Raw genomic sequence first — 72,089 nt, forward strand, 5'->3', positions numbered from 1 at the left:
GCATTTTAGTTTTGCAGTTTGCTGACACAGTGACCACCAGTATACTATAGCAGTACGGAAGGCCACTGCTGTACCTACCTCTGTGTCGTCATTCATTAAGTATACTATCCATCTACATTCTAGACCTGTGGTGCATTTTAGTTTTGCAGTTTGCTGACACAGTGACCACCAGTATACTATATATAGCAGTACGGTACGGAAGGCCACTGCTGTACCTACCTCTGTGTCGTCATTCATTAAGTATACTATCCATCTACATTCTAGACCTGTGGTGCATTTTAGTTTTGCAGTTTGCTGACACAGTGACCACCAGTATACTATATATAGCAGTACGGTACGGAAGGCCACTGCTGTACCTATCTCTGTGTCGTCATTCATTAAGTATACTATCCATCTACATTCTATACCTGTGGTGCATTTTAGTTTTGCAGTTTGCTGACACAGTGACCACCAGTATACTATATATAGCAGTACGGAAGGCCACTGCTGTACCTACCTCTGTGTCGTCATTCATTAAGTATACTATCCATCTACATTCTATACCTGTGGTGCATTTTAGTTTTGCAGTTTGCTGACACAGTGACCACCAGTATACTATAGCAGTACGGAAGGCCACTGCTGTACCTACCTCTGTGTCGTCATTCATTAAGTATACTATCCATCTACATTCTATACCTGTGGTGCATTTTAGTTTTGCAGTTTGCTGACACAGTGACCACCAGTATACTATAGCAGTACGGAAGGCCACTGCTGTACCTACCTCTGTTTCGTCATTCATTAAGTATACTATCCATCTACATTCTATACCTGTGGTGCATTTTAGTTTTGCAGTTTGCTGACACAGTGACCACCAGTATACTATAGCAGTACGGAAGGCCACTGCTGTACCTACCTCTGTGTCGTCATTCATTAAGTATACTATCCATCTACATTCTAGACCTGTGGTGCATTTTAGTTTTGCAGTTTGCTGACACAGTGACCACCAGTATACTATATATAGCAGTACGGAAGGCCACTGCTGTACCTACGTCTGTGTCATCATTCATTAAGTATACTATCCATCTACATTCTATACCTGTGGTGCATTTTAGTTTTGCAGTTTGCTGACACAGTGACCACCAGTAAACTATAGCAGTACGGAAGGCCACTGCTGTACCTACCTCTGTGTCGTCATTCATTAAGTATACTATCCATCTACATTATATACCTGTGGTGCATTTTAGTTTTGCAGTTTGCTGACAGTGACCACCAGTATACTATAGTAGTACGGAAGGCCACTGCTGTACCTACCTCTGTGTCGTCATTCATTAAGTATACTATCCATCTACATTCTATACCTGTGGTGCATTTTAGTTTTGCAGTTTGCTGACACAGTGACCACCAGTATACTATAGCAGTACGGAAGGCCACTGCTGTACCTACCTCTGTGTCGTCATTCATTAAGTATACTATCCATCTATATTCTATACCTGTGGTGCATTTTAGTTTTGCAGTTTGCTGACACAGTGACCACCAGTATACTATATATAGCAGTACGGAAGGCCACTGCTGTACCTACCTCTGTATCGTCATTCATTAAGTATACTATCCATCTACATTCTATACCTGTGGTGCATTTTAGTTTTGCAGTTTGCTGACACAGTGACCACCAGTATACTGTATATAGCAGTACGGAAGGCCACTGCTGTACCTACCTCTGTGTCATCATTCATTAAGTATACTATCCATCTACATTCTATACCTGTGGTGCATTTTAGTTTTGCAGTTTGCTGACACAGTGACCACCAGTATACTATAGCAGTACGGAAGGCCACTGCTGTACCTACCTCTGTATACTATCCATCTACATTCTATACCTGTGGTGCATTTTAGTTTTGCAGTTTGCTGACACAGTGACCACCAGTATACTATAGCAGTACGGAAGGCCACTGCTGTACCTACCTCTGTGTCGTCATTCATTAAGTATACTATCCATCTACATTCTATACCTGTGGTGCATTTTAGTTTTGCAGTTTGCTGACACAGTGACCACCAGTATACTATAGCAGTACGGAAGGCCACTGCTGTACCTACCTATGTGTCGTCATTCATTAAGTATGCTATCCATCTACATTCTATACCTGTGGTGCATTTTAGTTTTGCAGTTTGCTGACACAGTGACCACCAGTATACTATAGCAGTACGGAAGGCCTCTGCTGTACCTACCTCTGTGTCGTCATTCATTAAGTATACTATCCATCTACATTCTATACCTGTGGTGCATTTTAGTTTTGCAGTTGGCTGACACAGTGACCACCAGTATACTATAGCAGTACGGAAGGCCACTGCTGTACCTACCTCTGTGTCGTCATTCATTAAGTATACTATCAATCTACATTCTATACCTGTGGTGCATTTTAGTTTTGTAGTTTGCTGACACAGTGACCACCAGTATACTACAGCAGTACGGAAGGCCACTGCTGTACCTACCTCTGTGTCATCATTCATTAAGTATACTATCCATCTACATTCTATACCTGTGGTGCATTTTAGTTTTGCAGTTTGCTGACACAGTGACCACCAGTATACTATATATAGCAGTACGGAAGGCCACTGCTGTACCTACCTCTGTGTCGTCAATCATTAAGTATACTATCCATCTACATTCTATACCTGTGGTGCATTTTAGACAGTTTTACAGTTTGCTGACAGTGTCCACCAGTTTATTATATATATACTTATAGCAGTACGGTAGGCCACTGCTATACCTACCTCTGTGTCGTCACTCGTCATCCATTAAGTATACTATCCATCTACATTCTATACCTGTGGTGCATTTTAGACAGTTTTGCAGTTTGCTGACAGTGTCCACCAATATACTATATATATATACTTATAGCAGTACTGTAGGCCACTGCTGTACCTACCTCTGTGTCGTCACTCGTCATCCATTAAGTATACTATCCATCTACATTCTATACCTGTGGTGCATTTTAGACAGTTTTACAGTTTGCTGACAGTGTTCACCAGTTTATTATATATATACTTATAGCAGTACGGTAGGCCACTGCTGTACCTACCTCTGTGTCATCACTCGTCATCAATTAAGTATACTATCCATCTACATTCTATACCTGTGGTGCATTTTAGACAGTTTTGCAGGTTGCTGACAGTGTCCACCAGTTTATTATATATATACTTATAGCAGTACGGTAGGCCACTGCTGTACCTACCTCTGTGTCGTCACTCGTCATCCATTAAGTATACTATCCATCTACATTCTATACCTGTGGTGCCTTTTAGACTGTTTTGCAGTTTGCTGACAGTGTCCACCAGTTTATTATATATATATACTTATAGCAGTACGGTAGGCCACTGCTGTACCTACCTCTGTGTCGTCACTCGTCATCCATTAAGTATACTATCCATCTACATTCTATACCTGTGGTGCCTTTTAGACTGTTTTGCAGTTTGCTGACAGTGTCCACCAGTTTATTATATATATATACTTATAGCAGTACGGTAGGCCACTGCTGTACCTACCTCTGTGTCGTCACTCGTCATCCATTAAGTATACTATCCATCTACATTCTATACCTGTGGTGCATTTTAGACAGTTTTGCAGTTTGCTGACAGTGTCCACCAGTATACTATATATATACTTATAGCAGTACGGTAGGCCACTGCTGTACCTACCTCTGTGTCGTCACTCGTCATCCATTAAGTATACTATCCATCTACATTCTATACCTGTGGTGCATTTTAGACAGTTTTACAGTTTGCTGACAGTGTCCACCAGTTTATTATATATATACTTATAGCAGTACGGTAGGCCACTGCTGTACCTACCTCTGTGTCGTCACTCGTCATCCATCAAGTATACTATCCATCTACATTCTATACCTGTGGTGCATTTTAGACAGTTTTGCAGTTTGCTGACAGTGTCCACCAGTTTATTATATATATACTTATAGCAGTACGGTAGGCCACTGCTGTACCTACCTCTGTGTCGTCACTCGTCATCCATTAAGTATACTATCCATCTACATTCTATACCTGTGGTGCATTTTAGACAGTTTTGCAGTTTGCTGACAGTGTCCACCAGTTTATTATATATATACTTATAGCAGTACGGTAGGCCACTGCTGTACTTACCTCTGTGTCGTCATTCGTCATCCATTAAGTATACTATCCATCTACATTCTATACCTGTGGTGCATTTTAGACAGTTTTGCAGTTTGCTGACAGTGTCCACCAGTTTATTATATATATACTTATAGCAGTACGGTAGGCCACTGCTGTACCTACCTCTGTGTCGTCACTCGTCATCCATTAAGTTTACTATCCATCTACATTCTATACCTGTGGTGCATTTTAGACAGTTTTGCACAGTAAATATAGTAGTAGGCCATTGCTATTGATACTGGCATATAATTCCACACATTAAAAAATGGAGAACAAAAATGTGGAGGTTAAAGGGAAAGATCAAGATCCACTTCCACCTCGTGCTGAAGCTGCTGCCACTAGTCATGGCCGAGACGATGAAATGCCATCAACGTCGTCTGCCAAGGCCGATGCCCAATGTCATAGTAGAGAGCATGTAAAATCCAAAACACAAAAGTTCAGTAAAATGACCCAAAAATCAAAATTAAAAGCGTCTGAGGAGAAGCGTAAACTTGCCAATATGCCATTTACGACACGGAGTGGCAAGGAACGGCTGAGGCCCTGGCCTATGTTCATGGCTAGTGTTTCAGCTTCACATGAGGATGGAAGCACTCATCCTCTCGCTAGAAAAAAGAAAAGACTTAAGCTGGCAAAAGCACAGCAAAGAACTGTGCGTTCTTCAAAATCACAAATCCCCAAGGAGAGTCCAATTGTGTCGGTTGCGATGCCTGACCTTCCCAACACTGGACGGGAAGAGCTTGCGCCTTCCACCATTTGCACGCCCCCTGCAAGTGCTGTAAGGAGCACCCGCAGTCCAGTTCCAGATAGTCAAATTGAAGATGTCACTGTTGAAGTACACCAGGATGAGGATATGGGTGTTGCTGGCGCTGGGGAGGAAATTGACAAGGAGGATTCTGATGGTGAGGTGGTTTGTTTTAGTCAGGCACCCGGGGAGACACCTGTTGTCCGTGGGAGGAATATGGCCATTGACATGCCTGGTCAAAATACAAAAAAAATCAGCTCTTCGGTGTGGAATTATTTCAACACAAATGCGGACAACAGGTGTCAAGCCGTGTGTTGCCTTTGTCAAGCTGTAATAAGTAGGGGTAAGGATGTTAACCACCTCGGAACATCCTCCCTTATATGTCACCTGCAGCGCATTCATCATAAGTCAGTGACAAGTTCAAAAACTTTGGGTGACAGCGGAAGCAGTTCACTGACCACTAAATCCCTTCCTGTTGTAACCAAGCTCCTGCAAACCACACCACCAACTCCCTCAGTGTCAATTTCCTCCTTACCCAGGAAAGCCAATAGTCCTGCAGGCCATGTCACTGTCAAGTCTGACGAGTCCTCTCATGCCTGGGATTCCTCCGATGTATCCTTAAGTGTAACGCCTTCTGCTGCTGGCGCTGCTGTTGTTGCTGCTGGGAGTCGATCGTCATCCAAGAGGGGAAGTCGGAAGACCACTTGTACTACTTCCAGTAAGCAATTGACTGTCCAACAGTCCTTTGCGAGGAAGATGAAATATCACAGCAGTCATCCTGCTGCAAAGCAGATAACTCAGGCCTTGGCAGCCTGGGCGGTGAGAAATGTGGTTCCGGTATCCATTATTAATTCAGAGGCAACTATAGACTAGATTGAGGTAATGTGTCCCCGGTATCAAATACCATCTAGGTTCCATTTCTCTAGGCAGGCGATACCGAAAATGTACACAGACCTCAGAAAAAGACTCACCAGTGTCCTAAAAAATGCAGTTGTACCCAATGTTCACTTAACCACGGACATGTGGACAAGTGGAGCAGGGCAGACTCAGGACTATATGACTGTGACAGCCCACTGGGTAGATGTATTGCCTCCCGTAGCAAGAACAGCAGCGGCGGCACCAGTAGCAGCATCTCGCAAACGCCAACTCGTTCCTAGGCAGGCTACGCTTTGTATCACCGCTTTCCAGAATAGGCACACAGCTGACAACCTCTTACGTCAACTGAGAAAGATCATCACAGAATGGCTTACCCCAATTGGACTCTCCTGGGGATTTGTGACATCGGACAACGCCAGCAATATTGTGCGTGCATTACATCTGGGCAAATTCCAGCACGTCCCATGTTTTGCACATACATTAATTTGGTGGTGCAGAATTATTTAAAAAACGACAGGGGCGTGCAAGAGATGCTGTCGGTGGCCCGAAGAATTGCGGGCCACTTTCGGCATTCAGGCACCGCGTACAGAAGACTGGAGCACCACCAAACATTCCTGAACCTGCCCTGCCATCATCTGAAGCAAGAGGTGGTAACGAGGTGGAATTCAACCCTCTATATGCTTCAGAGGATGGAGGAGCAGCAAAAGGCCATTCAAGCCTATACATCTGCCTACGATATAGGCAAAGGAGGGGGAATGCACCTGACTCAAGCACAGTGGAGAATGATTTAAACGTTGTGCAAGGTTCTGCAACCCTTTGAACTTGCCACACGTGAAGTCAGTTCAAACACTGCCAGCCTGAGTCAGGTCATTCCCCTCATCAGGCTTTTGCAGAAGAAGCTGGAGACATTGAAGGAGGAGCTAAAACAGAGCGATTCCGCTAGGCATGTGGGACTTGTGGATGGAGCCCTTAATTCTCTTAACCAGGATTCACGGGTGGTCAATCTGTTGAAATCAGAGCACTACATTTTGGCCACCGTGCTCGATCCTAGATTTAAAACCTACGTTGTATCTCTCTTTCCGGCAGACACAAGTCTGCAGAGGTTCAAAGACCTGCTGGTGAGAAAATTGTCAAGTCAAGCGGAACGTGACCCGTCAACAGCTCCTCCTTCACATTCTCCCGCAACTGGGGCTGCGAGGAAAAGGCTAAGAATTCCGAGCCCACCCGCTGGCGGTGATGCAGGGCAGCCTGGAGCGAGTGCTGACATCTGGTCCGGACTGAAGGACCTGCAAACGATTACTGACATGTCGTCTACTGTCACTGCATATGATTCTCTCACCATTGAAAGAATGGTGGAGGATTATATGAGTGACCGCATCCAAGTAGGCACGTCAGACAGTCCGTACGTATACTGGCAGGAAAAAGAGGCAATTTGGAGGCCCTTGCACAAACTGGCTTTATTCTACCTAAGTTGCCCTCCCTCCAGTGTGTACTCCGAAAGAGTGTTTAGTGCAGCCGCTCACCTTGTCAGCAATCGGCGTACGAGGTTAATTCCAGAAAATGTGGAGAAGATGATGTTCATCAAAATGAATTATAATCAATTCCTCCGTGGAGACATTCACCAGCAGCAATTGCCTCCAGAAAGTACACGGGGACCTGAGATGGTGGATTCCAGTGGGTACGAATTAATAATCTGTGAGGAGGGGGATGTACACAGTGAAAGGGGTGAGGAATCGGAGGATGATGATGAGGTGGACATCTTGCCTCTGTAGAGCCAGTTTGTGCAAGGAGAGATTGATTGCTTCTTTTTTGGTGGGGGCACAAACCAACCAGTCATTTCAGTCACAGTCGTGTGGCAGACCCTGTCGCTGAAATGATGGGTTCGTTAAAGTGTGCATGTCCTGTTTATACAACATAAGGGTGGGTGGGAGGGCCCAAGGACAATTCCATCTTGCACCTCTTTTTTCTTTCATTTTTCTTTGCATCATGTGCTGTTTGGGGACAATTTTTTTGAAGGGCCATCCTGCCTGACACTGCAGTGCCACTCCTAGATGGGCCAGGTGTTTGTGTCGGCCACTTGTGTCGCTTAGCTTAGTCACACAGCCACCTTGGTGCGCCTCTTTTTTTCTTTGCATCATGTGCTGTTTGGGGACAATTTTTTTGAAGGGCCATCCTGCCTGACACTGCAGTGCCACTCCTAGATGGGCCAGGTGTTTGTGTCGGCCACTTGTGTCGCTTAGCTTAGTCACACAGCCACCTTGGTGCGCCTCTTTTTTTCTTTGCATCATGTGCTGTTTGGGGACAATTTTTTGGAAGGGCCATCCTGCCTGACACTGCAGTGCCACTCCTAGATGGGCCAGGTGTTTGTGTCGGCCACTTGTGTCGCTTAGCTTAGTCACACAGCGACCTTGGTGCGCCTCTTTTTTTCTTTGCATCATGTGCTGTTTGGGGACAATTTTTTGGAAGGGCCATCCTGTCTTGATTGACACTGCAGTGCCACTCCTAGATGGGCCAGGTGTTTGTGTCGGCCACTTGTGTCGCTTAGCTTAGTCACACAGCCACCTTGATGCGCCTCTTTTTTTCTTTGCATCATGTGCTGTTTGGGGACTATTTTTTTGAAGGGCCATCCTGCCTGACACTGCAGTGCCACTCCTAGATGGGCCAGGTGTTTGTGTCGGCCACTTGTGTCGCTTAGCTTAGTCATCCAGCGACCTCGGTGCAAATTTTAGGACTAAAAATAATATTGTGAGGTGTTCAGAATAGACTGGAAATGAGTGGAAATATTGGTTATTGAGGTTAATAATACTATGGGATCAAAATGACCCCCAAATTCTATGATTTAAGCTGTTTTTTAGGTTTTTTTGAAAAAAACACCCGAATACAAAACACACCCGAATCCGACAAAAAATTTTCGGTGAGGTTTTGCCAAAACGCTTCCGAACCCAAAACCAAAACACAAAACGCGAAAAATTTCCGGTGCACATCACTAGTATTAACTAACAATGGGGAATTGGTATCAAATATTGAAGTAGGAGAGCCCATAGGTAACAGCGACCACAGTATGGTCTCATTCAATATCAGTTTTCATAAGCAGTCCTATACTGGCTCAACTAGGACTCTAAACTTTAGCAAAGCCAACTTTGACATGATGAAGGAAGCATTAAGGAACATTGCTCTCATCCTTCAGTGCTGCCCTTTCTCTTGCTAAACAGTCATACTTCAAGAACCTCATCTCCTCCCAGTCTTCCAACCCCTGGCGCCTCTTTGCCACTCTCAACTCACTGCTCTGCCCACCTCCACCTCGTCTCCCTTCCTCACTCTCTGCTCTTGACTTTGCCACGTACTTCACATCCAAAATTGACTCCATACGTCAGGACATCACATCACAACAGACCATTAGTAACCAGCCTTCTCCCATCCCTTACCAACCCTCCCCATCCCTCGCACCAACTCTGACATCTTTCTCCCATGCATCTGGAGAGGAAGTCATGGCCCTCATTCGTTCCTGTCCCCTCACCACCTCCCCACTTGACCCTATCCCCTCTCGCCTCCTCTGCTACCTCTCTCCTTCTGCTTGTTCCCATCTTTCCCACCTTCTCAATCTCTCCCTCTTATCAGGCACTGTCCCCTCTGCCTTCAAGCATGTACTCATCTCTCCTATTCTTAAAAAACCTACCCTTGATCCAAACACTCTCTCCAACTACCGACCCATCTCTCTCCTCCCTTTTGCCTCCAAACTCCTTGAGCGTATTGTCTACAACCGCCTTACTTCCTTTCTTTCCTCACACTCACTGCTTGACCCATTCCAGTCTGGCTTCCGTCCTCTCCACTCCACTGAAACTGCCCTTACAAAAGTATGCAATGACCTCCATGTTGCTAAATCTAAGGGACACTACTCTACTTATTCTACTTGATCTCTCTGCTGCTTTTGACACTGTGGACCATCCTCTCCTACTGCAAATCCTTCACTCCATTGGTCTGTGTGACACTGCCCTCTCTTGGCTGTCTTCCTACCTTTCTGACCGTTCATTCTCTGTCTCCTCTCATGACTCTACCTCCCCCTCACTTCCACTAACTGTAGGGGTACCCCAAGGTTCTGTCCTTGGTCCGCTTCTCTTCTCTCTCTATACGTCCTCACTAGGTAAGCTCATTAGTTCTTTTGGTTTCCAATATCATCTCTATGCTGATGACACTCAAATCTATCTTTCCTCTCCAGACCTCTCCCCTGCTCTCCTCACTCGTATCTCCAACTGTCTCTCTGCTACCTCTTCCTGGATGTCCCAGCGCTTTCTTAAACTTAACATGTCTAAGACCGAGCTGATCATCTTCCCTCCCTCCCGCATAACTTCACCTCCTACAATCTCATTATCTATTGATGGCACTACTATCTCCTCTAGCCCCCAAGTGCGCTGTCTTGGAGTAATCCTTGACTCCTCCCTCTCCTTCAAACCACACATTCAGCACCTTTCACAAACCTGCCATTTTCATCTAAAAAATATTTCCAGGATCAGACCCTTTCTGACCCAGGATGCTACTAAGACTCTTATCCACTCACTGGTCATCTCCAGACTGGACTACTGTAATCTCCTCCTGACTGGCATTCCTGACAAATACCTCTCTCCACTCCAATCTATCCTCAATGCTGCTGCCCGGCTCATTTTCCTCACCAAACGCACTACATCCACCTCTCCTCTCTTACTAGACCTTCATTGGCTCCCCTTCCCTTTCAGAATCCATTTCAAGCTTCTCACACTTGCTTACAAAGCCCTCACCCACTCCTCTCCCATCTACATCTCTGACCTTATCTCCCTTTACACTCCCACACGTCCTCTTCGCTCTGCTAATGCACGCCGACTCTCCTGCCTACGGATTACTTCCTCCCACTCCTACCTCCAATATTTTTCACGTGCTGCACCACTTCTCTGGAATTCCCTACCTCTCCCCCTCAGACTCTCCACCTCTCTACAAAACTTCAAACGGGCTCTCAAGACCCACTTCTTCACCAAACCCAGCCAAATCTCATCCTAAACCTCTGTTCCATGCTCTCTATGTACCCCATCTGTCTCACCCCTGTCTGTCTACCCCTCCCCTTTAGAATGTAAGCTCTCACGAGCAGGGCCCTCTTCCCTCATGTGCTTATCCTTTTCTTACTCTAATAATATTCAACTGCACCAAATCCAGCAGTCTTCTGCCACCTGATACTTATTCCAGTGTCATCTGCTGATGTAGCTATGTTTATTTACCCTGTACTTGTCCTATATTGTCGTCAACTGTAAATTGCTGTTTTCCTGCTTGATTATTTGTTTATGTACTCTGTAATTGGGCGCTGCGGAACCCTTGTGGCGCCATATAAATAAAGGATAATAATAATAATAATAATAATAATAAGGGAAAAATACTACAGAGAAATGGGATGTATTAAAATCACTGCTAATTAATAATACTCGTAAATTTATTCCCACCAGCAGCAAAAAAAGGAATAAAAATCCCAAACCAATGTGGTTTAACAAAGATATAAAGGAATTAATGGACAAAAAAAACAACGAGCATTTAAAAAATACAAACCTGAGGGGGGTGCGGAGTCATTTCAACACTATAAGGTCTGTAACAAAATATGCAAAAAAGGAATAAGAGCGGCTAAAGTAGAAACTGAAAAACTAGTAGCAAAGGAAAGCAAAGCGAATCCCAAGTTTTTTTTAAGTACATCAACAGCAAGAGACTAAAGGGGGGTACACACGGAGCGATAATCTAAGCAATCTGACTAGATTGCTTAGATTTTCAGCAAGATCGCTCTGTGTGTAGCCCTAACAGCAATAGCGATGCGCAGGCCAATCTAGCCTGGGTGAAGTGAGCGCCCCCCCCGTCTCCCCCCACACGCTCAGCACAGATCGCGCTGTGCTGAGCGGCGGGAGAGATGTGTGCTGAGCGGTTCGCTCAGCACACATCTCTCCTGCATCGGCCTGTCTATATGGGCCTTTAAGAAGGAGAGTATAGGCCATTTAAAGCACAAGAGGGGAGTCTTGATCAAAAATTATAATGACATAGCAGAAAAACTAAACAAGTTTTTTTCAACGGTATTTACCAGAGAGGACCAAATGCTGGGTCTAACACAAAATCTCAACAAAGATAATGTCCCACTGCTAAATGCTTATTTATGTGAGGAGGTAGTCTGTGACCGATTAAAAAAGTTAAAGATTAATAAGTCACCTGGTCCCGATGGAATTCACCCAACGGTTCTTATGGAGCTGCATGCTGAACTAGCAAGACCTCTATTTTTGATCTTCATGGATTCGGTTAAATCGGGTATGGTTCCCAAAGACTGGCATATAGCGGAGGTCATGCCGATATTTAAAAAGGGGAGCACAGCTGAACCAGGTAATTATGGACCAGTCTTACATCTATAGTGGGAAAGTATTGGAAGGTATTCTAAGGGACAGTATTCAAAAGTTCCTTGAAGCAAATAAGGTCATTAAAAGGAACCAACATGGATTTGTGAAGGACAGATCATGTCAGACCAACTTACTTGGCTTTTGTGAAACAGTAAGTGCGAACCTGGATCAGGGTAAGGAGGTGGATATAATCTTTTTAGACTTTGCCAAAGCTTTCGACACTGTACCACACATGCGTCTTATCTACAAGCTACAAGAAATAGGGCTAGGGAGCACAATATGCATTTGGGTCAGTAATTGGTTAGATAATAGAGAGCAGCGCGTTGTGGTCAATAGATCATTTTCAAATTGGACTAAAGTACTAAGTGGTGTGCCATAAGGGTCTGTACTTGGACTACTTTTGTTCAACATTTTCATCAACGACCTAACAGTAGGTCTAGAGAGCATGGTATCAATTTTTGCAGACGTTACCAAATTGTGTAAGGTTATAAATACGGAGGGGGATGCTGAGTCTCTTCAGAACGACTTAACTAAACTGGAAGCATGGGCAGCAAAATGGAGAATAAGATTCAACACAGACAAGTGTAAGGTAATGCACTGTGGGGGCAAGCCCAAAAATAACACCTACATACTAAATGGGGTAATATTAGGGGATTCTGTACTGGAAAAAGACTTAGGGGTTCACATAGATAACAAATTAAGCAGCAGTACCCAAAGTAGGAGTGCAGCAAAGAAGGCTAATAAGATATTAGCATGCGGAAAATGGGGAATTGATGCAAGGGACGAGAGTATTATACTCCCATTATATAAATCACTAGTGAGGCCTCATTTTGAATACTGTGTGCAATTTTGGGCACCATATTACAAAAAGGATATCCTGGAGCTAGAAAAGGTTCAGAGGCGGGCGACCAAACTAATCAAGGGCATGGAGACGCTGGAATACGAGGAAAGGCTTGCAAGGCTAGGCATGTTTACATTGGAAAAGAGGAGACTAAGAGGGGACATGATCAACATCTACAAATATATAAGGTGGTCAATACACAGAGCTTGGGAGGGACCTGTTTTCTATAAGATCAGCACAGAGGACACGTGGTTACTCGTTTAGGTTAGAGGAGAGGAGTTTCTGCACATTGAGGTGAAAAGGTTTTTTCACAGTAAGGATAATACGTGTTTGGAATTCCCTGCCTGAGAGAGTAGTAACTGCAACACCTTTAAGAATGGGTTAGATAAATTCCTATTGGATAAAGATATTTAGGGTTATGGTGCGTAGGCACTCATTATAGTTAATATAACTAGTCCTAACATAAAAATAACTAGTCCTATAATAAGACTGCAAAGGAGACCACAAATAGGTTGAACTCGATGGACAATTGTCTTTTTTCAACCTTAGTTACTATGTTACTATGAATACGGTAGCATACGAATTCGCACAGAAAAGCCACAAAGTCATATTCAATATTCTATTTATATAGTGCATAATTTACACATAGTCTCCATACACATTGCCAGCAACTTACATACACATAAAAGGTAGAACAATAGAGTTATTCAGCTTTACAGGATTTGAGGGACTGAGAAAAGGTTATGACTTCGTGTTTGGTATCCAGATGTGCAGTATTTCGTAATCTGCATTCCGGTTGCTATTTGCAGTTGATCACGTGTATCTGCGTGTAGATATATGCAGAAATATAATATTAGCAAACTGTTATGATACTGTACTCAGGATATTCGTCGGGAACCCAGTGGCGAACACCTGCAAGCACACCTGGACCAAGCATCGCCCATTCATTCAAAGCAACCTATGACCCCTCATGTACTGTAAATGACCTGCCCCTTGACCTATGCAAGAAGAGCTTACATTTCCCATTGTATTGTATTTGGACTCATTGTATAAAATAGAGGTCTCCTGATCTAGGCTTCAGTCCCTATTCTCTGAAGGTCATCTTGCTAAGACTGACTGAGTCACTGAGTCCTGGATCTGGGAGCGCTCGCGAACAAACGTATGTACTATTGGTGGTAGCTCTTCTCTGTAATATTGTTGTATCTTTTATTTGTATCTTTTGAGTAGATACTATTGATGCGTTGGACCACAACATTACATTTAACTACTGGTGTCACATTCCATTCTTGTTTGGGGATAAGGTGTTTTCAGCCACACGTGTCGCTGCATTGTGCGCATAGTGTGTCGGCGTGTATACGCAACGTGCATACATATCTTACCGGTTATTTGCTTATGTTTAACGGCCGCAGTGGCCCGAACCACAGTGTGATTAGGTATTGCTTTTCCTTGTAAAATAATTGAACTTTACACATATTGGCCCTCATTCCGAGTTGATCGGTCGCAAGGCGAATTTAGCAGAGTTACACACGCTAAGCCGCCGCCTACTGGGAGTGAATCTTAGCTTCTTAAAATTGCGACCGATGTATTCGCAATATTGCGATTACTAACTACTTAGCAGTTTCAGAGTAGCTCCAGACTTACTCTGCCTGTGCGATCATTTCAGTGCTTGTCGTTCCTGGTTGACGTCACAAACACACCCAGCGTTCGCCCAGGCACTCCCACCGTTTCAGCGGCCACTCCTGCGTTTTTTCCGGAAACGGTAGCGTTTTCAGCCACACGCCCCTGAAACGCCGTGTTTCCGCCCAGTAACACCCATTTCCTGTCAATCACATTACGATCGCCGGAGCGAAGAAAAAGCCGTGAGTAAAAATACTTTCATCATAGTAAAGTTACTTGGCGCAATCGCAGTGCGAACATTGCGCATGCGTACTAAGCGGATTTTCACTGCGATGCGATGAAAAATACCGAGCGAACAACTCGGAATGAGGGCCCTTATGTGTATCTGGCACAGTGGGGACATATTATGTGTATCTGACACTGCACTGCTGGGGGCATATAATGTGTATCTGGCACTGCACTGCTAGGGGCATATAATGTGTATCTGACAATGTAAGGGCATATAATGTGTATCTGACAATGTGGGGTCATATAATGTGTATCTGACACTGTGGGGGCATATAATGTGTATCTGACACTGTGGGGGCATATTATGTGTATTTGACACTGGGGGCATATTATGTGTATCTGGCACTTCATTGCTGGGGGCATATAATGTGTATCTGGCACTGCACTGCTGGGGGCATATAATGTGTATCTGACAATGTGGGGTCATATAATGTGTATCTGGTACTGTGCGGCATATGTATAGCTGGCACAGTGTGGACATATGTGTATCTGGCACTGTGGGGGAATATAATGTGTATCTGGCACTGCTGGGGGCATATGTGTATCTGGCAATGCTGGGGGCATATGTGTATCTGGCACTGCACTACTAGGGGCATGTATGTATCTGGCACTGCTGGGGTCATATAACGTGTATCTGGCACTACTGGGGGTGTATGTGTATTTGGCACTACTGGGGGTTTATGTGTATCTGGCACTGCACTACTGGGGTCATTATGTGTATCTGACACTATACTGGAAACATTATGTGTAAGGAACACTACTGTGGGTGTTATGTGTAAGGCTGCTAATTGTGTGTGTTGAGGGGGTGTGAAAATATATTTATTTACAGTTTGATAATATAAAGTTGCAAGGCCACGCCCACTTTTCCAGGAGCGGGTGCGCCTTCGCTGCACGCATGGGGGGAGGGCACTTCGACATTTTCTCGCTCGGGTGCTAGTAGACCTGGAGCCGGCCCTGTTTATACACATATATAAATATATATATATATCTCCTTACTCCCCCACACATACCACAGTCTGAGTCTCCATCTCTCTTTCCTCCCGCACACCCCACAGTCTGTCTCTCCCCACTGACTCTATGCTGCATTCCAAGCTCCCCCATCCCAAAGCCCTGTATCTCCTCACCAATCCACTCTTACCCCACAGAGAGACTCACCTGCGCTGCACTCCCCAGTATCCAGACCCTCACACTGCACAGCAGGCACCATGCGGCCCTCACGCCCCACCAGAAGAGACCGGTGCAGGGCACCGAAATCCCAGCCAACAGAGCTGCTGCCATGTCCCATAACTGCCTGCAATAGAGCGGGACCTTGAAGAGTAGCACCTGGGAGGTCTCAGATGAGCCACAGGGATAACACAAAAAGAGGTCAATCATTGGAGCATACAGTTAGAGTCAAAGACAAAGTAGCTGATCAACATAGTAAACCTAATACTCTGCTGCAGCCAGAGTGGGGCTTAAACAAGGAAGCTTAGTTTGCATTACCCACTTCTATGATGTCAGCGGTCGCATAAAGCCACGGAAGTGCCAAGAACCTGCCCCTATAAGAATAGAGTATCTGCTCAGACAACAAAGTCAGTGTGGTGCAGATTGCAGCAACATGGAGGCCACCCGTGAATCATGGACTTGGTAGGAGCACTTTGGGCTCTACACATGGCATTTTTTGACATTACCTTACATATGGATTCCAAACACCCCAAGCAAGGCTTCTGAAGGATTTCTTGTATGGGAATAAATTAAATAAACATCTGAACTTTGTCCATGAAACCTACTATCAATCTTGTATTAACTTGTAACTCTAGGTTATTATTGGCAATGTTTTGCCGCCACCTTTTGTCAAAAAAAAAAAGATATTTCTAGGGGAAAATACTTACACCCTGGTTCCGTACCTGAAAAATAAAACAATTTGAAACTGTGAATTAAAGTCACAAAATTCCTTGTTAGAGGCTATGGGGTCTGTACAAGCACATAAAGAACATAGGGGGTCTATATACTAAGCACTGGAGAGAGTTAAAGTGGACGGAGATAAAGTACCAGCCAACCAGCTCCTAACTGCCATTTTTCAAACACGGGCAGATGTATTAAGCCTGGAGAAGTGATAAAGCAATTATAAGTGCAAGGTGATAAAGCACCAGACAATCAGCTCCAATATGTAAATTGACGGTTAGGAGCTGATTGGCTGGTGCGTTATCACCTTGAACTTATCACTACTGCATCACTTCTCCTGGCTAAATATATCTGCCCCAGAGTGTAACATTGCAGTTAATAACTGATTGGCTGATACTTTATCTCTCTCCATTTTCTCTCCCTCCAAGGCTTATTTAATAGACCCCATAGGGCCTGATTCAGATGTGGCCGCTATTTTGATTTTTACGCTGTTGAGCCGTTATCAGTGCACTGGGCATGCGTCTTAGCCCCAATGCGCACATGTGGCGATTGAATTCTGCGACCACCGCTGCATATTTGTACGCAGTTGCTTGGATCTGTGAATGTGCCTGTCGGCATCTCAGTACATTTCCAGGCAGCCGCAGCATTAGTCTATTTTCGCTCGGTAGCTACGTAAAAAAATAAAGGTTGTGATTCCATTAGTGATCACATCAGAATCAGGCCCATAATTGCAATGAGAGAAGCAGAACAAGAAGAAGTGAAAGTGTGGACAGTGGGCGGATGACAAAGTTTGGCTGTAAGGACAAGAACGCAACAGTGATAATACCCAGCATAAGTGGCCGTTAGAATGCAATATGCCACTCGTCATGCAGAGTAGGACAGACTATCACAGGAACAAAGCTGCTAGGATTTAATGTATCAGTAATTTTGTCCAACACAATGTAATATGCCAGTAATGACTAGCAGGGTGTGACATGGCTCTATTACCTTAATAACAGTAAATTCGATAATAATCATACCCACTCATATAAATTAATGTCTTTACAGAAAAATATGCCAATAATAACGCGAAGGGTACACAATAGGCCAGTAATAATGACCTCTAGAACACAGGACCTCTTTCAGTAAGGATATCAAAAAATCCGTCCGATTATCAAATGACTGCACATGCGCAGCGTTCGCATTGCTCACGCGTGAGTAAAAATAGTGACAAAAATTGCATACACTTTGTGATCGCAATGCAGCCGCTGTTTGACTGACAGGAAGCTGGCGTTCCTGGGCAGAAACATGCCGATTTCTGGGTGTGTCTGAAAAAACGGAGGCGTGCCCAGGCGTTTTTATGGAGGGCCTCTGATGTTAGCGATGACCACTTCCAGCCTCTTGTGTCGCAAGAATTGTGGATGACCTTGCCTGGCGCAGATAGGAAAAATCTACGATGTTCCAGGAATTGTGTATGGTTTTGCGATCAGCCCACATATTGCTACGCATTCGCAATTTCTGCAATGGCAGTTTTTTCTCTATGTCTGGGCGGCAAATATTTGATCGCAGCAACTGCTTTTTTGCAGAAATTGCAATCCTTACTGAATAAGGTCCATAGTATACCAGTAATAATAATACCCAGTTGGGTTAATTGTCCATATAATGCTCAGAAGACAATAGCATGTTGGTAAAATGTTATTTGCCGGTCATAACAGTCAAAAAGTGTCACAGCCACCAGTTCAGATTACCTGCAGGACCAGCATTGCAGGATGGCGCCAGGCTGAAGAGGCGCCGTCCCTGCTCTGATGTGCCGGCCATTCCTAGTACGCACATCCAGTCTCTCTCTGGCTGGTCTCCCCCCCCCCCCTTCCCTTTCCCCCCTGGATCGGATGAGCGGGATAGACCGCAGGGAGATTATTGTTGCACTTCATGCTGGATTGGAATCCGTCGGCAGCTGCTGCCGCTGACAGTGCTGTGGCCGTGTTTAGGGCACTGCAGTGCTCTCATGCGGTGCAGAACCCAGAGCAGAAAGTTTTATGGCGTGCTGGGTGCCGGTCAAAGTTTTTGCCGCCACATTACTGCTGCAGCGCGGATAATTGATCCGTCCCTCCGCCTTTAAGTCGCTTGCCTCCTAAGAAATGGTTGCAGGGAGGAGGAATGTCGGCAGCTATGCAGTCCTGGCAGCAGGTAATTATGTTTATTACTTTACAGCAGTGGGAGAAGACTCTGGTGTCTTGTTATTATTGCCAGACCAATTTTCCAGGTCTGTTGAAGTATTTGTGTGCTGTGGGATTATTTGAACTACAGTATATTACATTTTTCCTCTGGCACACAATGTTAAATACAATCCAGGATGGAGGGCATATCATTTACTAAGGTATACTGTATATTATACACATAGACAGAGAGATGTCTATAGTGGCCCCAAAATAGTATCTTACCATGGGACCTTCATCCGGCTCTGCAATCAGTCAGTCCCTCCTCCCCCGCCCCACGCTGATTGAGTAGGGAAGATTCTAGAGTGAGTGGAGAGAGCTATATTAGGGGAGAGAGCTGTGTAATGTGGATAGCTAGATTATGGGGATCAGGGTGAGTGGGGAGAGACGTGTGTGAGGAGTGGAGGGTTTTATTATGGGTGGATCTGTGTGAGGGGGTAGAACTGTATGTATACACTATGTATTTAAACATACATTAATATGGGGCCCTTAAGGTGGTGTATTTTCTAGAATCATGTGGGGTCTTTATCTGGCTCTATACAGTCTAACAATATTCACCCTACTTATGGCTATAATAACGGCCCCCAAGGGCACCGTCAGGGCCACCCACTATATGGCACCTCTCCCTGACACCTGTAAACTGGGGAAGGGGGCACAAAACTCTGTTTTGCCTCCGGGCGACTAGGATGAACTTACGCTACTGGTGGGTAGGCTACAATTAGGCAATTTAATGCAAATTACATCATCAATTTGTAGGGCTGCCCACTTCACGGAGGGGGGTGGGGGGATTGACCTACTCTCTCAGGAGTCCTGGAGAGCCCCCAATAGGATAGATTAGGTAAGTATGCGTTGGATGCAAACTCGAAATGAACAATGGTGGTCATTCCGAGTTGATCGCTAGCTGCATTTGTTCGCAGCACAGCGAGGAGGCAAAAAAAGGGCAGTTTTGCGCATGTGTATGTGGTGCAATGCGCACGCGCATTGTACAATTGCTACGAACGATGTAGTTTCACACAAGGTCTAGCAAAGCTTTTCAGCCGCACTGCTGGCCGCAGAATGATTGCCAGTAAGAGGGCTTTTCTGGGTGTCAACTGACCGTTTTCAGGGAGTGTTCGGTAAAATGCAGGCGTGCCAGGAAAAACGCAGGCGTGGCTGGGCGAACGCAGGTCGTGTTTGTGACGTCAAAACAGGAACTAAACAGTCTGAAATGATCACAAGTGCTGAGTAGGTATTGAGCTACTCTAAAACTGCACAAAAAAAGTTTGCCGCCACTCTGCGATCCTTTCGTTCGCACTTCTGCTAAGCTAAAATACACTCCCAGTGGGAGGCGGCATAGCATTTGTATGAGTGCTAAAAACTGCTAGCGAGCGAACAACTCGGAATGACCACCAATATCTACATTGGTACAGCAGGCCAAGGCAACTAATAGTTTGTTCATGCAGACAGCAGTGCATGCTGGAAAGGAAGGATTTTACAGAAACTGATTAAGGGACAAGCATCAGCTGGATGCTCATTAGAGCCAGTTGAGAGAAATAAGTACTCTGCAATGTGTGGCAACAGTAAGTTAAGTTCATATAGCCAATGAAGCAATATATAACAGCCAATTGAGCATCAGGAATTTAGTACAATGCTGTTTGCCATTCTACACTTGTTAATTACCTTCCCTAATTATACTGCAAGGCAAGAAAACAGACAGATGCAGAGAGAAGCAGCTACAGTACAGTATAGCTAGGTGGAGGCGCATTTATATAAAATGCTGCATATTTTAAAACATTGGGCCTAATTGATGTTTGTAAGTAAAGCAAAAAAGCAAGCAACTAGGCAAAACCATGTTGCACTGCAGGTGGGACAGATGTAACATGTGCAGAGAGATTTAGATGGGTTGCATTTTTTTCTGTGCAGGGTAAATACTGGCCAGGCCGGCGACAGGGGGGGTCAAACAGGGCATCGGGACCAGGCCCCAAGAATCAGAAGGGCCCCAAGGATACCCAAAGTAGTGCAGGGATGTGAGCCGTTTTGTCCAAACAGGGCAGTGAGGGAGGCAGTGTGGACGAAGCCTCAGAGTGACAGGAGCCTCTCACACACAGTGACTGTTCGGCGCAAGTCTACTCCCGCTATTCCAGGTCTAGCTCTGTTGCAGGCAGTTACGGGACACGGGCAGCAGCACCGCTGGCCAAGATTCCCGTGCCCTATGCTGGCTTTTTCTCGTGGGGTGTGAGGGCCACATGGTACCTGCTGTGTGGTGTTTGGGTCTGGATACTGGAGAATGCAGCGCAGGTGATTTTCTCTCCGGAGTAAGGGTGTATTTGTGAGGGGATACAGGGCTTTGGGATGGTGTAGGGGGCTGGGAATGCAGCATGGAGTCATTGGGGAGAGGTAGAATGTGGGGTGTGTAGAACAAAGGAATTAGGGAGACACAGACTGTGGTGTGTATGGGGGAGCAACGAGAGATATGCATATTTACATATGTGCATAGATATATACATAAATATATATATATATATATATATTTATTTTGTTTCTTAATAACGCAGCAAATTCCGTTGCACTTGTGTGTGTATATATACACTGCTCAAAAAAAATAAAGGGAACACTAAAATAACACATCCTAGATCTGAATGAATGAAATATTCTTATTAAATACTTTGTTCTTCACATAGTTGAATGTGCTGACAACAAAATCACACAAAAATGATCAATGGAAATCAAATTTATTAACCCATGGAGGTCTGGATTTGGAGTCACACTCAAAATTAAAGTGGAAAAACACACTACAGGCTGATCCAACTTTGATGTAATGTCCTTAAAACAAGTCAAAATGAGGCTCAGTAGTGTGTGTGGCCTCCACGTGCCTGTATGACCTCCCTACAATGCCTGGGCATGCTCCTGATGAGGTGGCGGATGGTCTCCTGAGGGATCTCCTCCCAGACCTGGACTAAAGCATCCGCCAACTCCTGGACAGTCTGTGGTGCAACGTGGCGTTGGTGGATGGAGCGAAACATGATGTCCCAGATGTGCTCAATTGGATTCAGGTCTGGGGAACGGGCGGGCCAGTCCATAGCATCAATGCCTTCGTCTTGCAGGAACTGCTGACACACTCCAGCCTCACGAGGTCTAGCATTGTCTTGCATTAGGAGGAACCCAGGGCCAACCGCACCAGCATATGGTCTCACAAGGGGTCTGAGGATCTCATCCCGGTACCTAATGGCAGTCAGGCTACCTCTGGCGAGCACATGGAGGGCTGTGCGGCCCCCCCAAAGAAATGCCACCCCACACCATTACTGACCCACTGCCAAACCGGTCATGCTGGAGGATGTTGCAGGCAGCAGAACATTCTCCTTGGCGTCTCCAGACTCTGTCACGTCTGTCACATGTGCTCAATGAGAACCTGCTTTCATCTGTGAAAAGCACAGGGTGCCAGTGGCGAATTTGCCAATCTTGGTGTTCTCTGGCAAATATCAAACGTCCTGCACGGTGTTGGGCTGTAAGCACAACCCCCACCTGTGGACATCGGGCCCTCATACCACCCTCATGGAGTTTGTTTCTGATCGTTTGAGTAGACACATGCACATTTGTGGCTTGCTGGAGGTCATTTTGCAGGGCTCTGGCAGTGCTCCTCCTGTTCCTCCTTGCGCAAAGGCGGAGGTAGCGGTCCTGCTGCTGGGTTGTTGCCCTCCTACGGCCTCCTCCACGTCTCCTGATGTACTGGCCTGTCTCCTGGTAGCACCTCCATGCTCTGGACACTACGCTGACAGACACAGCTCGCATTGATGTGCCATCCTGGATGAGCTGCACTACCTAGGCCACATATTTATTTCTTTATTTTTACATTTATTTTTATATTTATTTTTATTTTCATTTTCACTTGCATTCATTTTATTCTATTATCATTTGTTTATTTCTTTTTCTCATTTATATATATCATTAATCCACCTTAATATTGTTTATAATATTAGCGTGGTGCCACCTAGATATACATTAAAATAAAAGTACACTTAGTAGGCACAGCGTTGTTAATTAGGTATGTCACATATTGCTGCAGCTGCGTTGTGACGTTTGGAGGAGGTTTGTAGATATTTTGCGTTCCACCGCGGACATAGGTGGAATGCAAACGTCACTTCTGGCGTCGGCGCATGGGATTGCGCTCCACGAGCGCTAGGTGGAACGCATGGAAGTGGTAGTTATAGGATCAGCGTTTACACACAGCATTTAAGGCGGAAGTGAGGTCACTTCCTGTTACACTAATAGGTATTAAAAGTTACTTTTTTAGCACTTTATTGCACTTTTGGTACATACTTTAAAATATTAAAAGGTGCACATGCACCATATATACCTATGTGGGCAGTTTTATTGCATATTTGGACCCTATATAGGTCTTAATTCCCCATACCGGATCCTATTGGCTAATAAATCTAGGAAGTGAGGTAAGCTGGGTATAGGGTATATAAGCCCCACACTTCAGTCCCTCAGTCACTTGCACTTTGGGAGAGCACACAGGAGCACACTTGAATGCTGTAAGTACCATCACTATAGAGGTTGAAGGATTAATATCACGTTATTTATGTTATCATCCATTTATATTGAATTAACCTATTGTAGGTTGTTCGTCTGTGGATATACACAACTTTTTTTATGAGAATCTCCCCAAGTGGGTATGTATACTCATATTTAATTGGATAATTAATTCACTTCTATCACTAATATAGATTGATATTTTTGAATATTTATATTGCCTTTATTTAGGGCTTTCCACCAGTTTTTATTTGATCAGACCCTCACGATTTGGGATATGAGGTCCTATTCTTTTAAGTAAGTTCTTTCAAGAGTACATACAGGTTGAGTATCCCTTATCCAAAATGCTTGGGACCAGAGGTATTTTGGATATCGGATTTTTCCGTATTTTGGAATAATTGCATACCATAATGAGATATCATGGCAATGGGACCTAAATCTAAGCACAGAATGCATTTATGTTTTATATGCACCTTATACACACAGTCTGAAGGTAATTTTAGCCAATATTTCTCTGACGTCCTAAGTGGATGCTGGGGACTCCGTCAGGACCATGGGGAATAGCGGCTCCGCAGGAGACAGGGCACAAAAATAAAAGCTTTAGGACTAGGTGGTGTGCACTGGCTCCTCCCCCTATGACCCTCCTCCAAGCCTCAGTTAGGTTTTTGTGCCCGGCCGAGAAGGGTGCAATCTAGGTGGCTCTCCTAAAGAGCTGCTTAGAATAAAAGTTTGTTAGGTTTTTTATTTTCAGTGAGACCTGCTGGCAACAGGCTCACTGCATCGAGGGACTAAGGGGAGAAGAAGTGAACTCACCTGCGTGCAGGATGGATTGGCTTCTTAGGCTACTGGACACTAGCTCCAGAGGGACGATCACAGGTACAGCCTGGATGGGTCACCGGAGCCGCGCCGCCGGCCCCCTTACAGATGCTGAAGAGAGAAGAGGTCCAGAAATCGGCGGCTGAAGACTTCCCAGTCTTCTTAAGGTAGCGCACAGCACTGCAGCTGTGCGCCATTGCTCTCAGCACACTTCACACCGCGGTCACTGAGGGTGCAGGGCGCTGGGGGGGGCGCCCTGGGCAGCAATGTAATTACCTTTACTGGCTAAAAATACATCACATATAGTCCCTGGGCTATATGGATGTATTTAACCCCTGCCAGGATTACAGAAAAAACCGGGAGAAGAGCCCGCCGTGAAGGGGGCGGGGCCTATCTCCTCAGCACACAGCGCCATTTTTCCCACACAGATCCGCTGGTGGGAAGGCTCCCAGGCTCTCCCCTGCACTGTACTACAGAAACAGGGTTAAAACAGAGACGGGGGGCATATTTTGGCGATATAAATATATATTAAGCTGCTATAAGAGAAAACACTTACTATAAGGTTGTCCCTGTATAATTATAGCGCCTTGGTGTGTGCTGGCAAACTCTCCCTCTGTCTCCCCAAAGGGCTAGTGGGGTCCTGTCCTCTATCAGAGCATTCCCTGTGTGTGTGCTGTGTGTCGGTACGTGTGTGTCGACAGGTATGAGGACGATGTTAGTGGAGGCGGAGCAATTGCCTGTAATGGGATGTCACCCCCTAGGGAGTCGACACCGGAATGGATGGCTTTATTTATGGAATTACGTGATAGTGTCAACACGCTACAAGGTCGGTTGACGATATGAGACGGCCGGCAAACCAATTAGTACCTGTCCAGGCGTCTCAAACACCGTCAGGGGCTTTAAAACGCCCATTACCTCAGTCGGTCGTCATAGACACAGACACGGACACTGACTCCAGTGTCGACGGTGAAGAAACAAACGTATTTTCCAGTAGGGCCACACGTTACATAATCACGGCAATGAAGGAGGCGTTACATATTCTGATACTACAAGTACCAAAAAAATGGGTATTATGTGGGGTGTGAAAAAAACTACCTGTAGTTTTTCCTGAATCAGATAAATTGATTGAAGTGTGTGATGAAGCGTGGGTTACCCCCGATAGGAAGTGCTAATTTCAAAGAAGTTATTGGCATTATACCCTTTCCCGCCAGAGGTTAGGGCGCGCTGGGAAACACCCCCTAGGGTAGATAAGGCGCTCACACGCTTATCAAAACAAGTGGCGTTACCGTCTCCTGATACGGCCGCCCTCAAAGATCCAGCTGATAGGAGGCTGGAAAATACTCTAAAAAGTATATACACACATACTGATGTTATACTGCGACCAGCATCGCCCCAGCATGGATGTGCAGTGCTGGGGGGGTTTGGTCGGAATCTCTGACTGAAAATATTGATACCCTTGACAGGGACAGTATTTTATTGACTATAGAGCATTTAAAGGATGCATTTCTATATATGCGTGATGCACAGAGGGATATTTGCACTCTGGCATCAAGAGTAAGTGCGATGTCCATTTCTGCCAGAAGATGTTTATGGACACGACAGTGGTCAGGTGATGCGGATTCCAAACGGCACATGGAAGTATTGCCGTATAAAGGGGAGGAGTTATTTGGGGTCGGTCTATCGGACCTGGTGGCCACGGCAACAGCTGGAAAATCCACCTTTTTTATCCCAAGTCACCTCTCAGCAGAAAAAGACACCGTCTTTTCAGCCTCAGTCCTTTCGTCCCAATAAGGGCAAGCGGGCAAAAGGCCAGTCATATCTGCCCCGGGGTAGAGGAAAGGGAAAAAGACTGCAGCAGGCAGCCCCTTCCCAGGAACAGAAGCCCTCCACCGCTTCTGCCAAGGCCTCAGCATGACGCTGGGGCCTTACAAGCGGACTCAGGTACGGTGGGGGGTCGTCTCAAGAGTTTCAGCGCGCAGTGGGCTCACTCGCAAGTGGACCCCTGGATCCTACAGGTAGTATCCCAGGGGTACAGATTGGAATTCGAGACGTCTCCCCCTCGCAGGTTCCTGAAGTCTGCTTTACCAACGTCTCCCTCCGACAGGGAGGCAGTATTGGAAGCAATTCACAAGCTGTATTCCCAGCAGGTGATAATAAGAGTACCCCTCCTACGACAGGGAAAGGGGTATTATTCCACACTATTTGTGGTACCGAAGCCAGACGGCTCGGTGAGACCTATTTTAAATCTGAAATCTTTGAACACTTACATACAAAGGTTCAAATTCAAGATGGAGTCACTCAGAGCAGTGATAGCGAACCTGGAAGAAGGGGACTATATGGTGTCCCTGGACATCAAGGATGCTTTCCTCCATGTCCAAATTTGCCCTTCTCACCAAGGGTACCTCAGGTTCGTAGTACAGAACTGTCACTATCAGTTTCAGACGCTGCCGTTTGGATTGTCCACGGCACCCCGGGTCTTTACCAAGGTAATGGCCGAAATGATGATTCTTCTTCGAAGAAAAGGCGTCTTAAATTATCCCTTACTTGGACGATCTCCTGATAAGGGCAAAGTCCAGGGAACAGTTGGAGGTCGGAGTAGCACTATCTTGGATACTGCTACAACAGCACGGGTGGATTCTAAATATTCCAAAATCGCAGCTGATCCCGACGACACGTCTGCTGTTCCTAGGGATGATTCTGGACACAGTCCAGAAAAAGGTGTTTCTCCCGGAGGAGAAAGCCAGGGAGTTATCCGAGCTAGTCAGGAACCTCCTAAAACCAGGAAAAGTGTCAGTGCATTATTGCACAAGGGTCCTGGGAAAAATGGTGGCTTCCTACGAAGCGATTCCATTCGGCAGATTTCACGCAAGAACTTTTCAGTGGGATCTGCTGGACAAATGGTCCGGATCGCACCTTCAGATGCATCAGCGGATAACCCTGTCTCCAAGGACAAGGGTGTCTCTTCTGTGGTGGCTGCAGAGTGCTCATCTACTAGAGGGCCGCAGATTCGGCATTCAGGACTGGGTCCTGGTGACCACGGATGCCAGCCTGAGGGGCTGGGGAGCAGTCACACAGGGAAAAAATTTCCAGGGAGTGTGGTCAAGTCTGGAGACTTCACTTCACATAAACACACTGGAGTTAAGGGCAATTTACAATGCTCTAAGCCTAGCAAGACCTCTGCTTCAAGGTCAACCGGTGCTGATCCAGTCGGACAACATCACGGCAGTCGCCCACGTAAACAGACAGGGCGGCACAAGAAGCAGGAGGGCAATGGCAGAAGCTGCAAGGATTTTCCGCTGGGCGGAAAATCGTGTGATAGCACTGTCAGCAGTGTTCACGATCTCCACCCGGGAGAGTGGGGACTTCATCCGGAAGTCTTCCACATGATTGTGAACCGTTGGGAAAGACCAAAGGTGGACATGATGGCGTCCCGCCTCAACAAAAAACTGGACAGGTATTGCGCCAGGTCAAGGGACCCTCAGGCGATAGCTGTGGACGCTCTGGTAACACCGTGGGTGTACCAGTCAGTGCATGTGTTCCCTCCTCTGCCTCTCATACCCAAGGTACTGAGAATTATAAGACGGAGAGGAGTAAGAACTATACTTGTGGCTCCGGATTGGCCAAGAAGGACTTGGTTCCCGGAACTTCAAGAGATGCTCACAGAGGACCCATGGCCTCTGCCGCTAAGAAGGGACTTGCTTCAGCAAGGACCCTGTCTGTTCCAAGACTTACCGCGGCTGCGTTTGACGGCATGGCGGTTGAACGCCGGATTCTAAGGGAAAAAGGCATTCCGGAAGAAGTCATACCTACCCTGGTCAAAGCCAGGAAGGAGGTGACCGCACAACATTATCACCGCATTTGGCGAAAATATGTTGTGTGGTGTGAGGCCAGGAAGGCCCCCACGGAGGAATTTCAACTCGGTCGATTCCTGCATTTCCTGCAAACAGGAGTGTCTATGGGCCTCAAATTGGGGTCCATTAAGGTTCAAATTTCGGCCCTGTCGATTTTCTTCCAGAAAGAATTGGCTTCAGTTCCTGAAGTCCAGACATTCGTCAAGGGAGTACTGCATATATAACCCCCTTTTGTGCCTCCAGTGGCACCGTGGGATCTCAACGTAGTTCTGGGATTCCTAAAATCACATTGGTTTGAACCGCTCAAATCTGTGGATTTGAAATATCTCACATGGAAAGTGACCATGCTGTTGGCCCTGGCCTCGGCCAGGCGAGTGTCAGAATTGGCGGCTTTGTCTCACAAAAGCCCATATCTGATTTTCCATTCGGACAGGGCAGAACTGCGGACTCGTCCCCAGTTTCTCCCTAAGGTGGTGTCAGCGTTTCACCTGAACCAACCTATTGTGGTGCCTGCGGCTACTAGGGACTTGGAGGACTCCAAGTTGCTAGACGTTGTCAGGGCCCTGAAAACATATGTTTCCAGGTCGGCTGGAGTCAGGAAAACTGACTCGCTGTTTATCCTGTATGCACCCAACAAGCTGGGTGCTCCTGCTTCTAAGCAGACGATTGCTCGTTGGATTTGTAGTACAATTCAGCTTGCACATTCTGTGGCAGGCCTGCCACAGCCAAAATCTGTAAATGCCCATTCCACAAGGAAGGTGGGCTCATCTTGGGCGGCTGCCCGAGGGGTCTCGACTTTACAACTTTGCCGAGCTGCTACTTGGTCAGGGGCAAACACGTTTGCAAAATTCTACAAATTTGATACCCTGGCTGAGGAGGACCTGGAGTTCTCTCATTCGGTGCTGCAGAGTCATCCGCACTCTCCCGCCCGTTTGGGAGCTTTGGTATAATCCCCATGGTCCTGACGGAGTCCCCAGCATCCACTTAGGACGTCAGAGAAAATAAGAATTTACTTACCGATAATTCTATTTCTCGTAGTCCGTAGTGGATGCTGGGCGCCCATCCCAAGTGCGGATTGTCTGCAATACTTGTACATAGTTATTGTTACAAAAATCGGGTTATTATTGTTGTGAGCCATCTTTTCAGAGGCTCCTCTGTTATCATGCTGTTAACTGGGTTCAGATCACAAGTTGTACAGTGTGATTGGTGTGGCTGGTATGAGTCTTACCCGGGATTCAAAATCCTTCCTTATTGTGTACGCTCGTCCGGGCACAGTATCCTAACTGAGGCTTGGAGGAGGGTCATAGGGGGAGGAGCCAGTGCACACCACCTAGTCCTAAAGCTTTTATTTTTGTGCCCTGTCTCCTGCGGAGCCGCTATTCCCCATGGTCCTGACGGAGTCCCCAGCATCCACTACGGACTACGAGAAATAGAATTATCGGTAAGTAAATTCTTATTTTTTTATAACTTTGTGCATTAAACAAAGTGTGTCTACATTCACACAATTCATTTATGTTTCATATACACCTTATACACACAGCCTGAAGGCCATTTAATACAATATTTTTAATAACTGTGTGTATTAAACAAAGTTTGTGTACACTGAGCCATCAGAAAACAAAAGTTTCACTATCTCACTCTCGCTCAAAAAAGTCCGTATTTCGGAATATTCCGTATTTCGGATATTTGGATATGAGATACTCAACCTGTATAAGTATTTATTCTTCCTATATGGGATGTATTAGTGATGTGTAATTACATTGTAGAAGTGTCCTACAAATCTGTACTGCTAAATGGTCTTAAGAACCTGAAGATCTGTACGATTATCAGTTTTGGATTGTATAGGTATGTACCAGTATGAAAAAATAGAATATGCCACCATAGGGGTGAAATTATAGATACGCTTTAGTATTAATTTTTTTGGCACTCTTAATAAAATTGATTCTTCTTTCTAATATAAAGTTATAACTTGAAGATCAAATGTCCTCATCTCTCCTCGTAATCTAATTTATTAAGTAATTACATGCTGTATGTATTCTTATTCATTGAATTGATTGATATGTATGTCTTTACCAGCTGTATTGATCATCCCTCTGAAGAAGTCCGTATAGGACGAAACGCATCAGGGTGGAAAAGAGAGAAAATATACCCTTCATTTCATCTATGACACAAATTATTGCTATGTGTATTTGAAAGGGTAATCTCTTTTAGCTATTTGTGTTTTTAATAAATTGTTATTATTTATTTATATGTGGTCAGTTGTATTGCTGGTAGAGTGGAGAGTGAATATTAGCGCCCTCTGATTCATTGTTTGGAGATATATATATATATATATATATATATATATATATATATATATATATATATATATGGCATGATCACTGGCTCACTGCTGATCACTATTGGAAGGTATCTTATCCATAGGATACCATAAGGACTCTGTATAGATTTCTGCATTTTTCACCTGTATTGTGACTTCTGAGGTCCTCCATGTGTGCATGAAGTTGCTGATTCCTCTTTTTTCATACGAATGCTTCCCTTTTGAGCTCTTCGTAATCTGAGTTACCAGATTCACAAGGCTGAATTTATGCCCTTATTTCACGCCTCATTGATGTTTGGAAGCCCACGTATGAACCTATTCGGCCAATGATCTAGGCCTATCACTCTCTTGGATAGACATTATTATCTAAGACGCACCCCTGATGAAGTCTAGTTCCTAGACGAAACGCATTGGGTTACTGTATTTCTTGTTGATGTTATCTCCGAATATTTAATGAGGAAGAATAAGGATACAACAGAAAGGTTGCCTTCTTTCCTCCATATCCCATTGATGGATTTCTGTAGGAGAAACTACATCATAATGTACATGTAATAATGATGGATATACTTCATGTTTTTGTATAATTGTTTTAATAAATTTTTATGAAAAGAACAGTCCGTTATGTGTTTTAAAAACCTGTATAAATATTGATTGCAAATCCGGTTAAGCAATAGTCTTTGTATAAGGGTATTTGTAAATCCCTGGGGCGCCATTTTTCCTCTATTTCTATACTATATATATATATTACTGATGTGCACTGGAAATTTTTCGGGTTTTGGTTTTGGATTCGGGCCGTGTTTTGGATTCGGACGCGTTTTGGCAAAACATCCCTGAAATTTTTTTGTCGGATTCGGGTGTGTTTTGGATTCGGGTGTTTTTTTACAAAAACCCCTCAAAAACAGCTTACATCATAGAATTTGGTGGTCATTTTGATCCCATAGTATTATTAACCTCAATAAACATAATTTCCACTCATTTTCAGTCTATTCTGAACACATCACAATATTATTTTTAGTCCTAAAATTTGCACCGAGGTCGCTGGATGACTAAGCTAAGCGACCCAAGTGGCCGACACAAACACCTGGCCCATCTAGGAGTGGCACTGCAGTGTCAGACAGGATGGCACTTCAAAAAAATAGTCCCCAAACAGCACATAAGGCAAAGAAAAAAAGAGGCGCAATGAGGTAGCTGTGTGACTAAGCTAAGCGACCCAAGTGGCCGACACAAACACCTGGCCCATCTAGGAGTGGCACTGCAGTGTCAGACAGGATGGCAGATTTAAAAAATAGTCCCCAAACAGCACATGATGCAAAGAAAAAAAGAGGTGCACCAAGGTCGCTGGATGGCTAAGCTAAGCGACCCAAGTGGCCGACACAAACACCTGGCTCATCTAGGAGTGGCACTGCAGTGTCAGACAGGATGGCACTTCAAAAAATAGTCCCCAAACAGCACATGATGCAAAGAAAAAAAGAGGCGCAATGAGGTAGCTGTGTGACTAAGCTAAGCGACCCAAGTGGCCGACACAAACACCTGGCCCATCTAGGAGTGGCACTGCAGTGTCAGACAGGATGGCACTTCAAAAAATAGTCCCCAAACAGCACATGATGCAAAGAAAAATGAAAGAAAAAAGAGGTGCAAGATGGAATTGTCCTTGGGCCCTCCCACCCACCCTTATGTTGCATAAACAGGACATGCACACTTTAACAAACCCATCATTTCAGCGACAGGGTCTGCCACACGACTGTGACTGAAATGATTGGTTGGTTTGGGCCCCCACCAAAAAAGAAGCAATCAATCTCTCCTTGCACAAACTGGCTCTACAGAGGCAAGATGTTCACCTCCTCCTCATCGTCCGATTCCTCACCCCTTTCACTGTGTACATCCCCCTCCTCACAGATTATTAATTCGTCCCCACTGGAATCCACCATCTCAGGTCCCTGTGTACTTTCTGGAGGCAATTGCTGGTGAATAAATTCACGGAGGAATTGATTATAATTCATTTTGATGAACATCATCTTCTCCACATTTTCTGGAAGTAACCTCGTATGCCGATTGCTGACAAGGTGAGCGGCGGCACTAAACACTCTTTCGGAGTACACAACTTAGGTAGAATAAAGCCAGTTTGTGCAAGGGCCTCCAAATTGCCTCTTTTTCCTGCCAGTATACGTACGGACTGTGACGTGCCTACTTGGATGCGGTCACTCATATAATCCTCCACCATTCTTTTAATGGTGACAGAATCATATGCAGTGACAGTAGACGACATGTCAGTAATCGTTTGCAGGTCCTTCAGTCCGGACCAGATGTCAGCACTCGCTCCAGACTGCCCTGCATCACCGCCAGCGGGTGGGCTCGGAATTCTTAGCCTTTTCCTCGCAGCCCCAGTTGCGGGAGAATGTGAAGGAGGAGCTGTTGACGGGTCACGTTCCGCTTGACTTGACAATTTTCTCACCAGCAGGTCTTTGAACCTCTGCAGACTTGTGTCTGCCAGAAAGAGAGATACAACGTAGGTTTTAAATTTAGGATCGAGCACGGTGGCCAAAATGTAGTGCTCTGATTTCAACAGATTGACCACCCGTGAATCCTGGTTAAGCGAATTAAGGGCTCCATCCACAAGTCCCACATGCCTAGCGGAATCGCTCTGTTTTAGCTCCTCCTTCAATGTCTCCAGCTTCTTCTGCAAAAGCCTGATGAGGGTAATGACCTGACTCAGGCTGGCAGTGTCTGAACTGACTTCACGTGTGGCAAGTTCAAAGGGTTGCAGAACCTTGCACAACGTTGAAATCATTCTCCACTGTGCTTGAGTCAGGTGCATTCCCCCTCCTTTGCCTATATCGTAGATAGATGTATAGGCTTGAATGGCCTTTTGCTGCTCCTCCATCCTCTGAAGCATATAGAGGGTTGAATTCCACCTCATTACCACCTCTTGCTTCAGATGATGGCAGGGCAGGTTCAGGACTGTTTGCTGGTGCTCCAGTCTTCGGCACGCGGTGGCTGAATGCCGAAAGTGGCCCGCAATTTTTCGGGCCACCGACAGCATCTCTTGCACACCCCTGTCATTTTTTAAATAATTCTGCACCACCAAATTCAATGTATGTGCAAAACATGGGACGTGCTGGAATTTGCCCAGATGTAATGCACGCACAATATTGGTGGCGTTGTCCGATGTCACAAATCCACAGAAGAGTCCAATTGGGGTAAGCCATTCTGCGATGATGTTCCTCAGTTTCCGTAGGAGGTTGTCAGCTGTGTGTCTCTTATGGAAAGTGGTGATACAAAGCGTAGCCTGCCTAGGAACGAGTTGGCGTTTGCGAGATGCTGCTACTGGTGCCGCCGCTGCTGTTCTTGCTGCGGGAGGCAATACATCTACCCAGTGGGCTGTCACAGTCATATAGTCCTGAGTCTGCCCTGCTCCACTTGTCCACATGTCCGTGGTTAAGTGGACATTGGGTACAACTGCATTTTTTAGGACACTGGTGACTCTTTTTCTGAGGTCTGTGTACATTTTCGGTATCGCCTGCCTAGAGAAACGGAACCTAGATGGTATTTGGTACCGGGGACACAGTACCTCTATCAAGTCTCTAGTTCCCTGTGAATTAACGGTGGATACCGGACACATGTTTCTCACCATCCAGGCTGCCAAGGCCTGAGTTATCCGCTTTGCAGCAGGATGACTGCTGTGATATTTAATCTTCCTCGCAAAGGACTGTTGGACAGTCAATTGCTTACTGGAAGTAGTACAAGTGGTCTTCCGACTTCCCCTCTGGGATGACGATCGATTCCCAGCAGCAACAACAGCAGCGCCAGCAGCAGTAGGCGTTACACTCAAGGATGCATCGGAGGAATCCCAGGCAGGAGAGGACTCGTCAGACTTGACAGTGACATGGCCTGCAGGACTATTGGCTTTCCTGTGTAAGGAGGAAATTGACATTGAGGGAGTTGGTGGTGTGGTTTGCAGGAGCTTGGTTACAAGAGGAAGGGATTTAGTGGTCAGTGGACTGCTTCCGCTGTCATCCAAAGTTTTTGAACTTGTCACTGACTTCTGATGAATCCGGTCCAGGTGACGTATAAGGGAGGATGTTCCTAGGTGGTTAACGTCCTTACCCCTACTTATTACAGCTTGACAAAGGCAACACACGGCTTGACACCAGTTGTCCGCATTTCTGTTGAAATAATTCCACACCGAAGAGGTGATTTTTTTTGTATTTTAACCAGGCATGTCAATGGCCATATTCGTCCCACGGACAACAGGTGTCTCCCCGGGTGCCTGACTTAAACAAACCACCTCACCATCAGAATCCTCCTTGTCAATTTCCTCCCCAGCACCAGCAACGCCCATATCCTCATCCTGGTGTACTTCAACAGTGACAGTGACTTCAATTTGACTATCAGGAACTGGACTGCGGGTGCTCCTTCCAGCACTTGCAGGTGGCGTGCAAATGGTGGAAGGCGCAACCTCTTCCCGTCCAGTGTTGGGAAGGTCAGGCATCGCAACCGACACAATTGGACTCTCCTTGGGGATTTGTGATTTAGAAGAACGCACAGTTCTTTGCTGTCCTTTTGCCATCTTAACTCTTTTAAGTTTTCTAGCAGGAGGATGAGTGCTTCCATCCTCAGGTGAAGCTGAACCACTAGCCTTGAACATAGGCCAGGGCCTCAGCCGTTCCTTGCCACTCCGTGTCGTAAATGGCACATTGGCAAGTTTACGCTTCTCCTCAGACGATTTTGATTTAGATTTTTGGGTCATTTTACTGAGCTTTATTTTTTTGGATTTTACATGCTCTCTACTATGACATTGGGCATCGGCCTTGGCAGACGACGTTGACGGCATTTCATTGTCTCGGCCATGACTAGTGGCAGCAGCTTCAGCACGAGGTGGAAGTGGATCTTGATCTTTCCCTATTTTACCCTCCACATTTTTGTTCTCCATTTTTTAATGTGTAGAATTATATGCCAGTAATATATCAATAGCAATGGCCTACTACTATATATACTGCGCACAACTGAAATGCACCACAGGTATGGATGGATAGTATACTTGACAACACAGAGGTAGGTAGAGCAGTGGCCTACTGTACCGTACTGCTATATATTATATACTGGTGGACAGCAAACTGTGCAAAATTGAAATGCACCACAGGTATGGATGGATAGTATACTTGACGACACAGAGGTAGGTAGAGCAGTGGCCTACTGTACCATACTGCTATATATTATATACTGGTGGACAGCAAACTGTGCAAAACTGAAATGCACCACAGGTATGGATGGATAGTATACTTGACGACACAGAGGTAGGTAGAGCAGTGGCCTACTGTACCATACTGCTATATATTATATACTGGTGGACAGCAAACTGTGCAAAACTGAAATGCACCACAGGTATGGATGGATAGTATACTTGACGACACAGAGGTAGGTAGAGCAGTGGCCTACTGTACCGTACTGCTATATAGTATATACTGGTGGTCAGCAAACTGTGCAAAACTGAAATGCACCACAGGTATGGATGGATAGTATACTTGACGACACAGAGGTAGGTAGAGCAGTGGCCTACTGTACCGTACTGCTATATAGTATATACTGGTGGTCAGCAAACTGTGCAAAACTGAAATGCACCACAGGTATGGATGGATAGTATACTTGACGACACAGAGGTAGGTAGAGCAGTGGTTTACTGTACCGTACTGCTATATAGTATATACTGGTGGTCAGCAAACTGTGCAAAACTGAAATGCATCACAGGTATGGATAGATAGTATACTTGACGACACAGAGGTAGGTAGAGCAGTGGCCTACTGTACCGTACTGCTATATATTATATACTGGTGGACAGCAAACTGTGCAAAACTGAAATGCACCACAGGTATGGATGGATAGTATACTTGACGACACAGAGGTAGGTAGAGCAGTGGCCTACTGTACCGTACTGCTATATAGTATATACTGGTGGTCAGCAAACTGTGCAAAACTGAAATGCACCACAGGTATGGATGGATAGTATACTTGATGACACAGAGGTAGGTAGAGCAGTGGCCTACTGTACCGTACTGCTATATAGTGTATACTGGTGGTCAGCAAACTGTGCAAAACTGAAATGCACCACAGGTATGGATAGATAGTATACTTGACGACACAGAGGTAGGTAGAGCAGTGGCCTACTGTACCGTACTGCTATATATTATATACTGGTGGACAGCAAACTGCAAATCAGAAATGCACCACAGGTATGGATGGATAGTATACTTGACGACACAGAGGTAGGTAGAGCAGTGGCCTACTGTACCGTACTGCTATATAGTATATACTGGTGGTCAGCAAACTGTGCAAAACTGAAATGCACCACAGGTATGGATGGATAGTATACTTGACGACACAGAGGTAGGTAGAGCAGTGGCCTACTGTACCGTACTGCCATATAGTAAATACTGGTGGTCAGCAAACTGTGCAAAACTGAAATGCACCACAGGTATGGATGGATAGTATACTTGACGACACAGAGGTAGGTAGAGCAGTGGCCTACTGTACCGTACTGCTATATAGTATATACTGGTGGTCAGCAAACTGTGCAAAACTGAAATGCACCACAGGTATGGATGGATAGTATACTTGACGACACAGAGGTAGGTAGAGCAGTGGCCTACTGTACCGTACTGCCATATAGTAAATACTGGTGGTCAGCAAACTGTGCAAAACTGAAATGCACCACAGGTATGGATGGATAGTATACTTGACGACACAGAGGTAGGTAGAGCAGTGGCCTACTGTACCGTACTGCTATATATTATATACTGGTGGACAGCAAACTGTGCAAAACTGAAATGCACCACAGGTATGGATGGATAGTATACTTGACGACACAGAGGTAGGTAGAGCAGTGGCCTACTGTACCGTACTGCCATATAGTAAATACTGGTGGTCAGCAAACTGTGCAAAACTGAAATGCACCACAGGTATGGATGGATAGTATACTTGACGACACAGAGGTAGGTAGAGCAGTGGCCTACTGTACCGTACTGCTATATATTATATACTGGTGGACAGCAAACTGTGCAAAACTGAAATGCACCACAGGTATGGATGGATAGTATACTTGACGACACAGAGGTAGGTAGAGCAGTGGCCTACTGTACCGTACTGCTATATAGTATATACTGGTGGTCAGCAAACTGTGCAAAACTGAAATGCACCACAGGTATGGATGGATAGTATACTTGACGACACAGAGGTAGGTAGAGAAGTGGCCTACTGTACCGTACTGCTATATATTATATACTGGTGGACAGCAAACTGTGCAAAACTGAAATGCACCACAGGTATGGATGGATAGTATACTTGACGACACAGAGGTAGGTAGAGCAGTGGCCTACTGTACCGTACTGCTATATATTATATACTGGTGGGCAGCAAACTGTGCAAAACTGAAATGCACCACAGGTATGGATGGATAGTATACTTGACGACACAGAGGTAGGTAGAGCAGTGGCCTACTGTACCGTACTGCTATATAGTATATACTGGTGGTCAGCAAACTGTGCAAAACTGAAATGCACCACAGGTATGGATGGATAGTATACTTGACGACACAGAGGTAGGTAGAGCAGTGGCCTACTGTACCGTACTGCTATATATTATATACTGGTGGACAGCAAACTGTGCAAAACTGAAATGCACCACAGGTATGGATGGATAGTATACTTGACGACACAGAGGTAGGTAGAGCAGTGGCCTACTGTACCGTACTGCTATATAGTATATACTGGTGGTCAGCAAACTGTGCAAAACTGAAATGCACCACAGGTATGGATGGATAGTATACTTGACGACACAGAGGTAGGTAGAGCAGTGGCCTACTGTACCGTACTGCTATATAGTATATACTGGTGGTCAGCAAACTGTGCAAAACTGAAATGCACCACAGGTATGGATGGATAGTATACTTGACGACACAGAGGTAGGTAGAGCAGTGGCCTACTGTACCGTACTGCTATATAGTGTATACCGGTGGTCAGCAAACTGCAAAACTGAAATGCACCACAGGTATGGATGGATAGTATACTTGACGACACAGAGGTAGGTAGAGCAGTGGCCTACTGTACCGTACTGCCATATAGTAAATACTGGTGGTCAGCAAACTGTGCAAAACTGAAATGCACCACAGGTATGGATGGATAGTATACTTGACGACACAGAGGTAGGTAGAGCAGTGGCCTACTGTACCGTACTGCTATATAGTATATACTGGTGGTCAGCAAACTGTGCAAAACTGAAATGCACCACAGGTATGGATGGATAGTATACTTGACGACACAGAGGTAGGTAGAGCAGTGGCCTTCTGTACCGTACTGCTATATAGTATATACTGGTGGTCAGCAAACTGTGCAAAACTGAAATGCACCACAGGTATGGATGGATAGTATACTTGACGACACAGAGGTAGGTAGAGCAGTGGCCTACTGTACCGTACTGCCATATAGTAAATACTGGTGGTCAGCAAACTGTGCAAAACTGAAATGCACCACAGGTATGGATGGATAGTATACTTGACGACACAGAGGTAGGTAGAGCAGTGGCCTACTGTACCGTACTGCTATATAGTATATACTGGTGGTCAGCAAACTGTGCAAAACTGAAATGCACCACAGGTATGGATGGATAGTATACTTGACGACACAGAGGTAGGTAGAGCAGTGGCCTTCTGTACCGTACTGCTATATAGTATATACTGGTGGTCAGCAAACTGTGCAAAACTGAAATGCACCACAGGTATGGATGGATAGTATACTTGACGACATAGAGGTAGGTAGAGCAGTGGCCTACTGTACCATACTGCTATATATACAGTTATACTGGTGGTCAGCAAAAATCTGCACTGTCCTCCTACTACAGTATATACTACAATGCAGCATAGATATGGAGCGTTTTTCAGGCAGAGAACGTATAATACTGGTGGTCACTGGTCAGCAAAACTCTGCACTGTCCTCCTACTATATAATACTGCTGGTCCCCAGTCCCCACAATAAAGCAATTAGCACACTGAGCACAGATATTTGCAGCACACTGAGCACAGTCAGATATGGAGCGTTTTTCAGGCAGAGAACGTAGATATTTGCACTTACAGCACACTGAGCACAGATATTTGCAGCACACTGAGCACAGATATTTACATCACAATTTGCAGCCCACTGAACATAGAAACTGAGAGGACGCCAGCCACGTCCTCTCACGATCATCTCCAATGCACGAGTGAAAAATGGCGGCGACGTGCGGCTCCTTATATAGAATACGAATCTCGCGAGAATCCGACTGCGGGATGATGATGTTCGGGCGCGCTCGGGTTAACCGAGCAAGGCGGGAAGATCCGAGTCTGCCTCGGACCCGTGTAAAAAGGGTGAAGTTCGGGAAGGTTCGGATCCCGACGAACCGAACCCGCTCATCACTATAATATACACTGCTCAAAAAAATAAAGGGAACACTAAAATAACACATCCTAGATCTGAATGAATGAAATATTCTTATTAAATACTTTGTTCTTTACATAGTTGAATGTGCTGACAACAAAATCACACAAAAATTATCAATGGAAATCAAATTTATTAATCCATGGAGGTCTGGATTTGGAGTCACCCTCAATATTAAAGTGGAAAAACACACTACAGGCTGATCCAACTTTGATGTAATGTCCTTAAAACAAGTCAAAATGAGGCTCAGTAGTGTGTGTGGCCTCCAAGTGCCTGTATGACCTCCCTACAACGCCTGGGCATGCTCCTGATGAGGTGGCGGATGGTCTCCTGAGGGATCTCCTCCCAGACCTGGACTAAAGCATCCACCAACTCCTGAACAGTCTGTGGTGCAATGTGGCTTTGGTGGATGGAGCGAGACATGATGTCCCAGATGTGCTCAGTTGGATTCAGGTCTGGGGAACGGGCAGGCCAGTCCATAGCATCAATGCCTTCGTCTTGCAGAAACTGCTGACACACTCCAGCCACATGAGGTCTAGCATTGTCTTGCATTAGGAGGAACCCAGGGCCAACCGCACCAGCATATGGTCTCACAAGGGGTCTGAGGATCTCATCTCGGTACCTAATGGCAGTCAGGCTACTTCTGGCGAGCACATGGAGGGCTGTGCGGCCCCCCAAAGAAATGCCACCCCACACCATTACTGACCCACTGCCAAACCGGTCATGCTGGAGGATGTTGCAGGCAGCAGAACATTCTCCTTGGCGTCTCCAGACTGTCACGTCTGTCACATGTGCTCAGTGAGAACCTGCTTTCATCTGTGAAGAGCACAGGGCGCCAGTGGCGAATTTGCCAATCTTGGTGTTCTCTGGCAAATGCCAAATGTCCTGCACGGTGTTGGGCTGTAAGCACAACCCCCACCTGTGGACGTCGGCCCTCATACCACCCTCATGGTGTCTGTTTCTTATCGTTTGAGTAGACACATGCAAATTTGTGGCTTGCTGGAGATCATTTTGCAGGGCTCTGGCAGTGTTCCTCCTGTTCCTCCTTGCACAAAGGCGGAGGTAGCGGTCCTGCTGCTGGGTTGTTGCCATCCTACGGCCTCCTTCACATCTCCTGATGTACTAGCCTGTCTCATGTAAGGGCCTCCATGCTCTGGACACTACGCTGACAGACACAGCAAACCTTCTTGCCACAGCTCGCATTGATGTGCCATCCTGGATGAGCTGCACTACCTGAGTCATTTGTGTGGTTTGTAGGGAGGTCATACAGGCACGTGGAGGCCACACACACTACTGAGCCTCATTTTGACTTGTTTTAAGGACATTACATCAATGTTGGATCAGCCTGTAGTGTGTTTTTCCACTTTAATATTGAGAATGACTCCAAATCCAGACCTCCATGGGTTAATACATTTGATTTCCATTGATCATTTTTGTGTGATTTTGTTAGCACATTCAACTATGTAAAGAACAAAGTATTTAATAAGAATATTTCATTCATTCAGATCTAGGATGTGTTATTTTAGTGTTCCCTTTCTTTTTTTGAGCAGTGTATATATATATATATATATATATATATATATATATATATATATATATATATATATATATATATATAGAGAGAGAGAGAGACTTTGAACAAATGCACGCTCTCCAGCAATTCTCATATGGTGCTCTATTCAGTCCGTTCCTTCAGAGGTACAGGATATTTCAATTTTATAGTTAAAGGGCACTCAAACTTCTTAATTAGTATATGAAAGTTTATTATTTCCAAAAGAGACACTTTTTTAAAAAAAACATATCAAATGGCAATGGTGAAGGAAAAATGCTTATATATCCATAAATTCTTAAGCAAAAAAAGGCAAAAAACACTTCTCTCCAATCCAAGAGATTTTAGAAATATATGATAGAACTTTAGAAATATATGATAGAAAGTCAAACTTATCCGGATAAGTTTGACTTTCTATCATATATTTCTAAAGTGCTGCATTGATGTTGAAAATCTCTTGGATTGGAGAGAAGTGTTTTTTGCCTTTTTTTGCTTAAGAATTTATGGATATATAAGCATTTATCCTTCACCATTGCCATTTGATATGGTTATTTAAAAAAGTGTCTCTTTTGGAAATAATAAACTTTCATATACTAATTAAGAAGTTTGAGTGCCCTTTAACTATAAAATTTTTATATATATATATATATATATATATATATATATATATATAGTCACTATGGTCCCTAGGGAGAGTTGGCACACTCCCAAACAATAAAAGAACCAGGTGGCACTCTGGGGACTTAATGCAAAAGATGTGAAGATTTTGTGAAAAAAATCACATATCAAAGTGGCATAGCTTTGCCAACGTTTCAGCGCCGCGCACGACGCTTTTGTCAAGGCTGTATGCAGTGAAAAGAACAAACCCACAGTGTAAAACTCCTTACCTTTATGTGTGCACACACCTGTAAGACTGCAGCATCGGACAGCGGGGGCTGGCGTGGGGCCGGGCTTCCGGTAAGTTCATAATTGTGGTTGCCAGGAAGTGACGTCCTCTGGTAACCTCGGTGACCTTGAGCGTCCCGGCCGCCCCTGGTAACCCGCTGGAGCTGTCAGAAAAAGATGAAAAACGGTGAAAAAAAATATAGTGAAGGAATACCAGACGTACCGGAGTGTTGCTGGCCATAAGAGCACGTATTGGTTGCAAAGTGAAACATGTGTACCCACATAGTGGTGATAATAATATCGTGAATGGTCATGCCAAAGTATGCAACTGTTGAACACCCCATTTCTACATAATGTAACCAGAGTGAAATGGCCAGAACACCAATACTAAAGTGAAAAGAAGGACATTAAAATATTAAAAAGGTTAAAAAGTGTGTGCGGTTGTGAGCAATCATGCAGACAAGACAGTCAGGGCAAAGAAATGAATAAGAACGTTATGTCAATCGCATGCCCATAATAATGAAAAACCAATCGTAAATACAAATTAATACAATTGGCTGACTCTGAACTAGCATGCTATGGCCAGTGCATGTGATGTCTACTGAAATGAAGGAAATACTATAAGATATTGGGGACCACGTGACCCTACCATGGAGAAGAGAACTAAACAACAAATGCTGCTGATATTATAAAAACACTCCAAGCAATGTGTTCATTGAGTCCATCAGGTGCTAATGCTGATAGACGATGGATCCATTCAATCTCTCTTTGTGATAACAACTTGGACCGATCGCCTCCTCTGTTATGTGGGGGAATGTGGTCGACAATCATATACCGTAGCTGTTGTAACCGGTGCTGTACATTCTTAAAGTGTCGGGCGACCAGCTGGTCGTTAGATTTCCCCTCCAACGCTGCTTGATGGCTGATCGATGAAGTGCCATCCTTTCACGGAAAGTCCGAATAGTTTGTCCCACATAAACCAAGCCACACGGGCACGTGATGACATATATAATAAACTGAGATGTACATGTAACGTGATGTTTAATACTATAGGATTGTTTTGTTTTTGGATGTTGAAAACTTGAGCCCTAATCCGTAAATTTGCATGTTGTGCAAGAAAGACAACGCTGACATCCCGGCTTCAGCATGGGTTTCTTAATCTGCGTGACATCGGTGTTTACTAAAATGTCCCGTAAGCTGCGTCCCATCTTATAACACGGCATGATTGCCGTGTGCTTGAAGCACGGCAATGAAGGATCGGTGTTAACTATGGGCCACAAAGCTCGTGTGGCCCTGGTTACTACTGAGCTAGCTGTAATCAAGGGGACTTTTTTCATATTGTTTCTTGTCACCGGCTCAAGAAGTCTTGTACGCGGAATGAGCATAATTTCCTGTTTAGTAAGTTCCAGTTGTTGCTTGTCATACCCCCTTAATGTAAATTGTGCTATCACGTGATTCAGTGCTGATTCCAATTGTTGACTGTCACTCGTGATTCTGGTGACTCTGAGCATCTGGGACCTGGGTAGGCCCTTCTTAAGTGCCGGGGGGTGAAAACTGTTGTGCATCAGTAAAGTATTGCGATCCGTTGGCTTGTAATATACGGACGTGCGTATACTGTGGTCTATAATATCAATTTGTACATCCAGGAAATGTATTGACGTCTGGCTGGATTCAATGCTGAGTTTGATTGGAGAGTCCCTGTTGTTGATGTTATCGCACATGCTGGCCAATGCAGAAGCACCACCTGTCCAGAACAATAAGAGATCGTCAATGTAACGCTTGTATAATAAGATGTTAGCCTGTATGGCATCTGTGCCAAAAACTTGGCGTTCCTGAGCAAACATGTATATATTTGCGTAGCTTGGAGCTACGTTCGATCCCATGGCGCAGCCTGTGAGCTGGACGTAGAAATTGCCATTGTGCAGGAAATAGTTGTGCGTGAGTGTATACTCCAAGAGTTGTAAGAATAGCAGAATATGGAGACCCTGGAAATTTTCAGACTGTAGAAATTGTTGCATGGCCAGTAGTTTTACACTGTGGGTTTTTGTTCTTTTCACAGCATACAGCCTTGACAAAAGCGTCCTGCGTGGCGCTGAAACGTTGGCAAAGCTATGCCACTTTGATATGTGATTTTTTTCACTAAATCTTCACATCTTTTGCATCAAGTCCCCAGAGTGCCGCCTGGTTCTTTTATTGTTTGGGAGTGTGCCAACTCTCCCTAGGGACCATAGTGACTGTACAATTTATATAGGAGGGCACCGGGGCAGTTGACTCTGTTAACACGGAGTGCCGACCAATCTGAGTCTTTATTCAATTGACTGTGCATACAGTCGCAAGCGGTAAGGCACCCGGCCTCGTTTATGAACAGTTGAATTATCTTTATTTTTGCTATACTGCTTTCCCTGCGATATCGCAGCACGAGTTCAACTTTCTATGCAAAGGACATCAGTCACAGTGTCTGCGGTTGCCTGCTCTCATCCGGACATGAATACAGCAGGGACATCCAAACAGGCCTTGGCCTCTCATAATAAATCCATGGCCATTGATAGCACTTTAGCCTTTAATGAGACTGAGGCTGCAGCAATCTTTTTTTCTGAAGATATCCTAACTAATCAGGATAATACAACGGCTGATGAGGTCTACCATACACTATTACGTCTGAAGAAAAAAGAAGTTGATTTCTTGTTACATGGCACTTCTCTGTCGGATTACTATCGGGCTAAGCGTATCCCCAGAGGATTTAGAGTAAGGAACATACCGACCATTGGGAGAAACAATCCCGATTTCTGCCACCGATGGATTTCGGTTCTTAACAAGTGCAGCATGGACCTTATGCTCCTCGTGATCGAGGAGGCAGGCAAAGAATTAAAAAAATACAGAACGAATATTACACAATATACATCTAGTCATCAAACGTTCCTGGATGACGCACAATATGCTAGCTCTTGGGAAAACATGAATTCCCAACTCAGCAACTATAGACGCGATCTTATCACCTTTAAAAAATCAAAATTACAAACGGTTAATGCGGATTATGATGACAATCGAGTATACAGCTGGCTCCATGGTGTTTCGGATAATCCCAGTCTTAGGGGTTCCAGACGGCGTCCATCTTGGAGGGACAAACGGGCTCGATCAACGAGACGGACATATTCATCTAATTCAGATAGTGATTTCGTATGTCATGATTCAGAGGGGAGTAAATCACCCAGGAAGGCCCCTTTAGGGGTAAATACCAGGGCACGTGTAGAAGTGACAGGCCCTGGCCCACAAGGAGAGGTGGACAAAACCAGAGGCTCCAAAAAGCCACCAACCAATCCCAAGGAGAAGAAAAAGAACTAATCTTTAATTTGTCATCTAGAGTACTTACTGACCCTGAGACGCAGGTCCTTAGCAAAGGCTTATCCTTTGTCCCCACTAATCCGCATAATGAGTTTAAATGGACAGTAGAACAATATCGCTTTTCCAGAAATTTACGTCTTAAGGAATTCTTTCAGCATCACCCTACATCCACTGAGCAGGAGCAGTGTGAGATGCTTCCCACCAGGTCAACGTTTGACCCCCAATCCAACAATGCCGCCATTAAGTCCTTCTCTAGACTTCTGGACACATCTATTTGCAAGTATGACAGTGTACAACCACACATATACTGCAATCTATCCAGGCAAGAACAGTTAGCCCTTAAGGACCTAGCTTCGTACAGCGACATTACTATCCGGCCGGCGGACAAAGGGGGTGCGATTGTCATTCAGGACAAAACTACGTACATTCAGGAAATCGATCGAAAATTGGCTGATACTACTACTTACAAAAAATTACGACATAATCCTACCATAGCATATAACACAGAAATTGATGCCATCCTGAAAAGAGCAGTACATGACGGACGCTTTAGTTCCAAATTGGCCAATTCATTGATGCAACCACATCCCATCATTCCCATCCTTTACATGGTACCTAAGGTACACAAGAACAGTGTGAATCCTCCGGGGCGTCCTATTACATCAGCTAGGGGATCTCTGATACAGCCAATTTCACAATTTCTTGATCTTCTCATACAGCCCCTTGTCATCAAGCAAAGCACCTATTTAAAAGATACGTCACATCTACTCCGTCTGCTTCAGGAATTAGCAGTGGTTCCACAGAATACCATCATGTGTATTATGGACGTGCAGAATTTGTACACCGTTATCCCCCACACTCAGGGACTACTGGCCATGCAACAATTTCTACAGTCTGAAAATTTCCAGGGTCTCCATATTTCGCTATTCTTACAACTCTTGGAGTATACACTCACGCACAAGTATTTCCTGAACAATGGTGATTTCTACGTCCAGCTCACAGGCTGCGCTATGGGATCGAACGTAGCTCCAAGCTATGCAAATGTATACATGTTTGCTCAGGAACGCCAAGTTTTTGGCACAGATGCCATACAGGCTAACATCTTATTATACAAGCGTTACATTGACGATCTCTTATTGTTCTGGACGGGTGGTGCTTCTGCATTGGCCAGCATGTGCGATAACATCAACAACAGGGACTCTCCAATCAAACTCAGCATTGAATCCAGCCAGACGTCAATACATTTCCTGGATGTACAAATTGATATTATAGACCACAGTATACGCACGTCCATATATTACAAGCCAACGGATCGCAATACTTTACTGATGCACAACAGTTTTCACCCCCCGGCACTTAAGAAGGGCCTACCCAGGTCCCAGATGCTCAGAGTCACCAGAATCACGAGTGACAGTCAACAATTGGAATCAGCACTGAATCACGTGATAGCACAATTTACATTAAGGGGGTATGACAAGCAACAACTGGAACTTACTAAACAGGAAATTATGCTCATTCCGCGTACAAGACTTCTTGAGCCGGTGACAAGAAACAATATGAAAAAAGTCCCCTTGATTACTGAGTACACTACAGCTAGCTCAGTAGTAACCAGGGCCACACGAGCTTTGCGGCCCATAGTTAACACCGATCCTTCATTGCCGTGCTTCAAGCACACGGCAATCATGCCGTGTTATAAGAGGGGACGCAGCTTACGGGACATTTTAGTAAAAACCGATGTCACGCAGATTAAGAAACCCATGCTGAAGCCGGGATGTCAGCGTTGTCTTTCTTGCACAACATGCAAATTTATGGATACGGGCTCAAGTTTTCAACATCCAAAAACGAAACAATCCTATAGTATTAAACATCACGTTACATGTACATCTCAGTTTATTATATATGTCATCACGTGCCCGTGTGGCTTGGTTTACGTGGGACAAAGTATTCGGACTTTCCGTGAAAGGATGGCACTTCATCGATCAGCCATCAAGGAAGCGTTGGAGGGGAAATCTAACGACCAGCCGGTCCCCCGACACTTTAAGAATGCACAGCACCGGTTACAACAGCTACGGTATATGATTGTCGACCACATTCCCCCACATAACAGAGGAGGCGATCGGTCTAAGTTGTTATCACAAAGAGAGATTGAATGGATCCATCGTCTATCAGCATTAGCACCTGATGGACTCAATGAACACATTGCTTGGAGTGTGTTTTTATAATATCAGCAGCATTTGTTGTTAAGTTCTCTTCTCCATGGTAGGGTCACGTGGTCCCCAATATCTTATAGTATTTCCTTCATTTCAGTAGACATCACGTGCACTGGCCATAGCATGCTAGTTCAGAGTCAGCCAATTGTATTAATTTGTATTTACGATTGGTTTTTCATTATTATTGGCATGCGATTGACATAACGTTCTTATTCATTTCTTTGCCCTGACTGTCTTGTCTGCATGATTGCTCACAACCGCACACACTTTTTAACCTTTTTAATATTTTAATGTCCTTCTTTTAACTTTAGTATTGGTGTTCTGGCCATTTCATTCTGGTTACATTATGTAGAAATGGGGTGTTCAACAGTTGCATACTTTGGCATGACCATTCACGATATTATTATCACCACTATGTGGGTACACGTTTCACTTTGCAACCAATACGTGCTCTTATGGCCAGCAACACTCCGGCACGTCTGGTATTCCTTCACTATATTTTTTTTCACAGTTTTTCATCTTTTTCTGACAGCTCCAGCGGGTTACCAGGGGCGGCCGGGACGCTCGAGGTCACCGTGGTTACCGGAGGACGTCACTTCCTGGCAACCACAATTATGAACTTACCGGAAGCCCGGCCCCACGCCAGCCCCCGCTGTCCGATGCTGCGGTCTTACAGGTGTGTGCACACATAAAGGTAAGGAGTTTTACACTGTGGGTTTTTGTTCTTTTCACAGCATACAGCCTTGACAAAAGCGTCCTGCGCGGCGCTGAAACGTTGGCAAAGCTATGCCACTTTGATATTATTATTATTATTACCAGTTATTTATATAGTGCACACATATTCCGCAGCGCTTTACAGAGAATATTTGGCCATTCACATCAGTCCCTGCCCCAGTGGAGCTTACAATCTAGATTCCCTATCACATGTACACTCACACACATTCATGCTAGGGTTAATTTTGTTGGGAGCCAATTAACCTACCAGTATATTTTTGGATTGTGGGAGGAAACCGGAGTACCCAGAGGAAACCCACGCAAGTACGGGGAGAATATACAAACTCCCCACAGTTAGGGCCATGGTTGGAATTGAACCCATGACCTCAGTGCTGTGAGGCAGTAATGCTAACCATTACACCATCCGTATGTGATTTTTTTCACTAAATCTTCACATCTTTTGCATCAAGTCCACAGAGTGCCGCCTGGTTCTTTTATTGTTTGGGAGTGTGCCAACTCTCCCTAGGGACCATAGTGACTGTACAATTTATATAGGAGGGCACCGGGGCAGTTGACTCTGTTAACACGGAGTGCCGACCAATTTGAGTCTTTATATATATATATATATATATATATATATATAAACACTCAGCAGTGGGATTTGGCACTCTTTCAGTGTAGAGGAAGGTAAAATTGCTCCGTCGCCATCCTTGAATATATAAATAGAACAAAGGATATTCCCAGAAGAAGGATCAGGCGGCACTCAGAGACTTATATTCAGTGGTCTCCGCCCCTTTCGTCCTGAGGAAAGGGGTGGAGACCACTGAAACGTAGATGAAATAAAGCTGACCATTTTCTACAAGTCTCTGAGTGCCGCCTGATCCTTCTTCTGGGGATATCCTTTGTTCTATATATATATATATATATATATATATATATATAGGTCTTACCTGCGTCTGAGGTTTTTCTATCATCTGAGTGCTGCCTGTCCGTTTATGCTATGTTGGACCTCACTGAAGTTACCTAAGAGGGCATCGGAGCTATTTGAATTGCCTATCGTGAGTGCTGCTTATCTACCTGTTTTTTATATATATATATATATATATATATATATATATATATATATATATATATACACACACACAATGGAACAAACTTAAAGTGTAACAAGCTTTGTTTTTTTGTACTAGAAGTATATGATGCTATAAACTAATGCTAATTACAAGTGGGTATGATAGTGTGTATCGAATGTGTACATTAATATAGTTTTATAATAGAATACATAATAAGTAACCCTTTGAGTGAACAAATAAAATAAAATAATGTTAAAACAGTATGTTCTTTTAGTGCATAATAATTAAGGGGGGAATTCAAATGTTTGAAAAGTCAGTGGGTGTCTGTTTTTTCCTATCTAATAGACATGAAAAAACAGACACCCATCTGACTTTTCAAACATTTGAATTCCACCCTAAATGTCTTGGACTTATATTAATAGTATTACAAATGTACGATTAGTCCCACCATACAGAAAAAGGGTTCCGGTATGAATGGTCGACCATTTCATGTGTTGACCTGCCATGTGTCGACCATTTTCATGTATCAATCATGTGTCCATGTCAACCATGTCAATTTCGACCAATAGTGGTCGACCTAATGACTGTCGACCATAACATGGTTAACGGATACCCAGAAAAAGGGGGGGCGAAATATATTATACCGTCTAATCCTATTAATTTATTGGTATGGCTTTGAGAGACCCGTTTCTGGGCTCCAGGCTCCTACAACATATGGTCACATGACCAACATATTGAGGTCACATATCCCAAAAGGGGATTTTGGTGTACCTATTTTGTGCACAGTGGGAAAATTAAATAATGTCCAAAGAATTTGCCCATTTATAATGGGGTTAATAAATATAATACCACCCACTAATATATATTGTAAATGGTAAATTCTTAACTGTAAATAAAATAACTAAAGTGTTAACCATAACTATCAGGGATAATAAGCATCCAAATAATAAATGTGAATGGGGCATTAACCCTCAAATCTGGAGGCTAATGACCCGATATGACCTGTTGGCGTAAAATTCATAGGGAATAGACATATGTAGTCCACTGACATAAGTTGCTAATACATGTGAAGATTGTTAAAAAGATAATAAAACCCTAACTTGATGTTGGCCCCATTTATACAACCATAATATACACAAATATACAGCTTATGCAGGAGCAGTAGGTATGCAAGAAAAGACATCTATGGTTCTATACTAACTAATCTATTAATCCCTAAAAATGAAAAAGATGTAGGACTAGATGGAAGAGTAGAGAAGGATACAAAAAAGCCACCATATCAATACTTTTATTAAGACCACCCGGGATAAGTGTGCTCAAAGTGTATATCCAAAGGACTCCCTTTTGGCTAAGGTTACATCTCTATCCCCTCCCGGGTGTGGTTCATAGGGTCGACAGTGTCTAGGTCGACCATGTTTGGGTCGACGACTGTTGGTCGACAGTAAGTAGGTCAACAGGGATGCTAGGTCGACAGGGTCTCTAGGTAGACAAGGTCTAGATCAACAGGTCAAAAGGTCGACACGAGTTTAAAAAAAAAATGGTGTCGTTTTCTCCGTACAGTGACCGGGAACCCCAATTAGTGCACTGTGTCCCCTCGCAAGGTGCCTCGCTGCGCCCGGCACAGGTTACCGTTCCCAATTGTAGCCCACGTGGATCGTAAAGTATCAAAATGTTTTTAAAAAAATGAAAAATTAATGTCAACCTTTTGACCTGTCGACCTAGAACATGTCGACCTAGATACCCTGTCAACCTAGACACCGTGTCGACCTGGTTACTATCGACCAATAGTGGTCGACCTAAACATTGTCAACCTAGTTACTGTCAACCTAGAGACCGAATCCTTCCCTACCCTCTTATCTTCCTCTATGTGTTCTATGACTGTAAAAGAAAGATCTTTTACATCTGAGTTGTGTTTCTCTTGGAAGTGGCGAGGGAGGCTATGGTTGAGAACCTTGTTTTTGACATTCCGCAGGTGTTCTTGTATTCTTAGCTTCAAACATCTCTTTGTCTTGCCAATGTAAGATAGATTGCAGCTACAGTTGAGTTTGTAAATGGCATATGTCGTATTGCACGTAACTATGTTCTTAAGCCTGTATGTTCTCCGACTCTCATCTCTCCAACTGAATCCTCTCTTATCTATAAAACAACAGCATATGCACTTATCTCAAGGACAAAGGCCAGACCTTTTTAGAAAACCACTTTGCCAGGCTCTAAACATGAGGTATATTGCTGCCCAGGGCGCCCCCCTGCGCCCTGCACCCTTGTAGTGCCGCTTGTGTGTGGGAGCAATGGCGCGCAGCACGACCGCTGCGCGGTACCTCAGACTCTGAAGTCTTCTCTGAATGTTCCTTTTTACCAATATTATCATCTTCCTTGGTGTTATCATCTTTTTTACTCCGCAAGTTACTTGGAGCAAGCATATTCTTAAGGTTATTCACCTTTCTAAAGAAAATATTGGGTCTGTCTGGGAGGTAAGGTCCCAATATGGGATCCTTAAGTAGGAGGTGCCAATGTTGGTCCATAATTATTTTGATTTTTATATTCTCCTGGTTGTATTGAATGATAAAGGATCTGTCCTGATATTTTTTCTCTTTGGTGACTGTTTTGACATCCAGTACGTTAATCCCATCAAGTTTAGAGGCTTGAATCTGATCTCTCTGTAGAAAACTCTTCTTATAACCTCTATCGATTAATTGTTACATTAGTATGGATGACTGCTCCCAATAAGTGTCCGGATTGGTACAATTTTTTCTGATACTTACAAATTGGGAATAGGGAATTGTGGTCTTCCACCTAGGCAAATGGCAACTATTAAAAGAGATGTAGCTGTTAGCATCAGTTACTTTGAAGAAGGTCTTAGTGCTTAGAGTGCCATCGGATTTAGAGCTCAACAGGATGTCCAAGTACCCTATTGTGTTATGGTGTTGTTTATAAGTGAATTTGAGATTGAAGGAGTTATTTTGAATATCACAAATGAAACGTTCCAGGCTCTCTACATCACCATTCCAAACAAAAATGAGGTCATCATTATACCTCATAGATGGTCTCTTTTTCCCTGTATTCCATATAGATATTAGTGTATGATGGGGCAAACTTGGTCCCCATCGCAGTACCTTGTTTCTGCACATAAAATTGACCTTCAAACTCAAAATAGTTGTGATTAAGGATAAAATCAATACTGTTATGTAGAAACTGTCTCTCATCTTCACTAACATCATCATCCTTTTGTAGTACTCTACTGACCGCTTTTTTTCCTTTGTAGTGTGGTATCAAGGTATATAAGGCCTGGACATCTACTGTTACCCACCTGTATGAGGTTTGCCATTGGAAATCTTTCAAAACTCTCAGGAGATTGGTTGAATCTTTCAAGTATGATTGCTGTTGTTTTACATACGGTTGAAGTTTCAAATCCAGGAAATGGGACAAATTTGAAGTCAGTGAATCCACCCCTGCCACTATTGATCTTCCTGGAGGTGGATTTTTACTCTTATGTACCTTAGGTAAATGATAGAATATTAGAATCCTGGGTTTTTTGTTATACATATATTCAAACGCCTCCCTACACATGGTTTCCTTACTTAGAGCCTTATTCAGGACAATGGACAAATCTTCTTTGAAGATTTCCGTTGGATTGGTTTCCAAACTTTCATATGCAGTTATATCTTTAATCTGTCTTTTAGCCTCATGCAGGTACGCAGATCTGTCCTGGATCACGACAGCCCCACTTTTATCTGCCATTTTAATCACTATGTCGTCATCATTTGGGGTAAAGTTGTCTTGGAATCTATTATCTTGGATTTTTAATTTCTTGAAGTCCTCTTTTACAGAGTCAAAGAAGAAATCTATATGACAGCTCCTGGATTCCACAGCATAATACATGGATCTGGGTGCTAATAGTGGTTTATTTTTAGGTTTTTAATTCAATTTGGGCATGATTTTTTTTAGGAAGTGTCTCTTAAATAATATGTATAATGTTTATAATTGCCAACAAATTCATCATGTCTGTAATAATGTTTTTTTCTGTCATGTAAAGAGGATTTCCCTTTAAGGGAGCTGTATTAACATGAACATTCTAGACATGTGGGATATAAAGTAACTGTATGTTCAAAAATGAATAGAATGGTTTTGTTACATCCTGAGGAATAATATATAAATGGATATTGAGAACTGTGTCATATGATACTGCTCCCGCGGGTATGAGAAAAATGTGTTTGTGTATTTGTATTATTATTTGTATTTGTATTAGTGCTGAAATCCGATAAGTTCAAAATGTATTAATGAATTGAGTTTTTGAAGTGTATAATTTTATATGTATTCTTAAAAAAGTAATATGCTAAAGTAATATGCTAAGGTTAGTGGGGTATGATCAGGCCACACCCCCGATGATGTCTAATGACGACAAGCGTTGGGCATGTTTTTTGGACAGATGGAGACACGTCACGATCCGTGTCCTCTGAGAGCAGGAGACCTGCAGGCCGTGACAGCGCTACTGACTACAGATGCTGGGAAGCAGTGTTAGCGGGAGCCATGGAGCCACTTTGAACAACGTTGGCAGCCTGGATATTGAGATCCATCCTAAGCCAATGCAGGACCAGTGTGAGGCTGATTGTGGTTATTTGAGATGTATGTGAGCTTCTACTCTATTTATTAAATAATTGATGCTTATTACTCACGTTGTGCGCCCCTTACTCTTTTGTTTTTACATGTGTTTCGATTGAACTTGTGGTTCAGGTTTATAACCGAGGAGGCTGCACTGAACATCTAATACGAGGTACGGAGCTAGTGGATTGTTTTTAAACAAAGGACTAAAAGTGGACTGGTGCACAACATAACTGCATTTATATATATGCATGTATATATATATATAGATAGATAGATATAGATATATATATATAATCTGAGAGGGCCCCAGAGATATCAGAGATATTACTGTTCTGGGCCCCAAGATTTCTGTTGCCGGCCCTGATACTGGCTGCTTTTGCATGTAGCCCACAAATACAAGCTGCTTTATTTTTACACTGCAAATTAGATTTCAGTTTGAACACCCCCCACCCAATTCTAAATCTGTTACATCTGCTCCACTTGCAGTGCAACATGATTTTGCCAGGTTGCCTGATCTTTTGCTTTACTTACAAACATGAATCAGGCCCATTGTCCATATACTTAGTGATAACGTATCACCATATAACTTATACTAATAAGCTCAGAGGGCTTGCATCTCTACACCCTATACTCTACTGCACATGCCAATAATATGCCTTTTGAAGCACAAGGAGCTTAAAACATTAAATGGGTGCAGCTGCTTCTTAAGTAGGCCCAGATATTCAAAAATAGGGTGCAGCCACACTCCTCAGGGCCTGGCTGATCTCTTGGTAGCCCTAGTCTAAAACAGGCCTCAAATCCTACAGTTTGATAAGTGTAAACAAATAATCTGTTGGTAGATGCCTACAAGTTGGTAGGTGCATAGTGGATGTGAGCAAAGGAGGTGTTACGTAGTCTACACGCTGACTCGAAACAAAGTGGGTTTTATGGAAGGTATACAGGTAATAGAAGAGCAACAGCAGTCAAAATGATAAGGTACTAGTCTCTCCTGGGCCAAGTACTGTACAGCCATGATGCTCCAATAAGGCTTGGGCATATTTAGACCCTGTTATAGAGCCAAATAAACAACATGCACCTGCAGTCTAATCAGCCTGGCATTAAGGCTGGTGACTCAGACTCAGACATTTGATGTTATTGTGGCTGATGCTGCACTACTGCTGCGCGGTACCTCAGACTCTGAAGTCTTCTGCCGTCACTGAAGTCTTCTGTTCTTCTTTACTCACCCGGCTTCTTTCTTCTGGCTCTGTGAGGGGGTTGACGGCGCGGCTCCTGGAACAAGCAGCTAGGCGCACCAAGTGATCGAACCCTCTGGAGCTAATGGTGTCCAGTAGCCTAAGAAGCAGAGCCCTTGAACTCAGAAGTAGGTCTGCTTCTCTCCCCTCACTCCCACGAAGCAGGGAGCCTGTAGCCAGCAGGTCTCCCTGAGGTACCGCGCAGCAGTCGTGCTGCGCGCCATTGCTCTCACACACAAGCGGCACTACAAGGGTGCAGGGCGCGGGGGGCGCCCTGGGCAGCAATATACCTCATGTTTAGAGCCTGGCAAAGTGTTATATAGTGCATAGGCACTGTATACAGACCCCCGCCAGTATAATACTGTAAATAACTAGCGGGACTGAAGCGCGCCGATAAGGGGGCATGGCTTAGCCCTCAACACTCTATCCAGCGCAATTTTCTCCTCAGAGATGCTGGCCCCGCCAAAACTCTGTTGCACAGCTTACTGTCTAAAACGGATGGGGGCACAGTTGTTTAGTGTACAAATAAAGCACTATATATATATATATATATATATATATATATATATATAATGAGCGTGTGGTAGATGTGTTGGCAAACGTTTTAGGTGTTTTCCCTGTCAGTTACTAGAATCTACCCGTTAGAGTCAGTGTAATGTCGGTGGGTATTTAATACACGTGTGTTGGCATATGTGAGTGCTCTATCACAAACGGCTATGGGAATCCCTCTGTCGGCACCGCCGACTCTGGATGGTACTTGATTTATGAGATTAAGTGTCAGCATGTCAGTAGTTGTAAGCTTTTCCAAAAGAAAAAACTGTATGGTAGACACAGACGTATGTGGGTGATCCTGTCGGCACCAACTAATATGACTGGGTATAAATTATTATGATAATGTGATGCATTTTGAAAAAAGGCTATACCTGTATATATTTGTATATATGTATATGTATGGTACGGTTACATTGATCTGTAGCTCGAGCACAGACGTAGTAAGTGGGGGCGTAACATTAAAGTTATGTATATATTTCACTCAGACCCCTCGGGGTCGCAAAAGATGTTATTTTGCCCAGTTAGAACTCCCTGCTGTCGACACGACTACTATGTCTTATGTCGACCATAATGTTTCCTGATTAGATCCACAACATCGGCATTCAGTACATGTTCATACACATTAAGAACGCATTAATATCACTAGGGACCCGGCTGTTCCTGACAAAAAAAAAAAAAATATATATATATATATATATATATATATATAAGTTATGTATATATGGATATACGTGTGTATATGTGTGTTTAAATGTGTATATTTTTACAAATTTTTTTATAATGAATGCTGAAGTAAACTTTTCCTTCTCATGTGCTGGTCGCTATGTTCGATAACTCTAGGTCAGCCGTCCCAAGATGGTTTCAAATCATCACGAGGATTCCGAGTGTTTATTCTTTTCCCGCCAGGGATAGAATAAAGTGAGAGTCAACCCCTGTTCTGCACGGGGCCCTGTCACAAAGGATCGTTTACAGGAAGCTAAGTGATATTTTAATGATATACTTTGATTATACTTGCATTCAGGGGCGGATCCAGAAGAAAATGATAGGGGGGGCACCATGGAAGGGGAAGTACATTTGTGTGCGGCTTCGGTGCATGTGAGGTGGCGCTTCTTATACAATGCCCACAGTTGTAGCGCTCATTATGCAATGTCCACTGTACTGGTGCCCCTTATATAGACCCCATAGTAGTGGTGCCCCTTATGCAATGCCCGTATTGCCCCCAGTAGTAATGTTGCCTGTAGTAATGCCCGCAGTCATTTAGTGAGTGTGGCCAATTAAAATGAGACGTGATACACAGACATATGCCCCCAATAGTGCAGTGCCAAATCCACAATTGCACCCACTGTGCCAGATCCACAATTGCCCCCACAGTGCCAGATCCACAAATGCCCCCACAGTGCCAGATCGAAATATGCCCCCACAGTGCCAGTTCCACAAATGCCCCCACAGTGCCAGATCCAAAAATGCCCCCACGGTGCCAGATCCAAAAATGCCCCTACAGTGCCAGATCCAAAAATGCCCCCACAGTGTCAGGTATACAAATGCCCCCACAGTGCCAGGTAAACAATTGCCCTCACAGTGCCAGGTAAACAATTGCCCTCACAGTGCCAGGTATACAAATGCCCCCACAGCAGGTATACTATACAAATGCCCCCACAGCAGTTCTGCAGCTGCTTACCGCTGCTGCTGCTGCTTCTCTGCCGGCTCTGAGGGTGTCAGGAGGAGAGCGCGGCTATGTCTGGCGGCGTGTAGGACTTCAAACTAGCCGCCAGTTCGTGAGCCAATCAGAGCTCGCGGACCGGCGGCTCCTGATTGGCTGCCGGTCCGCGAGCTCTGATTGGCTCACGAACCAGCGGCTGGTTTTAAGTCCGCAACACGCCGCCAGATAACCGCGCTCTCCTCCTGACAGCTGAGACAAGCTGCCGCTGGACTGAGCGGCAGCGTGTCTCAGTGACACAAGCGGAGGGGGGGACGGATGGGGCCACAAATGACAGGGGGGGCACAGGCCAGAGTGCCCCCCCCTAGATCCACCACTGCTTGCATTGCGTGCGCAGGGGGGAGTGATTGTATTCAGGAATGGTCGGTTACTTGGTCATCTGATATAATTACCCTGAGGAAAGATGTGTTACTCCTTAAGTTGGGACATCTCTAGAACATTGCAACATACTACCGTGCGACTACAAGGGATGGGACTCTTGGGTGCGCGGGCCACTTCCATGGCGGTCTCGGCTAGGAGGGCGTTGTGGATTCACCAAAGAGATGCAAATGCTGAATCCGAAAAGAAGTGGAGTCTCTTCCCCATGGAGGGAAGCCTGGTTGGTGATGGCCTTGTTAATATGCTCTCGGCAGGTGACACGGGTAAGTTTACCTTTCTTGCCCTATGTTCCCTCGCAACAGTTGGTGACGCATTGTTGTAGGATGCAGTCCTTTCGACTGAATGGATAAGGATTCCCCTTTCTTTTCAGGTAAAGGAAGGTAAAAAAGGTAAGAGGTCAGCTGACTTTTCAGGATCACAGGTGCAGAAATCATCCATTCTTTCTGCCACGTCCATGGTGGGACGTTGGGTCTATCTTGCGGGGGGCCCACACACGTGGGACCTCATCTAAAACTCTTGTCAGTCCTGGAAAGGACGTGGACTAGTGAGTTAAAGATAGAATCCCTAGGGGGACATACGGGAGTTCCAGACGTTCCCCTCACTGATTTTTTTCAAATCAACCTTACCGATCCTCCTCATGACAGGGAGGTAGTATGTGACGTAATACAAGAGTTGTGTCTGGATCAGATCATTGTCCTTCTGTTCCGGTCATAAAAGAAGAAGCTGTTGTTCAAGTTTTTTCGTGCTTCCGAGGCCGGACGACTCGGTCAGATAAATCCCAATTTTTCCTGCTTAAACTTCATGAGGAAATCTCTCATGGCAGGGTTCTCCACTCTGAACGTGGAGTAAGGAGGTCTAATTACAGGGTTTTTTTCCGCTTTAGGCTTACCTGAGGTTTGCAATTGTTATGCACACCAGTGCCTGCAGGAATGTACTGGTGTCAGAACTGTTATGCACTCCAGTGCCTGCAGGAATGTACTGGTGTTTGAACTGTTATGCACACCAGTGCCTGCAGGAATGTACTGGTGTCTGAACGGATAGGTATGCAAAACAAATGAACTCACAGACAGACTGGGGAATATGACATTACGTACACAGAAGGTGATAGGGTAACAAAATACACACAAAGTGAACAGAGAAGCCCAGAGGCTAAGGAACTGGGTGTCTCCCTAGTATTAGTAATGCTCAGATGGGAAAAGCAAGATGTTGTGTTTTAATACGTAGAGAACCCGAAATGCTGTTGCTAAGGGCAACAGCAAAACCCTAAAGGGTTACCAACGGGTGTGGCAGTAAACTCCTTGGTCAGAGATGGAATGATAGACACAAGGAGAGTCTCCACAATCCTAATTCTCACTTGCAGTGCACAGGTTCAGCTTACTGCCACTAAACTGACACCTGACACCTTGCACAGTGAGACAGGATTTAGGCAGGCAAGTCTTAGAATACAGCCGCAAACCTGCTAAGTTCACAGAGTAGTAAAAGAACCCCAGGAAGCTAAACGACTGACTCCAGTCTTACTGCTAGGTCTGGATTGGCAGAGTGTAGTACCAAATCCCCAGGCCTATTTGCAGTAAGCAACAACAAATACAAAGCTACACAGTACTGGCTAACTTTCAGGAACTGACTAACCAACAAAGATTCAGCAGCATCTGCTTAACCTGAGAAGAGGCCTTATAAAGCAGGTGCTGTCCACGCCCCACTCAGACCTCACAGACTGTGAGCACAAAAACCAGCACCGGATCCCCTGCCGTGCACAGAGCCTGTAACCACTGCACAGCAAAAGACCCGAACCGGAGTATCAGCTGCGCTCAGGTTACTCCGCTAGCACTTGTCTCCCGGTTGCCATGACGACGTGGCAGCACAGGGCAGGAGACCCTAACAGTACCCCCCGTCTGACGAGGGGTCAAAGAACCCCTACCACCGGGTTTATCGGGGAACTGCGAGAAGAAAGAGCGTATCAGTCTGGGGGCATGAAGATCACAACTGCGCACCCACGACCGCTCCTCCGGGCCATACCCCTTCCAGTGCACCAAAAATGACAGCCGACCCCGAACCATCTTGGAGTCAAGAATCCTTTCAACAACAAACTCCCTCTGGCCACGTATCAGAAGAGGGGAAGGTCTTCCACTGGAAGAAGGATTACTAATCGCCCGTTTTAAAAGGGAACAATGAAATGTTTTATTGTTACCCAAAGAACGGGGCAGATCTAACTGAAATGCCGCCGGATTGATAACCCTGGTGATCTTATAAGGGCCGATGAACCGGGGGCCTAACTTATGAGATGGCTGTCTCAACTTCAAATTCTTGGTAGACAACCAGACGAAGTCTCCTAATTCGAAGCTGCAGGGTCTTTTCCACTTATCAAAAACCCTTTTGGTCACTAATGACACAGACACAAGGGCTTTCTTTACTTTCCGCCAAATACCTCTAAGGACCGAAACCACAGAGGAACCACCAGGCGTGGAGTCCAGGGGGTCAAAAGAATTGGCCTTAGGATGATGCCCATACACACAAAGGAAGGGAGAGATCCCTGTAGCAGAGTGAGCCGCGTTGTTATAGGCAAACTCCGCCATGGACAGATGAGCAACCCAGTCAGTCTGACACTTGGAGACATAACACCTGAGGAACTGCTCCAAGGACTGGTTCACCCTTTCAGTCTGCCCATTAGACTGCGGATGGTAGCCTGATGACAAGCTGACAGAAATCTGGAGATCGGAACAAAATGGCCTCCAGAATTTGGCCACAAACTGGGATCCGCGGTCAGAGACCACATCAAGTGGCAACCCGTGGAGACGCACAACATGCAGCATAAATAATTCAGACAGGCGTCTGGCCGATGGCAGCCCAACCAGTGGAATGAAGTGCGCCATCTTCGAAAACCTGTCAACGACAACCCAGATGGCTGTCATCCCCGAGGATTTGGGCAAGTCCACCACAAAATCCATTGAAATGTGGGTCCATGGCTTATATGGGATAGAGAGTGGATGTAATGGGCCAACAGGAACCCCTCTAGGAGTCTTATTTCGGGCACAGATGTCACATGCCCGAACCCACTGATCCACATCCTTAGCCACCGAGGGCCACCACACCGCCCTAGATAGCAACTCCCGAGTTCTGGCAATACCCGGGTGACCTGCCGACTTCTTGGCATGGAATTCCAGGAACACTCGCTGTCTTAACCTAGGAGGCACAAACAAAAGACCTACCGGAAGGTCTGGGGGAGCCTGCTCCTGTGCTCTAAGGACTAATGATAAGAGGTCCTGGGTAATGCCCACTTTAATACATGATGGGGACACAATGGGCAACGGCTCCTCGGTGGTCTCCTGGATTGGAGCAAAACTCAGCGAGAGCGCATCAGCCTTGATGTTTTTTGACCCAGGGCGATATGTTATCAAAAAATTAAAGCGAGCAAAAAGCAAAGCCCATCGTGCCTGCCTGGCATTGAGACGCTTCGCTGACTCTAAATATGCCAGATTCTTATGGTCGGTGAGAATTGAGACCACAAACTTAGCCCCCTCAAGCCAGTGTCTCCACTCCTCGAGTGCATCCTTAATAGCCAACAATTCCCGGTTACCCACGTCATAATTCATCTCGGCAGGCGAAAATTTACGGGAAAAGTAAGCACAGGGATGAAGGCGATTATCAGACACTCCCATCTGAGAAAGCACTGCCCCAATACCCATCTCAGAGGCATCCACCTCCACCACAAAAGGACGCTCTGGATCTGGGTGTCGCAGCACCTTGGCCGATACAAATGCCCTTTTGAGACGGGCAAAAGCCGCTTTAGCCTCACAAGACCAGTGAGCAACATCCGCCCCTTTCTTAGTGAGTGCCACCAAGGGCGCCACTATAGACGAAAATCCAGCGATAAATCGTCTATAAAAATTTGCAAAGCCCAGGAAACGCTGAAGCGCCTTCAAACTAGTGGGCTGCACCCAATCCAGGACTGCCTGAACCTTGGAACCCTCCATTTGGAAACCTTCTGGGGAGATAATATATCCTAGAAATGCGATTTGCTGAACTTCAAATTCGCACTTCTCCAGCTTCGCCCCAAGCCGGTGGTCTCTGAGTTTCTGGAGGACTAAGCGTACATGCTTCCGATGTTCCTCCAGGGAATGGGAGAAGATTAGGATGTCATCTAAGTATACAACTAAGAATCTATCCAAATATTCCCTGAGCACATCATTCATGAAATCCTGGAAGACTGCCGGGGCATTACAGAGCCCAAAAGGCATCACCAAATATTCATAATGCCCTGAGTGGGTATTAAAGGCAGTCTTCCATTCATCCCCCTCTCTTATTCGGATTAGATTGTACGCACCGCGTAGGTCAATCTTAGAAAAAATGGTGGCAGTACGAAGCTGGTCAAACAAGACCGAAATGAGAGGCAGTGGGTATGAGTTTTTAATCGTGATATGGTTCAATTCCCTGAAGTCGATGCAGGGTCGCAACGAACCGTCCTTTTTACCCACGAAGAAGAACCCCGACCCAACTGGAGACTGTGAAGGTCTGATAAATCCCTTAGCCAAGTTCTCCTGAATGTACTCTGCCATAGCCTGAGTCTCAGGACGTGACAGGGAGTACAACCTGCTCTTGGGAAGCTTAGCATTTGGCAACAAATCAATGGCACAGTCATAGGGGCGATGGGGAGGTAGTACCTCTGCAACTTTTTTGGAGAACACGTCCACAAAATCTGCATAACACCCTGGCAATCCTGGCAAACTTAGCTGCGAGAGCCTGACTGGAAGGCTCAAGCAACTCCTGAAACAATCAGTACCCCAACAAAGAATCTCCCCAGAGACCCAGTCAAATTGAGGATTGTGGGCCCTTAACCAGGGTAACCCCAACACCAATGGGGCAAAAGTACAGACAGTCACATAAAAGGACAATTTTTCAGAGTGTGTGGCTCCAATAAACAAAGAAATCTGGCTAGTACAAGAGGTAATTTTACCTTGGGATAATGGTTCCCCGTTTAACCCACAAATCTCAATTTCCGATGCCAAGGGTACTAAGGGAACAGAGTGTTTCAGGGCGAATTGGCGGTCCATAAAAACCCCGTCGGCCCCACTGTCCACAAAGGCCTCAGTCTTGACAGTTTGACCGAGGATCTTCAAGGTCACCAGAATGATAAAAGTCTTCTTGGGAAATTCTGACTTCTGGCCTGACAGGATATTTCCCATCACCCTCAGGCCCTGAAGTTTTCCGGCTTTTCTGGGCATGATACTACCACATGACCTTTATTCCCACAGTACAAACACAACCCCTGCTGTCTCCTCCGCGTCTTCTCACGCGAGGAGAGGCGGGTAGCCCCAATCTGCATAGGCTCCTCGGAAAATTCCTCAGAGTCTGAGGTTCCCTTGGGAAAGAAGGAAACCTCAGTCTCCCTTTCAAGCCTACGCTCTCTCAGCCGTCTATCCACCCGGATGGATAACTGCATGAGCTGATCCAAGCTATCAGGCAAGGGATATTGTACCAGTTGGTCCTTTATCTGGTTAGAAAGACCTCTTCGGTACTGGTGTCTCAGGGCTGGGTCATTCCACTGGGTATCATGGGCCAACCTCCGAAACTCCGTACAGTAAACCTCAACTGGCCTTCGCCCTTGCTTAAGGATCGAAATCTGAGCCTCGGCTGAGGCCGTCTTGTCAGGGTCATCATACAACATGCCCAGTGCCGTAAAAAAAGCATCAACACTTTTAAGCGACGGACAGTCAGGCTGCAACCCATATGCCCAGACCTGTGGGTCTCCTTGTAGCAAGGAAATCACTATGCCCACCCACTGAATCTCCGACCCAGAAGACTGAGGCCTAAGCCGGAAGTATAGCTTGCAGCTCTCCTTGAAACAAAAGAACTGCGAGCGATCTCCAGAAAAACGATCCGGGAGATTTACTTTTGGCTCCTTAACCCCTGAAGGTGCTGCTGCTGCGGGAGCTCCGCCAGCGGCCTGGGAGGTGTGCATTTTAATGGACAAATCATTAAATTGTCGAGTCAGGACCTGCACCTGATCGACCACCTGTTGCAACTTATTTTGAGGGGTATGCTCCATATTCCCACAAAATTTCAACAGGAGTATTTGGCTGCTGAATATGTTATGCACACCAGTGCCTGCAGGAATGTACTGGTGTCAGAACTGTTATGCACTCCAGTGCCTGCAGGAATGTACTGGTGTTTGAACTGTTATGCACACCAGTGCCTGCAGGAATGTACTGGTGTCTGAACGGATAGGTATGCAAAACAAATGAACTCACAGACAGACTGGGGAATATGAAATTACGTACACAGAAGGTGATAGGGTAACAAAATACACACAAAGTGAACAGAGAAGCCCAGAGGCTAAGGAACTGGGTGTCTCCCTAGTATTAGTAATGCTCAGATGGGAAAAGCAAGATGTTGTGTTTTAATACGTAGAGAACCCGAAATGCTGTTGCTAAGGGCAACAGCAAAACCCTAAAGGGTTACCAACGGGTGTGGCAGTAAACTCCTTGGTCAGAGATGGAATGATAGACACAAGGAGAGTCTCCACAAACCTAATTCTCACTTGCAGTGCACAGGTTCAGCTTACTGCCACTAAACTGACACCTGACACCTTGCACAGTGAGACAGGATTTAGGCAGGCAAGTCTTAGAATACAGCCGCAAACTTGCTAAGTTCACAGAGTAGTAAAAGAACCCCAGGAAGCTAAACGACTGACTCCAGTCTTACTGCTAGGTCTGGATTGGCAGAGTGTAGTACCAAATCCCCAGGCCTATTTGCAGTAAGCAACAACAAATACAAAGCTACACAGTACTGGCTAACTTTCAGGAACTGACTAACCAACAAAGATTCAGCAGCATCTGCTTAACCTGAGAAGAGGCCTTATAAAGCAGGTGCTGTCCACGCCCCACTCAGACCTCACAGACTGTGAGCACAAAAACCAGCACCGGATCCCCTGCCGTGCACAGAGCCTGTAACCACTGCACAGCAAAAGACCCAAACCGGAGTATCAGCTGCGCTCAGGTTACTCCGCTAGCACTTGTCTCCCGGTTGCCATGACGACGTGGCAACACAGGGCAGGAGACCCTAACAGCAATTCAGGATTGCTGTTACCATTTCACCAGGGTGATGGCGGTATGATGGTTTTCCTTCGTTAGTAAGGAGTCATATTTAGTCTGTACTGGATCGCTCTCCGAATTATGGAGATATCGAGAAGCCAAATGGTGCGAAACGTTGTTTTCTCCTTGACAGTTCCTCAACAACAGGACTTGCCAGAATCCCTGTTGGTCCCAACGGCGCAGTGATCGGCTTGGGGCAATATTGTTAGAGGCAATACTGAGAAGAGTTTATTTGCTTCTAAAAAAAAAAAAGGGGGGAAGCTCTGAGAATTCAGAGTCTGGCAGACCTGCAATGGTGTTAATCCGTCGATACAGTCAGTTGCTAAAAAAAGATGGTTGTGGCCTACGAGGCCATTCAGTGGCCAGGTTCCAGGCCTGAGTGTTTAGCGGGCCCTGTTGGACAAGTGGTTCGGTTCCCACCTGGGATAATCATGGTTTCAAGACCAGTAATTTGCTCTGGTGGTAGCGGCGCAATTCTCACTGAGGACAAGTGTCATGTTAGGATACTTGTCGCCCCGTTAACGGTCTACAGTTAAGGGCCGTTTATAACGGTTTTATATAGACAAGAACCGGAGAAGAAATGGCAGAAGCCAGAAAGATTTTCCGCTGGGCGACGAAAACATTTACGCGCTCTATCAGCAATGTTCGTTCCAAGACTGGACAACTGGGAAGCAGACTTCCTCGGTGGACACGTTCTCCATTCAGGAGAGTTGAGTCTTCATCAAGCGGTTTTTCATAGAAGTGATAAGTCTTTGGAGAATTCCGAAAATAGACAAGATGGCATCTCGCCTTGACAAGAAATTTCTGAAATTTTGTTACGGGTCGGGGGTCCCCTCAAGCATTAGCGGTGGATACCCTGGTGACACCGTGGGTGTTTTGGTCAATCTATGTGTTCCCTCCACTTCCACTTTTTCCAAAAATGTTAATAGATTATAAGAGGAACAAGAGTTCAGATGATCCTCCTTGTTCCAGACTGGTCAAGGAGGGCTGGTATCTGGATCTTCAGCAAAATACTCTTAGGAGATCCCTGTCCTCTTCCTCTGCGAGAGGATCTGTTATGGCAGGGGCTGTGTGGGTTCCTAGACTTACCGCGGTTTCCATTGACGACTTGTAGATTGAACGTCGGATTCCAGCCTGGATGGGTATTTCCAGTGAGGTCTTCCCTACTCTTTTTCAGTCAGAAAAGAAGTAACGTCAAAACATTACCACCATAGTTGGGAGAAAAATGTTGTGTCTTGGTGTGAATCCAAGAAGGTTCCTACGGAAGGATTCCAGTTGGATCGTTTTCTCCCTTCTATTCTAACAAGATCGTGTGGAGGCGATCTTTGGTTGGGCTCGATTAAGGTCGGAATTCAGCCTTAACGGTTGTATTCCAAGAAACAATTGGCCTCCTTTCCAGGGTTTAATACTTTCGTAAAAGGAGTCTAACACATCCATCTTCCCTTTGTGCCTCTGTGACACCATGGGATCTTTACGTGGTGTTGCAGTTCCTCCAATTTCTTTGGTTGAACTTTTCAGTGTGGTTAAGTTGAAATTCCTCACTTGGAAAGTGGTCATGCGCTTGACCTTGGCATCTGCAAGGCGGGTGTCTGAGTTGGCGGTTTGGTCTCAAAAGAGCCCTGTTTAATCTTCCATGAAGATAGAGCGGAGTTGTGAACTCGGCAACAGTTTCTGCCAAAAGTGGTTTCATCGTTTTCACTTGAACCAACCTATTGTGGTGCCGGTGGCTACTGACGCCTGGGCGACATCGGAGTATCTCGATGTGGTCAGGAATTTGAAAATTTGTGTTGCCAGAGTGGCTCAGATCAGGAAAACGGAGGATCTGTGATCCTATATGCTCCCAACAAGATTGGGGTTCCTGCTTCCAAGCAGACTATTGCACGCTGGATCTGAATTACAATTAATCTTGCTTGTTTTACGGCTGGTTTGCCGTTACCGAAATCTGTGAAGGCCCATTCTACCAAGAAGGTGGGCTCATCTTGGGCGGCTACCTGAGGGGTCTCGCTTTATAGCCTTACAGAGCAGCTGCTTTGTCGGGTTCAAACAATTTTGCAAATATTCTACAAGTTTGATACCCTGGCTGTTGAGGCCCTCTTGTTTGGGCAATCGGTGCTGCAGAGTCATCCGCACTCTCCCGCCCATTCTAGAGCTTTGGTATAGACCCCATGGTCCTTTTGGAGTCCCCAGTATCCTCTAGGACGTATGAGAAAATAGGATTTTAATACCTACCGGTAAATCCTTTTCTCTTAGTCCGTAGAGGATACTGGGCGTCCGTCCCAGTGCGTACTGTATCTGCAGTTATTGGTTATGGTTACACATGTTGTGTTTCCTTTCAGTCAGTCTGTTGCTGACGTTATTCATGCCATAGCATGCGGTATGCTATTATTGGTCGTGTTTACACACAGGTTGTGTTACAATTTCAGTCAGCATAGTGCTGTATATATATTTTTTCAGGCCGTCGGCTGGTGTTCTATTGAATGCCACGTTCTGCGGCATGTTGAGGTGTGAGCTGGTATGACGCTCACCGTGTTTAAACAATAAATGATTTCCTCAAAATGTCCGTCTCCCTGGGCACAGTTCTATAACTGAGGTCTGGAGGAGGAGCATAGAGGGAGGAGCCAGTTCACACCCATTCAAAGTCTTATAGTGTGCCCATGTCTCCTGCGGATCCCGTCTATACCCCATGGTCCTTTTGGAGTCCCCAGCATCCTCTACGGACTAAGAGAAAAGGATTTACTGGTAGGTATTAAAATCCTATTTTTTCTTTTGTTATGATGTTAATACAAACCTGTAAGCTTCAGACTAAACTGCCAAATGTTCTAGCTTATATAGAGGGGGAAGTATTTTCTGATGGTCAAATATTGACGTGCACATGATGATCCTGGGTCGAGGCCTTTTTCAATTATAAAACAAATCTTTGCACATAAGGCTTAAACATAAAATTTGACGGACCCGTTAGGGTATTATACAGTAGTTATGGTTTATGGTACTAAGGATAGGGTATTAGATTGTTTTTTGTTTTTAAATTCTACATACAATTGAATATCGCCCCCGCGATCTCTCATGGCTTTAGATAGGAGATCAGGCGTGATAATCAATGGAATACCACCCAATGTGTCAGTAAGCCAGTGCTATACAGGGTAAGCTACTATAGATTCACACAATGGGACAGATGAACTAAGCCTTGGAGAGAGACAAAGCACCTATCAATCAGCTCCCAACTGTCATTTCCCAAACATAACCTGCAATATGACAGGAGCTGACTGGCTGGCACCCCACCCTTCCCCACTCCATCACCCCAAAAGGCCCAGCACATCTCCCACAATGTGTCAGTAAGCAAGTGCAATGCAGGGTAGATGTTACAGATGCACACAATGTATCAGTAAGCCAATGCTATACAGGGTAGGTTGCTATAAGCAGGGGCGGAACTCCCAGAGGCAGCGGAGTCAGTTGCCGCCGGGCTCCAGTGCTGAAGGGGGCACCTAGATCCAGCCTCCTCCATTGCACCCCAACCACAGGGCCTTAACTAGGGTAGTGTGGATGGTGCTCAGACCACATTTGCTGTGTGGGCACACCATCCGCAGGCACCCGCCGATGCATGCGGTACCACGGTAACGCCAGTCTACTGTCCTCCCTCCCGCTCCCACCTCCTCCCCCCTGGCCAGTCAACTCAATCTGCAATCTTCCGTCAAACCACACACCCTTGTGACAATCGTGGAAGTTCTTCCCCGGCACACTGAAACAGGACACTGTGTCAGGCAGCTGGATCATCTTGGTGTCCACACTGCACAGGTCAGCAGTGAGCGCCAGGAGTCTGTCCCACTACCTCCCGTCCTTCCCCCTACCCTCTCCCACTCTCTCCCTTATCTGTCTCTACAGAGCTGTGCCTGGCTGCAGTGTTTATAGGGAGTCTGCTGCCGGAGAGCATCAGCCGCAGTCTTTGCCTGTGCAGGGGAGGAATAGTGGGTGATCACACTGATCGTGCTTCTCCCACTCTCCCTGGATTTGATCCTTTCTTAGTGGTTTTCATGGCGGCACCTCATTCATCAATATATTGTTAAATTACATAAAGGGGCGTGACCTTGCGGGGCGCGATTAGGCCACGCCCCCAAAAGTGCCCGTGCTAGCTCTAGCAAACTCTGCCAAGTCTTCTCTTGGACCTCTTCTCCCATCCCCCTCCCACTATTCCGATGCTGTCTGCAGCAATACTGACGCTGGCATCATAATGGTGATGATCCCAACCAAGGTGAGGTAAGTATAATACCTTGCCCCCCTACCCCATGCCCTCTGGTACCGCAACCTAACCCTATCCCTCCCCCCTTAGTGCTTAAACCTACCCCCCCCCCCCCCAATAGTGCCTAACACCCCCTGCACGCAGCCTAACCTCCCAGGTAGGACCTAAACTTAACTTATCCCCCCTCCACAGCCTTACCCTAACTACCACCACTAGTGCCCCTGCTGCCCAGCTTTTTGATCGTCAACAAGCATCAACCTGGCATATTGTGCAGTGTAAAAGCACCCAGTTGAAATCCCCTACCTGGGGGGTTAGGCGGCTTATTTTAGAATAAAAGCAGTGTTAGTTAAACTGATTATTCTACATTACTGTCTTGAAAAAAAAAATTCTGTACAAATCTAAGGTTTCTCTTCTCTACTGTCTTTAACTCCTCAACTAAATTTAAGACTGTTGCCTAATAAGCGGCTCTACTGTGGTGCAACATGTATAAGGGACTAACGGACGCTACAGTGAGGCGTAATGTGACTAACGGACGCTACTGTGCGGTGCAATGTGAGTAACGGACACTACTGTGCGGTGCAATGTGAGTAACGAACACTACTGTGCGGTGCAATGTGAGTAACGGACAGTACTGTGCGGTGCAATGTGAGTAACGGACACTACTGTGCGGTGCAATGTGAGTAACGGACACTACTGTGCGGTGCAATGTGAGTAACGGACACTACTGTGCGGTGCAATGTGAGTAACGGACACTACTGTGCGGTGCAATGTGAGTAACGGACACTACTGTGCGGTGCAATGTGAGTAACGGACACTACTGTGCGGTGCAAAGTGAGTAACGGACACTACTGTGAGGTGTAATGTGACTAACGGATGGTACTGTGCAGTGTAATGTGAGTAACGGACACTGCTGTGCAATGTGACTAACGGATGGTACTGTGCGGTGCAATGTGAGTAATGGACACTACTGTGCGGTGCAATGTGAGTAACGGACACTACTGTGAGGTGTAATGTGACTAACGGATGGTACTGTGCGGTGCAATGTGAGTAATGGACACTACTGTGCGGTGCAATGTGAGTAACGGACACTACTGTGCAGTGTAATGCAAATAGTGGACGCTACTGTACAGCGTAATGCGAATAATGGCTGCTACTGTATGGTGTAATGCGAATAATGGATGCTACTGTGCTGTGTAATTAAAATAATGGACACTGATTTAGTCAGTGATTTAGTGTAGGGTATAGAGGTGTCAGTGATTTAGTGTAGGGTATAGAGGTATCAGTGATTGTGTAGGGTATAGAGAGACGGGGTCAGTGATGTAGTGGCCGGTATAGAAGGGTCAGTTAAAATACTAATCATTTTTTGTGGGGAGGAGGGCACACAACATTTATCTTGCCTCCGGGCAACTGAGATGAAGTTACGCCACTGGCTATAAGTGCACACAATGTATCAGTAAGCCAATGAAATACAGGTAGGTTGCTATAAGTGCACACAATGTATCAGTAAGCCAATGCAATGCAGGTAGGTTGTTATAAAGGTGCACACAATGTTTCAGTAAGCCAGTGCTATACAAGGTAGGTTGCTATAGGTGCACACAATGGCCCTCATTCCGAGTTGTTCGCTCGCAAGCTGCTTTTAGCAGCTTTGCACACGCTAAGCCGCCGCCTACTGGGAGTGAATCTTAGCATAGTAAAATTGCGAACGAAAGATTAGCAGAATTGCGAATAGACACTTCTTAGCAGTTTCTGAGTAGCTCCACACTAACTCGGCATCTGCGATCAGTTCAGTCAGTTTCGTTCCTGGTTTGACGTCACAAACACACCCAGCGTTCGCCCAGACACTCCCCCGTTTCTTCAGACACTCCCGCGTTTTTCCCAGAAACGGTAGCGTTTTTTCACACACTCCCATAAAACGGCCAGTTTCCGCCCAGAAACACCCACTTCCTGTCAATCACATTACGATCACCAGAACGAAGAAAAAACCTCGTAATGCCGTGAGTAAAATACCTAACTGCATAGCAAATTTACTTGGCGCAGTCGCACTGCGGACATTGCGCATTTGCGACTAATCGCTCCGTTGCGAAAAAAAAAATAACGAGCGAACAACTCGGAATGACCACCAATGTGTCAGTAAGCCAGTGCAATACAGGTAGGCTGCTATAAGTGCACACAATGTGTCAGTAAGCCAGTGCTATACAGGTAGGTTGCTATAGGTACACACAATGTATCAGAAAGCCAATTGTAGGCTGCTATAGTTACACAAAATGTGTCTTATTCACAAAACAATGTGAAGGGGATGCACAAGCAGCTTCTGCTGACCAACATGACATGCGGCATGCCCATACCCCGTACATGATTGCAGCTGCACCTGCACAAGAAATGCCACACCACAGTGTTTTCTGCAGCAGTACCTTGTACGCAGACACAGGTATGTTTGCACACAGAATATAGGCATGCCACACACCACCTCAATCAGCAGAGTTTGCTCATGCGTCCTACTCGCGGGTGGTCTTCTGGGTGCCGAATGTCGGGATCCCGGCACACAGTATACCGGCGC

The 72,089-nt window shown here is 45.2% G+C and overlaps 1 long non-coding RNA gene across 2 annotated transcripts; it reads left to right on the top strand.

Annotated features, from left to right (window-relative positions):
* Positions 1 to 18,672: 18,672 nt before the first annotated feature.
* Positions 18,673 to 54,397, top strand: LOC135004259 (uncharacterized). 2 transcript variants are annotated; one of them, XR_010205097.1, is made up of 4 exons: positions 18,673 to 18,967; positions 30,252 to 30,372; positions 52,992 to 53,229; positions 53,557 to 54,397. It is a non-coding gene; the product is annotated as an uncharacterized LOC135004259 (long non-coding RNA). The 2 variants fall into 2 exon arrangements; XR_010205091.1 differs by having other exon boundaries at positions 18,699 to 18,967; positions 52,992 to 54,397.
* The last annotated feature ends 17,692 nt before the right edge of the window (positions 54,398 to 72,089 follow it).

This window comes from Pseudophryne corroboree, chromosome 2 (assembly GCF_028390025.1).
Source record: "Pseudophryne corroboree isolate aPseCor3 chromosome 2, aPseCor3.hap2, whole genome shotgun sequence".
Classification (NCBI taxonomy): domain Eukaryota; kingdom Metazoa; phylum Chordata; class Amphibia; order Anura; family Myobatrachidae; genus Pseudophryne; species Pseudophryne corroboree.